This window comes from Cannabis sativa, chromosome X (genome assembly GCF_029168945.1).
Source record: "Cannabis sativa cultivar Pink pepper isolate KNU-18-1 chromosome X, ASM2916894v1, whole genome shotgun sequence".
In the NCBI taxonomy this organism is placed as follows: Eukaryota; Viridiplantae; Streptophyta; class Magnoliopsida; order Rosales; family Cannabaceae; genus Cannabis; species Cannabis sativa.
Window position 1 is genome coordinate 38,219,764 of NC_083610.1, and position 72,089 is coordinate 38,291,852.

At 31.1% G+C, this 72,089-nt stretch overlaps 2 protein-coding genes and 1 non-coding gene across 4 annotated transcripts; 1 reads left to right on the forward strand and 2 right to left on the reverse strand.

Annotated features, from left to right (window-relative positions):
- Positions 1-4,498: 4,498 nt before the first annotated feature.
- LOC133032865 (small nucleolar RNA R71) lies at positions 4,499-4,605 on the reverse strand. The gene has a single exon (XR_009685452.1). It is a non-coding gene; the product is annotated as a small nucleolar RNA R71 (small nucleolar RNA).
- An 8,962-nt stretch (positions 4,606-13,567) lies between these two features.
- On the reverse strand, positions 13,568-36,208 carry LOC115710161 (glycine--tRNA ligase, chloroplastic/mitochondrial 2-like). Of its 2 annotated transcripts, none has more exons than XM_030638500.2 (36): positions 35,882-36,208; positions 35,534-35,584; positions 35,140-35,207; positions 33,907-33,988; positions 33,754-33,817; positions 33,517-33,572; positions 33,191-33,268; positions 32,990-33,064; positions 32,839-32,909; positions 32,249-32,365; positions 32,041-32,142; positions 31,509-31,635; positions 31,064-31,147; positions 30,848-30,934; positions 23,025-23,126; positions 22,681-22,744; positions 22,434-22,489; positions 21,308-21,379; positions 20,203-20,285; positions 19,692-19,740; positions 19,417-19,479; positions 19,224-19,313; positions 19,011-19,097; positions 18,778-18,849; positions 18,631-18,689; positions 18,264-18,357; positions 17,923-18,141; positions 17,735-17,829; positions 17,378-17,468; positions 17,115-17,219; positions 16,740-16,778; positions 16,022-16,111; positions 15,236-15,337; positions 14,813-14,894; positions 14,606-14,691; positions 13,568-13,908 (listed from the first exon to the last, which is right to left on the reverse strand). In XM_030638500.2, the coding sequence occupies exons 1-36, from the start codon at positions 36,203-36,205 to the stop codon at positions 13,810-13,812; spliced, it is 3,285 nt and encodes a 1,094-aa protein (XP_030494360.2). In that variant the 5' UTR covers positions 36,206-36,208; the 3' UTR covers positions 13,568-13,809. The 2 variants fall into 2 exon arrangements, with proteins under 2 accessions (XP_030494360.2, XP_030494369.2); XM_030638509.2 differs by having other exon boundaries at positions 35,130-35,207; positions 35,882-35,911.
- Positions 36,209-40,093: 3,885 nt separating this feature from the next.
- LOC115710175 (uncharacterized) lies at positions 40,094-43,335 on the forward strand. Its single transcript, XM_030638520.2, has 7 exons — positions 40,094-40,329; positions 40,544-40,582; positions 40,673-40,810; positions 41,469-41,608; positions 41,711-41,820; positions 42,021-42,130; positions 42,660-43,335. Exons 1-7 carry the CDS (start codon positions 40,186-40,188, stop codon positions 43,035-43,037), a joined length of 1,059 nt encoding a protein of 352 aa, XP_030494380.1. The 5' UTR covers positions 40,094-40,185; the 3' UTR covers positions 43,038-43,335.
- The last annotated feature ends 28,754 nt before the right edge of the window (positions 43,336-72,089 follow it).

The following is a 72,089-nucleotide window of genomic DNA, read 5'->3' on the forward strand; positions in this document are numbered from 1 at the left end:
TGTTGATGAAGAAGCTTCTTAAAAAAAAAAAAAGGGGAACGAACAGAACTAAATAAAAAAGGGAATGAAATTAAAATTTATAGTTTAATAATAATTTTTATTTTTAAAATGATTTATCTCTTAATTTTTATATTTTTTAATTTTTAAATAATTTTTATCATTTTTAAATAAATAAATTATATGGACCAATGTAAATGTGTTACGTGTATATGAGTTTTTACATGAACAGTCCAACATGGCACATAGCAAGAAAATTTAATAGCCAAACAAAATTTGTTAACAAAATTATAATTTGGCAGGTTTAGCCACCAAAAAAATAAGTTTGAGGGGTTAGTTGTTATAGAATGTGAAGATTAGGGGATTTACCAAACTCTATTTTTTTTTATGTATCTTTGTTTAGTATGTCTTGCCATTTAGCATCTATATAGTTCTGTTTATAATCATTAGTGAAATGTTTGATCTTTATATTTTACTAATTTTATTTTTCAATTTCGTAGAAATATTTATTGAAATTAGTCCCACATTGCTAATGTGTGAAAATAAATTACCATATAAAAGATGAATGAGCTATTCCTCTCATTGCCAATAAGTTTTGAGATAGAATCTCATTCACCTTATTCTAAATTCTCATGGTATCAAAGCTGCTTGTGATTCGTTGTGAGTCCAAAGTGCCGCTGGTCCAAAAAGACGAGCCAAACTAAAAAACTTCCGTTGTTTCCCCTTTAACCGTGTTGGGTCTTTGACTTGTTTCAAAATCCACAAAATTCTCGACATGTACACCCACAAATTTCCTACTATTAGAGTTAGTCTCACATTACTAATGTGTAGAAATAAATTACCATATATAAGATGAACAGGCTACTCCTTCCATTGCTAACTAGTTTTGAGAGGAAACCCCATTAAGTTTATTCCAAATTCCAACAATATTGACTGGTATTGGTGCATCAGAATTGAGTGATTATCTTCATCACCTTGGAATTCTTATGATCTTTGTATTTGGTTCGTTGAATTTCTTAGAAAGTTTCTCCTTTTGCCATTTTCCCATAAAATGTTAGGCCTCACCACCTGCTTGTGCCCAACAACCCATATCCCGATAGCCTCAACACTAAGACTTTCTCTGTCTAAACTTACATACAGAAGTAATCTTGATTTTTACAACTAAAATCGAAGAAGAAGAAGAAGACTCGCAACACTAGTGGAATCTCAAAGGTACTTAATTTTCTCTGGCGGGTGAGTGCGAATTGCCTTCCGACGAGATTTCTTTTGGCTATTAGACATGTGCAAGTTGATAGTTTGTGTCCCTTTTGTTCGGCTGCTCCTAAGACCGCTCTCCATGTGCTGGTGCGGTGTAATTTTGCGCGTTCATGCTGGCAGCAGTGTAAGGTGCCGATTGTAGCTCCTGCTGCAATGCTTTTTAGGAGCTGGTTTAAGGAAGGTTTGTCGAAATGGAATGAGGTTGAGAGTATTGAAGCGGCCATGACTCTTTGGGCAGTGTGGAAGGTGCGTAACGATGTAGTTTGGAACTCTATTTCTCCGTCGAGTGAAGAGGTAATTCATGTTGCTAAGATGAATTATTCGGACTGGTGCTGATTAGTGGTTAAAAATACACTTTTATTTATTTTAAATGATAAAATAAATTGAGTTTTAATTGATATTTTCATGAAATTATTGTAATATATTTTATAAATGAAAATATTTGATTTTGATTCAATTTATGTCTTTCTTGTAGGAATTAAAGTGTATTTTTGTTGAAAGAAAGAGGAAGGAGCAAAGTTGAAAAGAAATGAAGAAAAAAATGGCATTTTTGTTGAAGTCCAAAGCAACCCAACCCAAAAAGGTTAAGCCTAGCCCATGAAGCTCATCATCAATTTTGTCTCTTCCAAAGCATGTGATGCAATGATGATAAGTCTAGGTCATCATCAACCCTATTTTCCTCTTCCACACTCAACCTTCATCCAAAGAGTAGTGTTTCAAAATCACAATGATAACAAAAATAATATTAATTTTATTTTTGATTTGAAATGTCAAATTTAATCTTAATATTTATTTTATAATCCCAAATTTTTATTTATTTATTTTTAGTCCTTTTATGGCTCTATAAATAGGAGCTCATTTTAGTAATTTGGAAAGTGTAATTTTTAGTGTAGAAAAACTATAGCAAAATTCTCTCAACTTTTCTTCTCATCTTTTCTCTTTAGAAATTTTATGAGAATGATTAGCATAATGGCCTAATCTTCCTTGGAAGGTTAGGGATGATTCCATATGCAAAGTGAGGTTATTTTGTATCTTTGATTCACTTTTTGTTGTAATATTTATTTGAGTAATGCAAGTTCATATTCCACTTTTATTTTTATGTTCTTCTTCCATCTATACTATCTATGCTATTATATACCAAATATATATATAGACTTAGTCATGCTCTTTCTATATATTTTTATTTAGTGATTATAGTAATGGTAGTATTGTTCATTTCTATCTTTTATGTTCATTTTTATTTACTTTTTGTTAAATGATATATAGGTTTAGTCATGCTCTCCCTATGTGTCTAAAAATTAATAAAAGTAATATTAATGTACACTTCCTTCACTATCACCTCCATCTCCATCTCTATCTCTTTGTCATTATTTTTACTAAAAATATATAGGATTAGTCATGCTCTTTCTATGTGTTACTATTTAGTAAAAATAATATTGATGTTTAGTTTTATATTTAATCTTTTATTGCATTATTGCTTGATGTATAATGTCATTTCTAGGTTCTACATAAGATTAAATTATTTCTTTTATTTTTAAGAACTTGTATACTCAAAATAAAATGAACTTTAATGTTACATCATTTGTGTCAACTTAGTGAATCAAAGGTACAAAATAGCTAAACAAGCATATGGATGATTCTTGAAGCCTTTCTCTCTTTTACTATTGATTACACATCTATTTGCTTTCTTTTAATATTTATTATCAAATTAAAAATCACAAAATCATTGGTTACTATTATCACTTATTATTAACCTTTTGTTTTTATTTTTCTACTAACGCTTTTGTCCATAATCACCTTCCTGTGGAATCGACCGCCCGATCTATACTACAACCACCGCTAGTGGAAGTCACATTTGGGCGTTAAACAAATTTTGGCGCCGTTGCCGGGGAGGTAATTTTTCGAAAGCTAGTGAAATCTACAATCAAGAGGTTAGTAACTTTTTTTTTTTTTGTTACATTTTATTTTCTTGTGAATATTGTCTTATGTTGTGTAAATATTTGTAAAAATTTTTTTTACCAAGAATTCAAAGTATGCTCTAAGGTTGCGGTTTTATCCGATCTTCCTTATCAGAAATGATTTCTTGAAAAAAAAAAAAAGTCTATTTCCTTTATTTTTTTTTTTTACTTTAATTTTTGTTTAGTGTGATTGTTTATACTATCTTTTAGTTATTGTTTTCTTTTTTTCATTAGTGTTTTATTTGTCTTTTTCTTAGTACTCATAGCATTTAAGTCCTCTAAAAAAATCATAAAATACAAAAAAAAAAAGTAAGTTATAAAAACTTCTTCATAAAACGCTTAGTATTTGGTACAACGGTGTAATATTGTATATGACACAAACCAAGATTGTTCTGTCTAGAAAGATTGGTTTTTAAATAAGGTTTGTGTTAGTGTACCCTCCACCTTACCCGGGAACCTCGGTTGTCTAGGCAAGGTTGGGACGAAGCGTACCTTGGCAACCTTTCCAATTGGCCTGGGAACATTTTTGTGTTAATCATTGTAATATTACATTTTTGTGCTATTGACTATAACAAAAACAACCTTGTTTTATCAAAAATAAGAACCTCATTTTTGCTTAGAAAGGTCTTTGGTCGAAAAGGATAGTGAACCCTTCACACTTACTCGGTAACCCCTAGGGAGTTCTAGTAAGTTGTGAAGGACCATTCTAAAAACCTCCAAAGTAACCTCGGGGAACAAGTTGAACAAAAAAATTAAATATATTTAAAAAAAAAAAAAAAAAAAAAAAAGCACACAAGAGTGGATGAGTAACTCTTCTTCTGACGAAACCACTTCTAGTGAAACTTCATCCAATCCATCCACTACTCCTTCTCCCATTCACACGATAATCGGTAATCCTTTCGCAATGAATAATAATAATGAAATACAACATGTAGAACACTTAATGATTACCTTCACCCCACCCAAACTTCAATACCATCATGCTTCATATTTCCACCTAATATGCCAAGTCTTGGTGTCAAACCCGCATTATTCAACTTTTGCCAACTTTTCATGGAATAGAAAATGAAAATCCATATGTGCATATTAGGGAATTTGAGGAAGTTGTTGACACTTTTTATGACCGAGCAACCATCAATGATGCTGCACGCTTAAAGTTTTTTCCCTTCTCCTTGAAGGATAAAGCTAAAAGTTGGTTGTATTCTTCGAGATCTAGGCTCTATTCGAACATGGGAAGAAATGACCAAAACATTTTTTGTTAAATATTTCCCCGTCCATAAGACCAATGCTTGAAAAGACAAATCTCAACATTTTCCCAAAAAGACAATGAAACGTTCTATCAAGTCCGGGAGAGATTTAAAGATCTCTTAAGTCGTTGTCCACACCACGGGTACGAGAGTTGGCGCATCGTCACTACTTCTATGAAGGCCTCACAAGTCGTGAGCGCCGCCCGTAGAAATGATGTGCAACGGTGAGTTCCTTCAAAAGGAACCCGAAGAAGCTCTTGAGTTTCTCATTGAGCTTGCCGAAAAATCTCACACATGGATCGGTCCAAGTTGCCGCCGAAAGCACCAATGTAAATCGACCGGTCGGGATTTACCAACTTCGGGAAGAGGATAGCCTTAAAGGCCCAAGTCGAATCTTTAAAAAGCAAATTGAAATCCTTACGACTAAAGATGGCCAAAAAGGGTGCATGGTTGCCCAAGCACAATCCGCTGCACCACTCGAACCTTGTTTCGTTTGTGGAGAAAATGGGCATTTAGCTAAGGACTGCTTAGTTTACAAAGAAATGAAGGGGGTTCATGAGGAGCAATGCAATGCCTTAGGGCAATATAACAAGCCATTCTCCCATACGTACAACCCTGGTTGGAGAAACCACCCGAATTTCAGTTGGAGAGATAACTCTAACCAAGCTCAAACGTCTGGAGGACAATGGAGAAATGAGAATCAAGCTCAACCTCCAAAGGCATATCATGCACCTCAATACCATGCTCAACAACAAGGAAACTCCCTTGAAAATACCATTCATGCATTCATTGAGGAACAAACGAAAATCAATCGCCAATTAAAGGAAGATGTCCAAGAAATAAAAAGTCAATTTTCAAAATTGAACACATCCTTAGCTATTTCGAGAAAGGCGTACTTCCTTCCCAACCTCAATTCAATGCACAAGGGCAACATATGGCTGAAACCCCCACCTCTAATGATCCCATCGTTAAAGGGGTTAACGCCATCACAACAAGAAGTGGTAAAGCTTTGGAAGATCCATCCATCAAAACCACTACTTCAAATTCAAAAGTTTCCCCTGACAGTGCACCGATAAATGCTCAAGCAAAAGTACCATTTCCCGTGCTCTGCATTCGTTGGAAAAATTCCCGAAAACCGAGCCGAACTCCTTGAGCACTTGACACAAGTGAAGATTAATCTTCCTTTGCTTCATATCATAAAACAAGTGCCAGCCTTATGCCAAAATCATCAAGGACTTGTGCACCGCTAAGAGAAAGCACCATGTCAAGAAGATCGTTTTCGACCGAACAAATGAGTGTGGTGATCGAACAAAAGACACCGCCAAAATACAAAGATCCTGGTTGTCCCACCATTTCATGCCAAATTGGGACTCATGAAGTCAGCCAAGCTTTGCTTGACCTTGGCGCGAGTGTGAATCTCATGCCTTACTCTGTGTACTCGCAACTTGGTCTTGGAGAAATGAAGCCAACATCTGTTGTGCCGCGCCTTGCCGACCGCTCTATCAAAAAGCCTCGGGTATCGTTGAGGATGTTCTTGTTCAAATTGAGAAATTCTATTATCCCGTGGACTTCCTTGTTCGGATACTCAATCCGTGGTCAACATGGAATCCAAAATTCCCATCATCCTTGGAAGACCATTCCTTGCCACTGCAAATGCTTTGATCAATTGTCGTAATGGTCTAATGAAAATATCATTTGGAAATATGACACTTGAGGTCAACATTTTTCACATTGGGAAACAACTTCAAGAGGATGAAGAATGTCATCAAACATTCATGATTGACAATCTTGTTTCTGAAGAGATTCAATTGCAAAGAAATTTCGTTAATCTTGATGAACTCCTTTCTCGCCTTGAAAATGAAAATCCCAAGTTTGTTGAGTCCGCTCTTGCTACCGTTGATCAATTGGACACACAAAATAGAGGGAAGAAATTTTGGAAGCCACACTTTGAAGCATTACCTCGTGAGAGGGAAACGCTAAAAGCTTCTGCCGAAGAACCTCCCAATGTTCAACTGAACCAACTTCCAAAGGGTTTGAAACATGTTTTTCTCGGGAGATGGCCAAACCTTTCCAGTTATCATCTCGTCCGACCTTCAACTTTCTCAAGAATTGCAGTTACTCGAGCTACTGCGAAAATACAAACTTGCGATAGGTTGGACGTTTGCTGATATCAAAGGTATTAGCCCTCGAATTTGCACCCACCGAATTAATCTAGAAGAAGAAGCTATCCCACGAAGGGACCCTCAAAGAAGACTGAACCCACCAATGAAAGAAGTGGTGAAAAATGAAGTGTTAAAACTTCTTGATGCCGCTATCATTTTACCCTATGGGCCGATAGCAAATGGGTCATCCCAATTTCAGTAGTACCTAAGAAATCAGTGTTACCGTTGTCCAAAATGAAAAAGGGGCCCTTGTTCCCACCAAACCGTGACGGTTGGCGCATGTGCATTGATTATCGAAAATTGAATGCCGCCTCCCGTAAAGATCATTTCCCACTCCCATTCATTGATCAAATTCTTGAGCGCGTAGCTGGTCATCCTTTCTACTGCTTTCTCGATGGTTATTCGGGTTACTATCAAATTGAGATTGCATTAGAGGACCAAGAGAAGACCACTTTCACTTGTCCTTTTGGAACATATGCTTTCCGCGTATGCCATTTGGACCGTGTAATGCACCACTACTTTCCAAAGATGCATGATGAGTATTTTCGTTGACATGATTGAAAACACCATGGAAGTTTATATGGATGACTTAACCGTCTTTGGAAAATCTTTTGACGCATGCCTTCTCAATCTTCGAGGTCGTTTTACAACGTTGCATCGAGAAAGGTCTTGTGCTTAATTGGGAAAAGTGTCATTTTATGGTATCTTCTGGAATTGTCTTAGGCCACATTGTTTCTGAAAAAGGGATTGAGGTTGATCAATCTAAAATTGACCTCATCTCTAAACTTCCTACCCCTAAGACTGTCAAAGACATTCGGTCATTTCTTGGCCATGCTGGTTTTTATAGGAGGTTCATAAAGAATTTTTCAATGATTTCTCGTCCATTATGCAACCTCCTAGCCAAAGATGCTACTTTTGAGTGGACCCCAAAGTGTGAGGAGTCCTTCCAAACACTTGTGAATTCACTCACTTCTGCTCCCATTATTCAATCACCCGATTGGAGTCTTCCTTTTGAAATCATGTGTGATGCCGCAATTTTGTCGTTGAGCCGTTCTTGGACAACGAAGGGAGGGGAAACCTTTTGTTGTCTACTATGCAAGTAGAACTCTTAATAGTGCTCAAATGAACTATTCCACAACCGAAAAAGAGTTGCTTGCCGTTGTCTTTGCTCTTGACAAATTTCGAGCTTACCTGATTGGATCACCTATTACGATCTTCACCGATCACTCTGCCCTTAAGTACCTCCTTTCCAAAAAGGATGCTAAGGCACGCTTAATAAGGTGGATCCTTCTCTTGCAAGAATTTGACATAACAATCAAAGATAAGAAAGGTGTTGAAAATGTAGTCGCGGATCACTTGTCCCGACTTGAATTTAGTGATCCCGCTGATGGCCCACCTATTCATGATGATTTCCCCGATGAACAATTATTCGTTGTTACTAAGTTACCGTGGTATGCGCACATTGTTAACTACTTAGTAACCGGTGAGCTCCTTCTGAGTGGAGTTCACAAGACAAACGCAAATTCTTGGTCGAGGTGCGAAATTTCTTTTGGGATGATCCATACTTATTCAAGTATTGTCCCGACCAGATTATGCGAAAATGCATTCCCGATGATGAGGTGTCTAGTGTGCTAAATTTTTGCCACAATGATGCTTGTGGTGGTCACTTCTTCCGTGAAGAAAACCGCCGCAAAAATCTTACAATGCGGTCTTTATCGGCCCACTTTGTTCAAAGACACCAATGATTTTTGTCGCTCTTGTGTTAGGTGCCAAAAGTTAGGCTCCTTGTCCCGTCGGCACATGATGCCCTCTTGAACCCAATTCTTGTCATCAAGTATTTGATTGTCAGATAGACTTTATGGGACCATTTCCCCTTCTTTTGGTTACCTTTACATCCTTCGCCGTGGATTATGTTTCAAAATGGGTCGAGGCAAGTACCTTGTCGAAATAATGATAACGCAACTCGTTGTGAAATTCTTAAAAGAAAATGTGTTATCGAGGTTTGGTACCCTCGCGCTATCATTAGTGATCAAGGCACTCATTTTTGCAACCGATCTTTTCGAGGCTCTTATGCGAAAGTACGGTACTTCACAAAGTTGCCAATGCCTATCATCCACAAACCAATGGTCAAGCCGAGCTAGCTAATCAGGGGAGATCAAAAACATTCTTGAAAAGACGCGTAAATCCCGACCGCAAAGATTGGTCAACACGTCTTCAAGATGCACTTTGGGCATATCGCACCGTTTACAAGTCCCCTTCGGGATGTCTCCCTATCGGCTTGTCTATGGGAAAGCATGTCATTTACCCGTCGAACTTGAGCACAAAGCTTATCGGGCTATTAAGGCCCCGAACTTCGATCTAAGTATGCGCAGTATGAACCGAAAACTTCAATTGTCCGAAATTGGAGGAGTTGAGAAATGATGCTTACGATAATTCTAGGATCTACAAAGCAAAGCCGAAAGTTGCTCACGATAAACATCCTAAGAAAACATTTTCGAGCCGAATCAAAAAGTACATTTGTACGATTCTCGTTTGCATCTCCACCCGTAAGTTGGAGATCGAGGTGGACCGGTCCATATGTGGTTAAACAAGTATTCCCCAACTAGCTCGTTGAAGTCAAGGACCCAACCGATGGGAGAATTTTTCGAGTCAATGGCCGTAGATCGAAACATTACATTGAGAGTGTGAGCCTTGTTGAAGAGGTCCTTCGAGGACCCGCATTATACACTCTAAAATGTTTATTTTCCCTATCTATATATTATAGTATTTTATTTTATTTTTATTTTTGTTTTGTGTTTTTGTATTTTTGTATTTTCTATGTTTGTTTTGGGTTACTGTTATCAGGTTATCTCCACTCTCACCCCGTGCATCTTATCGTCGATCAGGTGTACTCTTTTCCCTATCTTTTTCATTTCATATTTTTTGTGACATTGAGGACACTGTCTAATTTTGAGTTTGGGGGTGGTGAGCTCTCGTGAGCGTTCATTTAGAGAATTATAATTGTCTTGTTGAATTTTTTAAGTCAAATTTTTTCAAAATTATCCAAGCATGATAGTAAAATTACAAGCTTGAGTCAATATTTGCTATATTATGTTACCAAGTTGTGATTTTCAGAGTTCTTTTGTGCACTTTCCAAACATGTGGTAAAATGGTTGTAAACACATATAGTTAAGAAAAATTTTGAGTGTAAAGTTTTTCATTTTTTGTGAGTTGTGAGAGTTGAGAAAATAACTTTTTGAACTTTTATTGATCATTTGAGTTGGTAAAGTTAAACTTTTGGAATTTCAAACATGACATTTACTAGAGGGATTAATTTATTGTCAAAAGAGCCTTTGTGTTTATTTCTTTGTAACTTTATTGTATTTCTTTATATCTTTATTTTTATATGTTGTCTCTTGTCAAAAAAAAAAAAAAGAGAAGAAGAAAAAAAAAAAGTAAAAAAAAAAAATCATCAAAAAAATATATATAATGAAAAAAAAAAAAAAAGAACAAGAGCAACATCATTTTATTTTGATTTTCAAGTAGTCTCCATCTTTAAAAAAATAAAAATAGCAAAAGTAATATCATTTTATTTCTATTTACCTCCATTCTTTCCATATCTAAAAAAAAAAAAAAAAAAAAAATCATGTTAGTTTATTTTAATTAAAAAAAAAAGGAGAAGCATCACATGTCTCTCTAAAAAAAATTGTTATTATATTTCTTTATTTATTAGTTAGGTAGTTGGCTGTTTATTTTGTGAGTTTTTCATGTAAATCCCAAAGGTTGTTTGTCATTTGAATTCTATTGGTTTGATATGTCTATCCTGTGATCAATATTTGTTCAAATTGCTTGTCCTAAAAAGTTTATCCTCTCTCATTTTGTGCATTAATTGTCACATTTCTAACTCCAAAGAGTGTCACCCTTCTAATATAAATACTTTCAATACCCGTGAAAAAAAATTGGAGTTGAGACCTTTACACTTTTGAGATTTTTCGATACTATTTGTGTTAAGACTTGAAATAAAATAAATACAATTGGTGCACACACACACAACTCGTTGTTACAACCGAAATAACACTCGATAAAGAATCTTTAACTCTCTACTAATATTTTGAAAATGCTTGGATATTTTTGCGTGATTTGACTTGTTTATTCAACTCGATTATTCTTTTTCTCCGCTTGAATTGCTAGGGACTAGCAATAAGCTAGTTGGGGTTGTGATTAGTGGTTAAAAATACACTTTTATTTATTTTAAATGATAAAATAAATTGAGTTTTAATTGATATTTTCATGAAATTATTGTAATATATTTTATAAATGAAAATATTTGATTTTGATTCAATTTATGTCTTTCTTGTAGGAATTAAAGTGTATTTTTGTTGAAAGAAAGAGGAAGGAGCAAAGTTGAAAAGAAATGAAGAAAAAAATGGCATTTTTGTTGAAGTCCAAAGCAACCCAACCCAAAAAGGTTAAGCCTAGCCCATGAAGCTCATCATCAATTTTGTCTCTTCCAAAGCATGTGATGCAACGATGATAAGTCAGGTCATCATCAACCCTATTTTCCTCTTCCACACTCAACCTTCATCCAAAGAGTAGAAGTCAAAATCACAATGATAACAAAAATAATATTAATTTTATTTTTGATTTGAAATGTCAAATTTAATCTTAATATTTATTTTATAATCCCAAATTTTTATTTATTTATTTTTAGTCCTTTTATGGCTCTATAAATAGGAGCTCATTTTAGTAATTTGGAGAGTGTAATTTTTAGTGTAGAAAAACTATAGCAAAATTCTCTCAACTTTTCTTCTCATCTTTTCTCTTTAGAAATTTTATGAGAATGATTAGCATAATGGCCTAATCTTCCTTGGAAGGTTAGGGATGATTCCATATGCAAAGTGAGGTTATTTTGTATCTTTGATTCACTTTTTGTTGTAATATTTATTTGAGTAATGCAAGTTCATATTCCACTTTTATTTTTATGTTCTTCTTCCATCTATACTATCTATGCTATTATATACCAAATATATATATAGACTTAGTCATGCTCTTTCTATATATTTTTATTTAGTGATTATAGTAATGGTAGTATTGTTCATTTCTATCTTTTATGTTCATTTTTATTTACTTTTTGTTAAATGATATATAGGTTTAGTCATGCTCTCCCTATGTGTCTAAAAATTAATAAAAGTAATATTAATGTACACTTCCTTCACTATCACCTCCATCTCCATCTCTATCTCTTTGTCATTATTTTTACTAAAAATATATAGGATTAGTCATGCTCTTTCTATGTGTTACTATTTAGTAAAAATAATATTGATGTTTAGTTTTATATTTAATCTTTTATTGCATTATTGCTTGATGTATAATGTCATTTCTAGGTTCTACATAAGATTAAATTATTTCTTTTATTTTTAAGAACTTGTATACTCAAAATAAAATGAACTTTAATGTTACATCATTTGTGTCAACTTAGTGAATCAAAGGTACAAAATAGCTAAACAAGCATATGGATGATTCTTGAAGCCTTTCTCTCTTTTACTATTGATTACACATCTATTTGCTTTCTTTTAATATTTATTATCAAATTAAAAATCACAAAATCATTGGTTACTATTATCACTTATTATTAACCTTTTGTTTTTATTTTTCTACTAACGCTTTTGTCCATAATCACCTTCCTGTGGAATCGACCGCCCGATCTATACTACAACCACCGCTAGTGGAAGTCACATTTGGGCGTTAAACAGGTGCAAAGCACAACAGTTCGAAAAAGAAGCTCTTCCTGGTCATTCAATGGTTGCAAGCGAGAAATGGTGCCCTCCTTCTTTTCCAAACATTAAAGTAAACGTTGATGGTGCTTTATTTGCTTCCGAAGGGCAGTTTGGGGCGAGAATGGTGGCTAGAAGTGCGGCTGGTTTGGTTCTTCAAGCCAAGACTGTGCTTAAAACTGGATTGCTGCAGCCGCATGAGGTGGAGGCTTTTGGGATTAAGGAAGCTTTGAGTTGGATAAAGTCCAACAATTGGGAGGGGGTCATTTTGGAATCGGATTGTTTGCGAGTGATTTCTGATGTTCAAAGTAATAAAAGTATAGTCTCTCCTTATGGCCATATCATTTTAGAATGTAAGGCTCTTTGTGCCGAGATTGGCAACATCTCTGTGAGTTTTGTTAAGCGGTCTGCTAATAGGGTTGCGCATTGTTTGGCGCAGTCCTCTCTTCTTGAGGCTGATCGTATTTTTAATAGTTTATCTTTACCTTTTGTAATTTCTTCTTTGGTTTCGGAAGATTTGAATTAATGAAGTTTCTACTTTTATTCAAAAAAAAAAAAAAAAAACTATGGGGAGATTTTATGTCTAAAAAAAGTTCATAGATTAAAAATTCCTTAAAAGATGTTATTTGCAAAAAAAATCTTCTAAGATATTATTCTTTCTGTACCAAGGCATTATAACATATTGAGATGTTGCATGTGAGGAGATAATATCACAGACTATGACCAGTGACCACATTATAAGTCAATAAAAATATTATGTTTCAATATTATTATTTGGCCCTTTAAAAAGTATATATCATTTTTTTAAAAGCGATCACAATGCTCCACTTTTATCCCATACCAAATCCAGTGTTACAAAATAACTTAAAAGCATCAATCCAAATACTATTCTAAAGAACTTAACACAAAATAAGATTACAAGAACCACATCTAATAAAGTAATAACATCATCAATAAAACCTGTCCATTAATTAATTATTCAAATTCAAACCGTATCAAAAACTGAATCCCTCAAGACTTGATAAGCCTAAATAATTGAACCATATTTTTACAATTGTAATGTTTTATCATCAGTTGGGAAAAAGGTCACTCTGTTAACTATAACATTCTCATCCGAACAAAGCTAATAACATAATTTGAAATTCCTACTATAGTACTCTAAGAAATTGTGAAAAAATCAAAGAGAAATACTGTTTCAATTAAAATCAATCAAAGGGTCAAATAATAATGAGAGATCATAAATATTTATATCACAATTGAATACGTTTTCATTTGTTAAATAGAAAACATTACATTTACAAGTAAGCCAGCAAAATAGAAGACATGATAATTTAACATATAATTTCTCTTCCTACATTCTTATTTTCCAAAAAATAAAAATAAAAAATGAAACTTGAGAAATAAAACAAAAAGGAGCTCACCTCTTTAGAATAACCTAAAAGCCAGGCAACACTGAAAGGTCAGCAATGCCTCTAGGAAGGTCAGCAATTTTGTTGAGCAGAGCAAGCCTGTTATTCCGAATTCTTTCGTCCTCCTGTTCATAAAATATGTTAAAACTCTTTCATTTCATTTTCAATCATAACTTGCAACATGCAACTCTCTAAGTGATCGGCCACAAGTTTATTTTTGCAACAAATTCTGACTAATTAAATGATGCCATGCCGGTTGGGTCTTAATTTGCAAGACAACTTGTTAAAATGTGTAACCTTTTACTTGGACAATTTATTACTTACAGGCAAGGCAAGGATATAATTCTTCTATCTACAACTTAGGTCTTAGGGTGACAAAAGTAAAGTTGATTAAAATTAGAATTGCATAAAAATTTCGTAAGAGAATGAAAAAATAGAAATCATAATTGTATACTCATTTTATCTTTCTTTTCATTTATATAAGAATGATGTCAGTGTTTTAGCTAGAAAGATAAGTGTAAGCTCTAATTACAAGTACTCTTGTACTATTAAAATCCCATATGCATAATTTTGTAAAATCGACACGAGATGCACAATCTAAGCTTTGAATCTTGTACTTCAAAATCAGTGTGAATCTTAGTACTTTCTCCTTGCTAATATGCCGTAGAGGGGTGATGAAAGTTAAAAGGGACCTAGCTACCCAAGTGGAGTTTAGGATTCCTTTGAATTTTAAGTATTTATCTTGAAATAGTAGGTTATGATCTTCTATTCTCTCCCTCGAATACATACAAAACAAATGAGTTGACAGTGAAGAAGACGTACCACCATTACAAAGACATTATTGAAGAAATCCTCAAGCGGTTGAAGAAGCTCTGACGATGCATCAATAAAGTCATCAACATCAACACCTGTTAGACAAGAGAGGTGATGTATTAAGATTAGTTCAATTCGCCAAACATTATTTTGTTACCTGATGAGCTTTGAAATAAAATTGCTCTGCAAAAAGTTGAAAATGTAAATTACAAGTACCTGTATTTATTTTGCTTCTAACTGACAAGAAAGCACTCCATAGAGCTTTCTCCTCTTTTGTCTCAAAGATAGCCTCATCCACCTGAATTAACAAACCAAAAAGCATAAACAGAACTGTGACTCATGGCAGTATTTGTTGAAACTAGATGAGCAAATAGTAACCATATTTTGCTTTTCTTTCGGCACAATTTAGATAACTTGTGGAGCAGCATAAAAGAAAACAAGATTGTAGACTCGTTCTAAAACTTTAATAGAACTAGGAGATCCAAATATGCTTGGGATGATGTGTCATTTTAGCAACACTTTCTAATCACATTTCTAGAGAGCAAGGTTGCTTTTAATCAAATGAAAAAAAAAAACCAAGAACAAGCTAAAGACATGCACGTGCATAACTTTTAAACACAATAAAATCAGAAATGGTACCTCAATTTCAGTGTCAACATTCTTTCCACGAACAATTCTGGTGGGGCGAGAATATGCTTCTATTACCTTAGGAAAAAGCTTCCCTTTTGACAAGGTGTCCATCTACAACCAATCATTTGGATTATATCAGATTAAAAATTGTTAGCGAATGAATTTGTCAATGATAGTATTCAATGATTTAGTGCACCCCAAAATCTGATCCTACACTATGATCTTTGCCCCAGTCTTCATTTAAAGTTAAGAAAACATAATCTCTTGCAGAAATGCATGGCATCAGTCCCTTCTGATACTAATGAAGAAATGCATGGCATCAATCCCATCAGATACTAATGGGGCTCTAAAACTCTCCCAGTGGGGAACTTAATAATTCAGACAAGGACCTATGAACAATAGAAATTCAACACCCAAGGAGTTTAAGAAGCCCATTAAGTGTGGTGCAATGCAGATGTCACCATTATAGAATACTGATAGGCCTTGGGATAAATAAAAGGGGTAGAATGGTAATTGTCATCGGGTATTGGGAGTATATATAAGTGAGTAGGAAAGGAAAAAAGTGTGAAGAATTTGAGTTTGTTTTGTAACTGTTTTGGGAGAGAACCAGGCTCTCAAAATCCTGGGAATTAATGAAAGGCATTCTGCTATTTTTTATCCAAACACTACTGCTCTCTCTTTTCTCTGCTATTCAACTAATTTGGATAGGTCGTTCCTATCAAATACTTAACCTTAGAAAACTTGCATCAAGCAACTAATTACGAAAAAAAAGAGGAAGCAAACATAGTCACTTACTTTAATTGCAGACTTCGCTGCCAGAGAAGGAATGTTTGCTCGCTCTGCGAGGATGGAACGAACCACTTCAGAACTTATACCCTTATCAACCTGTATCCAAAAGGTAACCAATGTACATGTAAATCATATCATGGTCCAAATAGACGTCTCCCCACTCAGAATGCATCTATACACTAAATTAGAGAGTGAATAGAGGCAGCTTTCCAATTATAAATCACAATTTGAAAAATACTTCATGGTTTATATCCATTTTAGATTGAGGGGGACGGATGCTGGGGGGGAAATCAGACAGAGGTAACAGAAGATTGGTATTATAGATATATCTTTATGCTTCCTTTATTATATACACAATAGCTTAAAAAAATTCATTTAATTTTCACTCATAAGATTTCAACTCCATGTTTTTGTAGATGTATAGGAGAAACTTGAGTTTTTCAGCTTTGAGACACATCATTAAACAATTGGGGAATAATATTATTTGGTTTTGGTTTGAAATGAGGTAGCCTATCGAAAGCAACAAAAAAAAAAATTCTGAGCTCCAAAAACCAGACTTTAGATCAGCCACTCCAGTACTATGATAAGATTTTTTTGTTTTAAGAAACAAATCTTAAATAATTAATATGTAATTTTAAAAAAAATGCATTATGTTTAGATATTAATAATGGGGCTCTAAAATGGAAAACACAGCAGTGGTTAAAAAGTGAGAGTTTTTACACACCAAAAATTGCTCTAATCTTCGGATGACAAATTGATGCGCCTGCAAGAAAATAGGAAAAAACAATGAGTGAGCAATCATTGGAATTGAACAGCATGAAGCATGACAAATAAACACAGTAATAAGCAAGAACAATAAATTTAGGCATACCGCTTAAACTTAGGGTGAAACTAATCTCCTACAATGACAGGCTGAGAAGCAATGACCATCATATTTTAAAAACTAATCAAAATGGATTCATCGAGAAGACAATTTCTAATAGGCAGAGTAGTGCCTACCTCTGTCCTACTTCTTTCTAAAATATAGTTGCCGAAAGCATTGAAATTAAAACTAACAATATTGGGTTTCACAAAGTATCTACAATAGTCCATTTCTCACATTATCTACAATATCAGCTTCTACTTTAAAGGACTGCACATCTGCAGCAAGTTGCAAAGCTTCTTTCAAGTCCAGATCTTTATCTTTTTCAACCAACACCTGGACCTGGAGCAAAAGGCAAAGGATTTGTAAAGTGTTTAATTAGTTTACACCCAAAATATCAAAATATCATGAATATCATAACTACTTTTTTTGAAAAAAGAGAAAGGGACCGCTTGGCTTAGACTGGCCCCCACTCGAATATGAATATCATAACTACTTACAAGGCCATATGAGATTCTTCGCAGGCTAAATGGGTCATTGCTAGAGCTAGGCTGACAGCCAGCAGCAAATAGACCAACTAGACTATCTAATCTGCACAGGTATTCCACGTTAAGATTAGCAAGCATCTCATGTGTGATTCACAAAATTGGCATTTTTCACTCCAATAATTTATCCAAGCAAAACCACAAATAAGTATTTAAATAATCAGCTTATAAACTGATTTTATCAGGAATAAATAGAACCAAAAGCTTGTAAGACATGCGAGCGATCACTAAAGTTTACAATAAAACATGTTTTGTAAACAATGAACTGCAAAAATCAAAGATTAGAGAAGGAACCTATCAAGTAGGTATTACCTGTCAGCAATAGACAGAACAATCCCAACATCAGTCTTAGGAAGTAGATCTCCTGAGAATCTAGGAAGAGTGATCTCAAACAAAGCCTCTGATATCTGCAATTATGAAATGCAAAATCAAAGAGGATTAATCCTTGGCTACAGATATACATTAAATACATATAAACAAGAACATTAGTGATAAACAACCTGCTCCGAATAGCCATCTCTAAGAGCATAATGACGGGCCATTATTCCAGAAAGAGACGTAAACTCTGTAACGACTGCAGTAGCAAGATCAGACATAGCAAGTGATGCTGCATCTTTGGCAACTTGAAGCATATTGTTATCAATTTTCAGGGCCAAACTTAGTTTCTCAACCATGTTTTGTACACGAAACATCTTGTCCAGCATTGTACCTAGCTTCTCCTGTTTAATATCACATTTTGGAATATAATACGAGAAGTTAGATACCTTTGTTCTTTGTTTTAATATTCATTCAACAATTAAGCTATAAGAAAATATGTTTTCACTTAGGAAAATAGCTTTACATGGAAAAGAATCCCCTTAAGTTGACTTCGGAATTCTGAAAATCTTTTTCGCGTGTCTAACTCGTAAAAAAATTTTGCATCTTCGTAGCGCGCTCTGCACACAGTTATTGATCGCGGTTTATTGGTAACACCTCATGGATTACTCAGCCATATAATCCAATAATGTTGAAAGTTAATGATGCAAGCCAATCCATTTCAATAAGTAATCCAGCTTCTCAATGACCCAAAACAGAATTAACATAGTGAAACATTTCAATCTTTTAAATAAGCAAATTAAATGCTTTTATGAGGTCCAAAACTTTTGGCTGAAATATGAAACTTCTTTTAATATTGGGACAAACAAAAGATGTTATGACACACTGTTTACCTTAGTACAGCTTCATTTCCTTTTCTCACTACCTTTTCATCAATTACTCCATTTGCCACCTGTGAGAAAATGTAAAGCTTTTACCACCACAAAGGCAACAATAAAGACATTAGGTTGACTCATATACAATGGGTGAGTAAGTCTCACAGCAATGAAGTAAGGCAAAAGCTTTCCATTTGCATCAGTTAAGGCAAAATACTTTTGATGTTTCTGCATAACCTGCATCATGTTAACAGATTATTTGAATTGTAAAACTACGCATAATGATACAAGCAATTACTACATTAAATATGGTACATAGAAAAGCAAACTGTAATACAAGAGAAACAAAGCATTTTGTCACATGGTGAGGAAAATCAATTAGTTAAATTCTAACTTACCATAGTCAGAAGATCACTTGGAAGCTCTAGGAAGGACTCTTTGAATTCTCCAAGGACGGGAACAGGGGCCTCAACCAGATTTGCAACCTAAAATATGTTTTCTTGTTATTTTTCATTTTTACGACAAAAGTACAACCCGAAGCCTTATCTGCATAATTCCTTTTTAAAAAACCATTCCAAACAAAGTTCCATCAACATGAAAAGCTCGCTTACCTCGTTAAGTAAACCTTCCTGAAAAACCACACATCCCTCTACACTTTTGGCTAGTGCATTGGACTGCTCCAAAATTGTTTTCTTCCGTTTCTGAGAAAAATGATTTCAATGTATAATCGCTGACAAAACAAAATTTTGGGACAAGAGAAAGTAAACAGTAGAAGGTTACAAGGCCAAAATCACAATCTGGTACCTCAGTTTCAATATTTATTCCAGTATTTTTTATCTGATCCACATAAGATTCTGCCGTTTCTACCTGCAATAATGTTCATCCAAGTATATTAGGTAGAGGCAGCAATTTTCATACAGGTGGCTGAGTACTGATATTGTTCTTAATACTGTAGTTTCATATTACCATTTGTCAAAGTAATGTGAAACAAATGGAGTAATATGAAATCAGAGAAAAACAAACAGCAGGTCAATGACTACAGTAAAAGAAAATGAATATAATGGGAAGTTCTCACATACCATAAATGTAGCAGAAGGAGAGTTGCGAAGACCAAAGGACTTGTTCCCGCTGTTATAGCATAAACAAATTTGTAGATAAGCATTGTATCTTCATGTATAAATACACCAAAACAGACAACATGCATGCATAGTTAAGCAATATTTGAACACTAAACATCAAAACATTGTCAACTAATAAGAAATAAGATAGATCAAGTGAATACTCTGTAATAAGCACAAAAGCAAAAATAATATTCATGACTACTGAATCCGCAACATGTTTCCTTAACTGAGGTGAAATCTGCTATGCATTTACCATAATGGGCTTAGCCTGCAATTATTTTGTAGATTGAATGCATCTTCACACGCAATGAGGTGAGACTCAATTAAGCAAACAAGAAAGATCACCAATGACTTGACAGATAGCATTCATTGCAAGTGCAATGTGATGAAAAAAAAAAATTACAAAAAGAGAAAGAAAGGTTGGAAAACTAAAATGCATAAATAAATAAAATCTTGAGCTATATTTTACCTTAAAATTCCAGCAAATGTAAACGGCACAACTACATCTCCGTGGAGAGCCAATATCCATCTAATGGGTCTGCTAAAGATAACCTACATAAAAGCAGAAGTACACATAAGCCACCTGTTATTTATCAAATTAAAGTAGAGCAAAAGGAAACCAATCTACGCATTTCTAAAACCTTCAATATCTGAAAATAAAACAAATTTCACCTGCAAGTATATAAATATATATATAGATATATATTTATTATATAAGCATTTGCCAACTATGTTAACAAATTTACTGATAATTAATGATTACTCGTGATCCAAAACTCTAAAAAAGCAATAAGATAAAACAAAGCCTTCCCTTCTCTCAACAAACCAGCCAAAGAAAAAACAAGAGAGGGAGGGAGAGAAGGAATCAAACTCTTTTACATTCTTGAGCAGAACAGTAACCCAATGTTTTATAATTTTTCATATTATCTAGCGAGTTCTCTTTTTCTTGATACGATCATATTTTTTTCCCAATCAAATTGTTCACATAATAGCCAATACTCCACAATTCCAGATTATCTTCCCCTTCTTTATTTAAACCTTTAACAGCCATTTATCTAGTTTCCCCATCAAACTCCAAAACCCTTCTTCTTTAATACAAAATCCAAGAAATCTAAACTATTTATCCCTGTAATCTTCAACTGGTTCATAATGCTTTCTCGAAATGAATTTTAAAATCTAAACTATTTATCCCTGTAATCTTCAACTGGTTCATTAGCAAACCAATGACGACATCTAAAATTTGTCTAACAACAAAATAGACTTCTTGAGCTTCTGAATTCGTATCCTCAAATCAGTAGTAGCTAATGCCTAATAGGCATTTAATTCAATATTTTATAATTTATAATATTAAAAATTGATTAATAGAGAAGAACAAAAAAAAGTTACGTACAACATCCAAAAAATCATGATGATACTTAAAGCCCAAGAAACCAAAACAAACCCAAACCCCTCCATCCCTGTAATATATTCATGTGAAAGCTAAGTCAAGTAGTTAGCTTAATTATATATATAATGAAACTTACACCTCAACATTCATGTTTTCACTAAGCAACTTGAAACTAAATTGTACAAACCTGAGAATTCCAGCGCATTGACTTGGGGAAGGATATTTTAGCAATAGCAATGGGCAAATCTTCAGACAAAACCTTTATTGAGAAAAAGAGTGGACAGAGGAGGAAAACATTAGTGAATTATATTGAAGAATAATAAGATTGACATTTATTTTACACAGCAGTTTACATCCAGAATACAGTGAAAACCCATCTAGTTTCAAAACAAGCTAGCCGTCAGCATAATCAAACTCTAAAGTGTATGTGTGAGTTTGTGAAAGAACAAAATGGGGTTAATTAATAAACAAACCATATAACGGAGAAAAGGAGTATACAGAGTCCTACAAAGAACAATAACATGAATATGATACAATCAAAAATCAAGCATACAACAAATTTTCTTACCCTGAAGAACATTAATAGATAGAAATTGTTTAGTTCGTGATTGGCTCGAATGGTTTACAGCCCATGTGCAAAATATTTTTCTGTATACAAGTTTACAACTAGCACACTTTGTACACATAAAAAACCAGAAACAAAGAGGTCCAAAGTTCGAACCCAGGCCCCTTTCCACCATCACTACTGAGCTAAAATATAAAAAATAAATTTAATTGCTAAATTATGAAAACTTCCTCCAAAACATTACTTTATAGTTTTCTCTAATAACATATAAAATGGTATTCATCAAACTCTGTAGCCACAGAACATAAACAAGCAGAATAATGCCCTTTAAAGTTTTCTGCATTGGTTTTCAGCCCTTTATTTAACCATTAGTAATTACCTATTTTGTTAATTGCCCAGCTGGGGTTTGAACCCCAGACCTCTTATACACAATGCACACCCAACCACTTGATTAGCTCATCTAGACTAAAGTGGTCTTTCAGTTCTTATTCTTAAGGTGTGTAATTTTGTTATCATGAGCAAATAAGATGTGAAAGAACATAGTTATTACAGGAAACCGAATATTGTAGTGGATATTAAGTGTTAGAAAGTCACCAATCATTAGGTTCGAAACTCAAAAATTCAGACAATTCTAATGATCAATAACGCCTAATTTGGTAATATTTCAATGAGTTTAAAGAAAAACTTCTGAGCTCAAACAGAAATCCAATTTTAGCAGCAGAACATACAAAAGGAAAAGCATTTAAACCTCCACAGCATGTCTTGAAGACTCCGTAATACGAGCATAAAGGTATTCTGTTTTTCCTGCAATAGACAACAATCAGAATCCATTATCAAGTCTGGCTCGACAAGCATATAGTATTAGATAAACTAATGTTCAGGTATTAAATGTAGGTATAGTATACATTCAAGGTTTTTTAAAGAGCTTTTTTTAAACAAGTACACATCAGTTAGATTTAAAACCAAGTACTTATGAATCGTCTGCATAGACTTACCATCAACCTTTCTATACAATGCATCGAGTGGTACAGAATACCTACGACAAAAGCCCTCACCAGCCTGACATAAAATGGCGGGTTAAAAATTCAGTTACTACTCTAAATAGCACCACAAAAGGGTGAATTTTATCAAAGTACAACCAAAAGTTTGGAAATGAAACATAGGGATCAAAAATAGATACAGGAAACGAGGAAACACTATATATACTAGTGTTTGTGCGCACTAACCCTACAATCCTAAAGTGAAATGTAGTAAAAATGCTAATAAGGCTACTGAATTTAGTTGTAGCATACTAGCAGTCAAATAGTTGAATGAAAGGAAAACCTTATCAAGCAAATACCTTAGTAAGATTTCCTTGATCATCAAATGCTTTTGAAGCAGGAGGTCCTCGAACCTCAACCTCATTATCCTCTTGTTTGGTACAAAGATCCTCAACAAAAACCTGAAAAATGTGAAAAAGAAGTATTTAAAACGTACAAGGGTAAAAGCAGACTACATATTAGGGCTAGTACGGCAAGAACTGCATTAAAAGTCCTGAAGCATCATCTTATCACATGCACCATAAATTATCATAGTATGCTCCCAAGAAAGAAAAACAACATTTCCTCTAATCACATTGTTTCTTACTGTAGAGAATGGTGAATAGAATTGTGTGTTGTATTTCATAGAATAGTATATATTTATATACCAAACTAGGAGACTAAATGAGAAACTACTTGTAAAAAATGAGAGAAATGATTTTTATTTTCTGATGATCAATTTTAGTATATACAAAGGGTATATATAATACAATGTGACACCTAAAACACTAGAGTAAATGAAAAAACATTAAATGTAAATTTACACTTAATTTACAGCTAGCTTGATTTCCTACACTCCCCCTCAAGCTAGATATATACTAAACATTCTTAATTTTGAACTTAGTTCCCGAAAATTAGGACGATGGAGAGCTTTGGTTAAGATATCAGCTGCTTGTTGTCTCGAGGGAATATGCTTCAAGGTGATGATCTTGTTTTCAATCTTCTCATTCATGAAGTGACGATCAATTTCAACATGTTTGGTCCTATCATGATGAACTGGATTCTTTGCTATTGCTATGGTTGATTGATTATTACAGAGAACATCTATTGGGCCTTCAAGTTTGATTCCGAGTTCATCGAGAAGACGTTTCAACCACATTCCTTCACAAATTCCATGTGCTAAGGCACGAAATTCTGCTTCTGCACAGCTACGAGCAACAACTTGTTGCTTCTTGCTGCGCCAAGATACGAGAATTCCCCAAACGTAGGAGCAGTACCCAGAAGTTGATCTTCGGTCAGTTGAGAACCAGCCCAATCTGCATCTGTGTATATTTTAAGATCTTTGTTGAGAGTTTTCCTGAACATTAACCCTTTTCCTGGTTTTCCCTTGAGGTACCTAAGAATTCGGTAGACAGCATCCATGTGTTCCTCAAAAGGATTATTGAGAAATTGGCTAACAACACTCACAGCGAAGCGAAGCTTATGTCAGGCCGAGTGTGAGTTAGGTATATTAACTTTCCCACAAGACGTTGATACCTTCCTCGATCAACTTTTGTTCCGTCTGTCTGTACTTCAAGTTTGGTATTAGGGTCCATAGGCTTGCATCCCATCATCCCAGTTTCCTGTAAGAGATCAAGGACATATTTCCGCTGAGTGACTGAGATACCTTGACTGGATCTTGCAACTTCCATTCCCAGAAAATATCTTAATTGGCCTAGATCTTTAATCTCAAATTCACTGGAGAGAAGCTGCTTGAGATGAGAAATTTCTTCCATGAAATTACCTGTAACCACAATATCATCGACATAAACGATCAATGTTGTAAAAATTCCACCAACTGAGTGTTTTATAAACAAAGTATGATCTGATTGGCACTGAGTGTAACCATCTCCTTTCAACACTTTTGTAAACCTGTCAAACCAGGCTCGAGGGGATTGCTTGAGGTCGTAGAGAGATTTTTTTAGTTTGCACACTTTTCCCTTTGAGAATCGATCCTCAAATCCAAGAGGAATGTCCATGTATACTTCTTCTACAAGATCGCCGTTAAGAAAAGCATTCTTCACATCAAGTTGGAATAAAGGCCATTCGTTGTTGACTGCAATAGATAAGAGAACTCGGATGGTGTTCAACTTAGCAACAGGAGCAAATCTCTCTTAATAATCAATGCCATATGATTGGGTTAATCCTTTAGCCACTAATCGGGCTTTGAATCTTTCAATGCTCCCATCAGCCTTATACTTGACCAAGAAGATCCATTTACAACCAACTGTACATTTGCCATCAGACAGAGCTGTGATGATCCATGCTTTATTCTTTTCAAGTGCTTTTATTTCCTCCATTGTGGCAGCATTCCAATTGAGATCCTGTAGAGCTTCCTGGACCGAATTTGGAATCTGAACTTGATACGGAGTGGTGATAAAAGCTCTATAGGTAGGAGATAAGCTTGAGTAACTCAAATAGTTGTGAATGGGATGTTGAGTGCAAGAGCGAACCCCTTTCTTGAGAGCAATGGGAATGCTTAGATCTTCAGACACATCTTCTTCCACAATAGGTTCAGCTTGAGCATCTTCCTGTGTTTGTTCAAGAATGAATGGAATCGGATTATATTCTTGACTTTGCTGACTGTGAGTAGTAGCTTGTTCAATGTTTGCTAGATTCTTCTTTTTCCTTGAGTAGACCCGAATTTCTGTGTTTGGGATGTGGATTGGATTTGAAAAGGTTGGATGAGGAGTTTTTGGCTCGTGTGAATTGGCTGAATGGTTTGGAGTATGAGTAACAGACGGATGAGGAGTTTTTAAAGTAATGGTGTTGTCAGAAGAAGAAGAATGAGGATCAATGAGTGAAACAGGAGGATGAGTAGTTTTTGGAGCAAGGGTGTTGTTAGGGGAAGAAGGATGAGGATCAATGAGTGAAACAAAGTCCCAATTTTGTAGTTCTTGATTATGATTCTCCCCCTGAACTGCAAATTTGGGATAATAAGATTGTTCCTCAAAGAAAGTGACATCCATGGAGTTGAACACTCTTTGTGAAACAGGACAGTAGCATTTGTATCCTTTTTTATTAGATGAGTAGCCAAGAAGGATACATTTCGTGGCTCGAGCATCAAGTTTGCTACGATGTGAGGAGTGAACATGGACAAATGCAACGCAACCAAAAACACGAAAAGGAATTTGAGACACAAGATGTGAGTGGGGATATGTTTCAAAGAACATTTGCAGTGGATTTTTGAATTTTAATACACGTGATGGCATTCTATTTATGAGATAGGTAGCTGTGAGAACAGCTTCACACCAAAATCTTTTTGGAACATGGGATAAAAAGAGTAAAGATTGGGCTACCTCTAGTAAATGACGATTTTTGCGTTCGGCCACACCATTTTGTTGAGGTGTGTCTACACAAGAACTTTGATGAACAATCCCATTGGATTGCAAATAAGATCCAAGTACAGAATTGAAGAAGTCACAGGCATCGTCGGTTTTTACACTTGGATGTTTGTTTGGAATTGAGTTTGGATCATTTTGTGGAAATTTTGAAAAATATGACTTGTTTCAGATTTTTCTTTCATGAGGAATGTCCAACTTAGGCAGCTGTGATCGTCAACTAGTAATAAAAACTAACGTGCCCCACTGATATTTTGAATTTTGGATGGTCCCCATATATACCCGTGAATAAGTGAGAATGGATGAGCGGGTTGATGAGGTCTTGGAATGAAAGAGTAGCGAGAATGCTTAGATAATTGACAAATATCACACCTGAGAGACTGAGGATTTATATTGACAAATAAGGATGGGAATAAGTGTTTAAGATATACAAAATTTAGATGACCTAGACGGTAATGCCATAACATGATAGTACTGATTTTATTAGACTGATTTACTGAGGAAAGAGATTGACCTTGGGAGAAACAACAACGATTTCCATGGTTAAACATGGGGTTGTCGATTTTTAGCAGATACAAGTCCTTACTAAACTCAGCATAGCCAATCATCTTCCCTGATTCCACATCCTGAAAAACACAAAACTTAGCAGCAAACTTAACTTCACAATTAAGATCACTACTCAATTTGCTTACAGAAAGTAAATTGCAATCAAGTTTTGGAACGTAAAGGACAGAATTTAAGACAAGACTTGATGAGATTGTTATAGTTCCAATTCCATCAATTCTTGAACACGAACCATCAGCTATGCGAACAGTCCTTTCATGAGAGCACTTACTTAATAAAGAAAATAGTGATCTATCACCTGTCATATGGTCAGAAGCACCAGAATCCACAATCCAAGGGTCACGAGGGATTTGCATAACCTGAAGTGCATGAATATTGCACTGTCTTGCGACTAAAGACATGAATCTTAACGAGTTTTGTTCTGCCATGGAGAAAGACACCAAGACAAAACAAACAAGTATAGAAACAAAGAGAGATAACGCTGGAAAAACGTCGCTGGAGTCGGAGAAGAGCCAGAGATGGAGAAACTTGAGAGAGGCGACGCTGGAAAAACGTCGTTGGAGGCTGCCACGCGCGCCCACGCGCCGACGCTTGGAGATAGTCGTCGCGGATGGAGGTGGCGCGTGGGGCCCACGCGCAGCTCAGATGGTCGCCGAATTTTTGGGTTTTGCCGATCGGAGGTGGGAGAAACTTCTTGGGTCAGAGGTGAGAATAGAAAACTCCTTTTGATTAGTTTTCTAAGATAGAGCCTCCAAACCCTAATTTTAAGAAGGGAAGGAATGAAAAAATTATTTGAGAAGCTTTTACATGCTCTGATACCATGTAGAAAATGAGAGAAATGATTTTTATTTTCTGATGATCAATTTTAGTATATACAAAAGGTATATATAATACAATGTGAACACCTAAAACACTAGAGTAAATGAAAAAACATTAAATGTAAATTTACACCTAATTTACAGCTAGCTTGATATCCTACACTACTAAATACAAATAGGAAACTACTAAATACAAGTTACCTTAATTTTTTACAATTAATATTCTAACACTCCCTCTCAAGTTGGAGCATAAATGTTAATCATGTCCAGCTTGTTACAAAGATAATCAACCTGCACCCCATTCAAAGCCTTTGTAAAAATATCTCCTAATTGTTCTCCGGTCTTCACATATCCTGTGGAGATCAAGCCTTGTTGAATTTTCTCACGAACAAAATGACAATCAATCTCAATGTGTTTAGTTCGCTCATGGAACACGAGATTTGAGGCAATATGAAGAGCAACTTGATTATCACTTACAATTTTGCCGGAATAGAAGTCTTAAACCCGAATTCAATCAAAAGCTGATAAATCCATATTACCTCACACACAGACTGTGCCATAACTCTATATTCTGATTCAGCACTGGATCGAGACACAACATTTTGTTTCTTACTCTTCCAAGAGATCAAATTGCCCCTAACAAATACACAATATCCTGAAGTGGATAGTCTATCTACCTTGGAGCCTGCCCAATGTGCATAAGAGAAATACTCAATCTGGGTATGTCCATGATCCTTGTAAACTATACCTCGTCCTGAAGCTCCTTTCAAGTAACATAAAATTTGCTCTAATGCTGCACAATGATGAACTGTTGGAGAAAACATAAACTGACTAATGACACTAACTAGAAAAGCAATATTTGGACGAGTCACAGTTAGATAATTCAACTTTTCAACCAATTTGCAATATTTCTCAGGATCTTCAAATGGTTCTCCATCACGTGTAAGATGCACAGGTTTTGCTCCCAATTTTTCTGTCTCAGTTAACAAATCAAGTACACACTTCCTTTGAGACAGAAAAATACCTTGTTTACTCCGAGTAACTTCAACACCCAAGAAATACTTGAGCACCCCTCAATGCTTCGTGTGAAACTGGGTATGAATGAAAGATTTAAGGGATGAGATGCCTTCAGTATCATTTTCCGTAATAACGATGTCATCAACATACACCATTAACAAAATGACACCAACAATTGATCCTTTATAGAACACAAAATGATCTGACTTACTTTTCAACAAACTAAATTTCTCAATAGCCTGACTGAATTTATCAAACCAAGCTCATGGACTTTGTTTCAATCCATATAAAGATTTGCGAAGACGACAAACTCGCCCTAATTCCCCCTAAGCAACAAACAAAGGAGGTTGCTCCATATATATTTCTTCCTCAAGATCTCCATGAAGAAAAGCATTTTTAATATCAAGTTGATGCAAAGACCAATGATGAGTAGCTGCCATGGAAGTGAACAGTCGAACAGATGTGAGTTTAGCAATAGGAGAAAAAGTATTACAATACTCCACTCCATAGGTTTGAGCATAACCCTTGGCAACAAGACGAACCTTTAAGCGAGCAATTGTTCCATCTTGATTGAATTTAACCGTAAACACCCATTTGCACCCTATGACCCGTTTTCTTGAAAGTAAATTAACCAAGTCCCAAGTACTATTTGCAACTAAAGCATTCATCTCTTCTATCATTGCAGCAAGCCAACCAGGATGAGACATTGCTTCACAGACAGTTTTATGAATAGTAATAGAATTAAGAGAAGCAATAAAAAAGCAAGAAGAAGAGGAGAGATGATTATAAGATACAAAAGAAGAAATAGGAAAAGTACATTGGCGTTTACCTTTACGTAATGCAATAAAAAGATCATCTTTAAGTTTCGGATCTGATGACGAAGATGCAGGTGCAGGACATGAAACATGAGGTGGAGGAGGGGGACGCCTGGTGTACACTATAGGAGGTCGAGGAAGTGGTGGAGGTGGTGGAGATGTAAGCATTGTGAGAGGTATGACTGAGGCAGGTGAAGAAACAAGGGACTTGTCAGAACATGTATCAGGCGCAAAGTATGTGACAGGATATACCAACAAATCATCATCCTACCCCTGACGAGTAAAGTAGTTGAAGATGAAAAATAAGGTGTATTTTCCACAAAGGTAACATCAATAGAAACAAGATATTTGTTGAGATCAGGATAATAACACCTATACCTTTTCTGAAGACGAGAATAACCAAGAAAGGCGCACTTTAATGCCTTAGGGTCTAATTTGGTGACATGTGGACGAACATCACGAGCAAAACAAACACTGCCAAATACTCCAGGAGCAATTGGAAACAATGACTTACTAAGAAAAAGAATTTTAAATGGGATCTCACCATTAAGTACATAGGATGGCATGCGATTAATAAGAAAGCATGTTGTGGAAACTGCATCGGCCCAAAAAGTTTTAGGAACTTTCATTTGAAACAAGAAGGCAAGTGCAGTTTCAAGAAGATGTCTGTGTTTACGTTCTGCTACACCATTCTAAATAATTCGAACCAATCAATTTATGGTTCGTGATTTTAGACATCACGGGAACCGCATCAGAAACAACCACTGATTTCGAATCTGATTTTATCTCTACCATAATCTCGAAAGCAGAAACCATTGAAGAGAAAAGGAAGAAAGAGAACACCCAAACACGAAGAAGGCAAAAAATACCAAATTACAACCTGAGGAAGATGCGAGTAGGCTTAGAAGAACCCAGTAAAGAACCGACAAAAGAACGCTGTCAAAGACGCTATCACACGTGCCTCCACGCACCGACGTGTGGGGATGTGCGCAGAAGCTTCAAGCAGCGCGTGAGCCCCACGCGCAGAGACTCCAGTGATCAAACTTTTGGGTTTTTGAGATCGGCAGCTAGGCTATCCGTCTATGTGGGTGGTGAGAAAAAACTTGCACTCCAACTAGGGTTTCTGAAAAAGGAACCCTAAACTCAAACCCTAATCTTATTTTATTTATTATTTTTTTTATAAACTCTAATTTCGAATTTCGAATCACAGTTTTAAGCATTGCTCTGATACCATATAGAGAATGGTGAATAGAATTGTGTGTTGTATTTCATAGAATAGTTATATATATACAAAGTTAGAAGACTAAATGGGAAACTACTAAATACAAATAAGAAACTACTAAATACAAGTTATCTTAATTTTTTACAACTAATATACAACTAATATTCTAATACTTACTAAGAAAAGTCTAATGATACATAAAAAGGTTTGTGTGATAAGGTCCCAGAAATGTCAAGTTATAATTCACACAGATAAAGATACCGGAAGTCAACCTAAACATGACATTCAATTTCAACCTAAGTGAGACTATAATAAAGGCAACCATACCACCAGTCTACGAGGTGTGCCAAAGGCTTGCACTTCTCCATGACTCAATCTTTGCTTATCCAGCAATTGTCGCATTTGATCTTTTAGCTGTAAAGACAAACTCAAAACAATTAATAGCATTCACGTCTGACCATGCTACAAAATAAAAACAAAAATGGAGGACACAATAGAAAGAAAATTAGATAATTCATTTAGAAAAAGAAAAAAGAGTAATACTTGTTGGCTTGCATCAACAACATCTTGAGGTGGTATCTCTTCAGTCCCAATTTCAAGTACAAATAACCGTGAATTATCACCAACCTAAGTAATTAAAAAGAAACACCTTGAGCAATGTGAATATTATGCCAAGTGACATTTGAATATCATATTGGACACAACTTTGACATGGTAAACAGTTCAAGGATGCTTACATAGATATAACCACACATGTCCATGCATATACACTTAGCTAAAATGCTACATAATTAGCCTGGTGCGTCACAATATCACACAATGCTTGGGCTATAATAATTATGGTCGAAAAACCCATGTCCTATTGATTTTTAATAAGTCAGGGGGGCCAAAAATTACCTAAGACAATACAGAGAAACCATGTTGACTTATATGACCATCTTATGATACAGCCAAAAACCTATTATATATCTAATGTATATAGACTGGCCCTTTTGACAGCTGCCTCCAAAAGCTCCTTAGGACATACAAGATTAACAGGTTCAGAAACTACACCCAATGGATGTTCAAGCGTCTCCCTAGTCTTCAACCATAATTGTGCACACTGACGAGCTAAACTGAGAGAACAAGAAGCGTAAGCATATGCACAAAAGTTAAGAGCGTTAATGAATGTATGCCAAGAAATTATTCTCATTGAATAAGCATTACTACTTATTGCTAAAGCATAGTTGTGTCTATATTCCATAGGCACCGCCTTAAAAATGATGACCATCAAAGTTGAGAAAGTAAATAATGTAACAAACATACTACACTTGGAAGTTGGAACTTTTAACTTTCATTTACTATCGAATTCTAAAAATACTTCTAGGATGTTAAAAGTATGAGATGTTTTCAGAAGTTGATCATACCTAGCATGTAAGGAAAGAACAGAAGCAAGCAAGAAACAAGATTCTTTGAATGCTAGATTTGACATACAAACTTCTTGGTGTAATTTTTATATAGCATAAATCAAGATATATTACCTGCGCATCCGACCAAAATATCGAGCACGCTCTGTCACCCCAACAAAGCCTCTAGAGTCTAGGATGTTAAAAGTATGAGATGTTTTCAGAAGCTGATCATACCTAGCATGTAAGGAAAGAACCACTCAAAAAAAAAAACAGCATATTAAAACATACCAACTCCTGCATTGTAAATAAACAAAATATAGAAATAAAAGCTTAAACTTACGCAGGGATCGGTAGACCAGAAGCAAGCAAGAAACGAGATTCTTCCTCAAAAAAGTCAAAGTGTTTCTGAAGATGTTCCACACTGGCATGCTCTAAAAAATATGCACTCATTTCTTTCCTGAAAAAGATATTCGAAAAATATCATACTTTACTCTCTATGGCTAGAAAGTTCCAGTAACAATCAACTTTGAGGAGTGGCATGAAAGAAGTAAGCATCCAAAAGGTAAAAAGACAGAAGCTACTAAAAGCTCTAACAGAAAAACACGAGCCCAAAAAATATGAACCCATGTCTTTAAATAATAATAACAAGAGTTATGATAATAGGCAAGTTCCATTAATAATTTAATCTTCAAAGCATTATAGTACACGCACATAAAGAGGAATGGGAAACAGAATCATCAAGTGTGGTGGAAGTTTGTAATATAGGTGTTAATGAAAAGAGCACATATAGTAAATTCTGATTTTCTAGTCCACCCCTTGACATAGCAATATAAGAACAGCAAGAATCAAGTAAGAAATAATACTTTTTCATACTTCGTTTAAAAGCAAAAGCAAAAACAAAAAGAAACAGAAGATAAATAGCTAATTTACTCATTCTCCATGAATAGTTCCCCATAAGTAATTCCATCAGCATACTGAATTTTCTTAAAATGGTCAACTCCCTGCAATGGAGTAATTAGCCGAATTAGATTAATAGCAAGCGATAACTAAACAAATATTAAGAGGAGCTACCAGCACTAACCTGTAGTAACATGAGGATACGCTCAAGGCCGTAAGTAATTTCAACAGATATTGGTGACAATTGAAGACTTCCGGCCTGAAAAGATAAAGACAGAGACATACAGATGTGAAGGTGTGGAAACTAGCAAAATATAACTCTTACCTCAGAAAAGAAAAAATATTTTATGTACAGCACATGTTAGTTCAATATAGAAGAAAGAACCTGCTGGAAGTAAGTGAATTGGGTGATCTCCATCCCATCCATCCATATTTCCCAGCCCAAACCCCAAGCACCAAGCACCTAAAAGAGTTTCCCATCAGCATCAATAGAGTAATCAGGCTAAAAAAATCCAGTAATGCACCGATGATTTTTTAGCAAATAGTCCTATGTAGTAAAAGACTTGATTGTTAAGGTTAAGCATTCACAAAAAACAAGCAATTTTTTTAATCAAAAAAAAAAAACAAGCAATTTGGGTTCAGAATTAAGTTAAAATCCATATCAAGAAATGATAAATTTTGGCATAAAAGGGAAAAATAACAATATATTACCGGACTCTCCCAGTTGTCCTCTACAAACCTTATATCATGTGCACGAACATCAATACCTGTCATGTATATAAAATGTTTCATCAAGAAGTTGAATTGCTAGATCAGAAAAGAAACACATCAAGAAAGTTCTATGCAATCATTCAATTAGCCGTCATGATAGGTGCACCTTATCAAACATTACTATAAGGTTTATTATGATGATTATTAATTCAACAAATAAAAGTGTGCAGTATCAACCTAAAGCTGAAAGGCTTCCAATAAAAAGGTCTTGTGAATTTCCTGGATCAGGCTTTAATATAACCTGACATTCATTAGAACAAAGGTTATATAAAGAATTCATAAATCACTAAGATCTAAGAAATCTTGGTCAATATATAGAGTCCAACTTACCTGAAATTGAGTGTGTCTTTGGAGCCTGTTGGGGTTTTCCCCGTAGCGACTATCATCTGGTCTGATACTAGGCTCAACATATCTGTCAATAGAAGGTCATCATTATTGCATTTAACCACTTACACTAAGAACTTTTTGGGTTCGTTTGGTACGCCGTATTACACCGTATTGTATTGTATAGTATTATATTAAATTGTATTTTATGCAATATTTTTATATAAAATTATATGTGGCATTAACTTTTATGGACACCTAAATATATAATATTTTAATATAAATTAAAGTTTAACATAGTATTATATAAAAATACGATATATAATCCAATTCAATATAATACAATACAATACAATATGACTTAATACGACGTTCCAAACAAGTCCTCTAGAGTCTAGCTACTCCATCAATGTAACCATCAATTTAAATACCATAGTAAGTTCAAAAATTAAAATGGAAATAAGTGAAACAAGAACAAAAACCCCATAATCATAGAAAGTTGACAAATACAAACTAAAATTAGCTCAACAAATTATGTTTGAAGAATTTAGACCAAAGCAACAAATTAACCAAGACTTGAAAGAAACACCTTCATGTCATTTATAGGAGGTGCTTGTACAAGGTAACTTTTGTTTTAATAGTCAGAAGATTACAAAAACAACCCAAGAAGGACATATTAAGCAAAAAGCTAAGATCCATTCATTTGAAATAATTTACAGCGCCCGGAAGTATTTTTTTTAATATTTTTTACATATGCAAGGCAATCATATTTGAGTACATGCATCGCCACAATAAAAATAATTTGAGTACATGCATTATTTGACACTAAACTGCACATGTAATAATTTGTCAGAAGAGAAACATGTTAATTAAGATTTGAGTGCATCGTTTCCAATATGTTTATAAATGTATGGTCTTTTTTGTAAGAAACAACAGCTTTAAACTTTGATCTGCTCATGTCATGTTACACAGAAGAACAAGGGAAATTTCCAAATAAATAATAATAATAACAACAATAGTTATCATTCTATTTTCTTTCGTTATCAGCACACGACTTGGAACTTTGTTTTGCTTAGAACAATCAGGAAATGTTAGCACATAAATTTCAAAGCAGTGGTTTATAAGTGACAAAATGCAAACACTGCAAAAGCGTGTATTGCTTCATTTTAGGTTTATTACTAAACAGCTTAGTAATTGTATTACCAATGAACTAGTTATTATAAACTTACGCACACTTACGCAACATTCCACGGTTCTGGACCAAGAACTCTTAAGAAAGTCAAAGGATTCATAGTCCCAGCACCAACCTGATCAATAGAACCAGAGCTTGGTAAGAAGCGAACAGTAAGAAGCACTGATATAAATAGATGGAAAACAGAAATTCACAGGTTCAACTACCAAAAACAATAAATAAGCAGTGAAAAAAAAATTACACACAATGCAGGTCCTCTGCATAGACAATAGCATAAACAGTATCATGAATGATAAAGTTTCATTAACATGCATCAACAAGTGAAAATAACAATAACACTACACACGTAATAAGTTGTAACACTGAGAAAAAAGTCAACAGTTTAAAAAGGGTATACATAAAAAAAAGATGGCCAAGAATGTGGACAAGAATGATATTTACCTCAGTGTTGCTACATTGCATAATGGCACATCCAACGGAGGCCCAGTATTCCTGCAGATAACCCAAAGCAGGCATAGCATTATATCCATTTGTTAACTAAAGGAAATTAAAAACCATATTCTACTTCAAATACTCATTTGCTACTATTTAAAGCAATTCAATTCAGCTACTAAAAAAAACACTACCAACAATTTGATAAGTTTTCATGTTTTGGCTACATTTGATAAGTTTTCAAATTTCCAGATAAACAAACACTACAAAATTTTGACGAGTAATGTATCACAAGTGCAATTCATACAATGAATAATTGTTCATGCTGTAAAAGGCAATTAGACATTACAAACAAACCTGGAGACGTTGAATGGCTTGCTGGAAAGTAAGAACAGAGGATTTAGGTGGCTCCGAATTCGAAAGCTGCGGAGCCTCGGCGGTGGCAGAGGAGGTAGTAATTGCAGATACTGGAGTTCCGGTGAAGCGGCGTGTAGCGGTGAAGGGGTTGGGGAAGCGAGTAGGGAAGGACTTAGCAGCGTAGAGGTGGAAGGAAATGCGAGATGGTTGGGGTTTGAGAAAGGAAATGACTAAGGGAAAGGCCAGTATAGCCATGGCTGGTAACTCAAACTGAGAAAACCTTAGCCTGAAAATTTTGGTCCTAGATTGAGCGTGACTCGTCATCTAGAATGCCTATTTATATGGTTTATGAGTTATGACTATGTTTATGCTTTCTTTACTAAAGTAATGTTTTGCAAAAGTTATTGGTTGGATTTGTATTTTATTAAATAATAAAATAGACTATTTTAAAATGGTAAAAATAGAATCTTGAGCTTAATTTTATACAATTTTTTTTTTTAATATAACTAACTTGAAGATAATTTCTAACGAACAGATACAGAAAATATAAATAATTTTGTCATAACACTTTTAGATCGGATTATAATTAAATTTTATTTTGACAAAAAATCAATTCAGGGTCCTATTTGTATCATTTAAGAAAATACAGGGTTCATTTTGTCATTTAACAAAATAGAAAGTCCAATTGGTAACTTTTGCAAAACACAAAGTCCAAAATAATATTTACGCATATAATTTCATTATATGAATAAATAGGTTTTTATCCGAAGTATTACCATTCTCAAATATGCTTCCTAAACTCTTGTGTTTGTTAAAAATTTCTCATGATGTATTGGATTCGGAATTAGGTCCATTTTTCTCCGTTTTAATGGTTGTTTGGTATGACATAATCTTTTTTATAACAATTGTAATTTTTTATACATTAAGATTTTTACTCCCTGAATTTTAACATGTACCAAATCATGTTACTTGAACTTTTCTGGTCATTAAAAATTCCCCATGAACTATTGAGATTTTTAGATTTAAGGACTTTTGTCTAATTTTATTAAATTTTACTATTTTAATGATTGTTTATGTACTAAACCATGTTCTCCAGACTTTGATATTTACCAAATCATGCCCCTCGAACTTTGATATGTACTAAATCATGCCCCCTGAATTTTTATCCATGTTAGACCTTTTTTTTTTACTAAAATTGGACAAAAGTCCTTAAATCCAACAATCTCAATAGTTTAGTGGCATTTTTAATGACCTTAAAAGTTTAGAGGACATGATTTGATACATGTGAAAATTCGAGGGGCAAAAATCCTAATATCTCTTTTTTATATTATCATGTTTGGTTTGAAGTTTTTCTATTTTTAAATATGGGAAAATTATTATTTTAGAAATAAGATTGTACAATTTACATGAATTTTAAAAGTTTTTTTATTTAAATATGGTAGATTTAATTTTATTCATTTTCTAAAGAAATTATATTAAATAATTCCAAATCATAAGACTATGTTAGTAAATATTTTTATTTCAAAACTTGTAGAGAAATGATCATTTTAGACTATTTATTATTTATATTGTCTTTTGCCGTATAAAAAATTAATAATTTTTTTTCATATATTTTTTTTTTAGAATTAGAATCAAATTACTTAAAGATTATAGTATATTTTTATTAGTTTTGTTAAAATCTTTTTTATTTGAAAGTTATGTCGATTTTTTTTAATTTTTTATTGTTGTCATTTGTTGGTATATAAATTTTGTTGTACAATATATTTCTATTTTATTGGATGATATATTATTATTCTTTGATGATATTTATTTTTTATTTTGCTATGTACAATGGTGGTATATAATTAATTCAAAAAAATAGTGGTATATAATTTTGTTAGCATAATACAAATATTTTAATGTATATATAATTTTATTGGCATGCTACATATATTTAATTATTATTTTTATATATTTTAATTATATGATATATTATTTATTTGAATAATTAATATTTTTGCCCCCTGAACTTTCGGCACTACCTGATTTTGCCCCTTAAAATATACGGCTTGTTAAAAATTCTCCCTAAAATATAGCAGTTACATAATTATGCCCTTTCTCTTAGGTTCCGTTTCTTTTACCGTTAAAAATTAGTATTTTTATCCCCTAAATTTTGACCAATACAAAATTTTACCCCATTTTATTAAAAAAATAATTTTTAAAATTATAATATTCTATTTTTTTAAAAGCAATTATAATATCAATTCAGAAAAAAATAATAAAAATTATAAAAAAATTGAATAAAAATATTAATTTTACTTAAAAAACTTAAATTATTTCTAAAAAAATATTTAAACTTTATTTTATTTATAAAAACGTATTTTAAAAAATCCAAACAAAATTATTGAGAATTTAATAAATAATTTAAATAAATTAAAATTTTTAAAGAAAAAATTAAACTTATTTATATTTATAAACTCATATCTTAACAAATAAAGAAAAATAATTAAAAATTCATAAAACTATAAAATTATTTTAAAAAAAGTTATAAATTAAACTAAAAAAAATGTTACTTAAACAAAATATACTCAAGTTTGTTCCAGTAAAATTTAGTTTTTACAAAAATTAAATTTTTAATATTTAAATAAATTTTCTAATAAAAAATAAATAATTTTTTATATCGCTTAATTAGTTTTAAAATTTTAATTTTTTAATCATTTATTTTTTCTTAAGATTTATATCAATTTTTTAAGATTTACTAAAAAAAATGTTCAATCTTTCTCATTTTTATTTTAAGATGGTACAATTTGATAGTTGTCAAAGTTTAGAGGGTAAAGTTGCTAATTGACAAAGACACGTAATCGTTTAAACGGAATAATGGAACAGAACCTAATAGAAAGACTAAATTTCTGTAAATGTAAAAGTTCAGGGGATTTTTAACAATCTGTATATTTTAGGGGCCAAAATTAGTATTGTCGAAAGTTCAAAGGGTAAAAGTACTAATTATTCTATTTATTTTAAATAATATTTAATTAGTTTCTATTTTATTATATATAGTGGTGGTATATAATTTTGTTGTCATGATATATCTATATATATTTTAATTGTGGTATATAATTTGAGTATTAATTTTTTTTTTGGTATATAATTTTATTACTAAGATATATTAATTTTCAGTGATACAATATATCAAACAATGTCGTATATATTTAATGATCTAATATATTTATTCGTTTTTGTTATAATATATTAATATACAATACTAAAAAAATTATATAATTTAATTTAATTATTATATATATTTTTTAAATAATTAATATAAGTAAATATATTATAATTTTTATTAATTAATTTATTATATTTGATCATTTTGTTATTTTTTTTAAAAAATATTTACTAACTTAATTTTTAAATTTAAAATTATTTTAGATCTCAATAGTTTGTTTTAAGTACAAAACTAACCAATGAACATATTTTGTTACAAAGTCTTTAATTTTAGAAGTTTTTTTAAAAAATATATCTTGTTATTTAAGGAGTAAACTAAAAATGATATAATCTTACAAAAAAAAAAAAGATAATAAAATAAAAATGATGGAAGATACAGTAGAACCTCTATCCAAGAATACACTTGGGACTAAGTAAATTATATTCTAATTGGGAGGTTATAACTAAATAGAGTTACACTAGAAAAAAAAAATTAAAAAACTAAAAAATATCAATGTAACAATAATAACAATAAATAATCATTAATAATATATCATAATAGAAATATTTTAAAGTAAATATAATTTCATACATGTATTATAATTTAAAATAAAATTATTAATTTTACATAAATAAATTTATAAAATACAAGTATATATTTTATTAAGATGTAATTATTCTTATATAGAGGTATACTTTGTTAATACGGGACTTAGAAAATGTATAACAAATTACAATTTAGAGGTTATTCTTATTTATAACTGGCCCAAATCGGGACTTGATTTTTTTATAACAAATTAGAGGTTATTCTTAAATAGAGTATTCTTAAATAGAGGTTCTACTGTAGTAAGAAAAAAAAAATAGATATGTTTTCTACGAGATTTTTTTTTTTTAACTTAAATTATAATTTATATAAATTTTATAAAATTATATTAATTTTTCTAAAAATATAAATTTTGATGAGAAAAGGAAATCTTTGATTTTATCTTTTTTTTTTCTTTCTCCATTTATATAAATTAGAGTTTTGCCACAGAAATGCTAATAAGAAATCAAAATTACAAATAAGTATATAAAAAAAAATTCCTTCTCAGTCGGAGCTTTGCCTGCAAGTGAGAGTAACAATGGCCGCCGAAGAAGAGGAAATCGCTGCGGAGCTCGAGGCTGTTCAAGCAGTCTACGCCGACGATTGCGTGGTCTTCGATTCCTTCCCTCCTCATCTTCATCTCCACATAAAGCCTCGCACCGCTGATATTACTTCCGAGCAGGTCCTCTTCTTCTTCTTCTTCTTCTGATTTATTTCATTGTTTGGTTCCTCGGAAAAGGTAGGACACAATCAGAAACCAAACAAACTATGATTCATTCAATTGCCTAGTTTGTGTGTGTAGTTTTTGATTTTAATTAAGGATATTAGTATTCGTTTCTATGATTCATTTATCTATTTTGGTGATTTTGATTTTTATTATTCTTTGTTCGTTGTAGTTTGTGGAAGCTGTTATTGGGATAAGAGCTGGTTCACAGGTATTACTTGATCATATAAAAGTTCTTATTTTTTTTTTTCATTTAATTTGATGTTAATAGGGGCTTTTTGCTTTTTGTTTGTTGTGATAGTATCCGAAAGAGCTGCCTCAGATTGATCTTTTAGATTCAAAGGGTCTTGATGAAGAAAGGAAAAAACATCTATTGACTTGTATTCGAGCCAAAGCTACTGAGCTCTCTTCTTGCTTAATGTTGGTAGCTCTTTGTGAGGTAACTTTTTTGTTTTTTGTTTTGACGATTATCAAAAATTGTTCTGGGTTATGGATGTTACTTAATTATAGTGATCCGCATTTGTCATTAATCAAAACCTTGTGAGCTACTCCAACTGAATAACATCCCAACTTGTTTATGGATTTGGTGGAAAGGGAATATAGCCCAACTCTTTCCTTTAGAACTATGAAGATAGGTGATTTTTCTTTTGAATGAATTTCACCTTGCTTGTGGAACAACTTGAATTTCAATATGATTATTAGCTTAAAATTTGAATCGGGTTTTGTTAGATTGTAAGCATTTCTGGATTCCATACATGACATCGAGCTTCAGCTGATTTTTTATTTTATTTTCATCAAGCTTTAGCTGATAGAAGATGCTGTCTACTTGTGTCTTTCCCTACAATTACTTGCAATACAGTGCATCCTTGTTGATAAGGATTGATTCATTTAGTTTTGTTTATCTACAGTTCTATTGTTCTGTTGAAGTTATTTCTCATGATTCCTTATTTTCTCCATTTTTGAAAAATGTATATGTTGGTTATGATAATATTGTAGAATGAAAGACACGCTTAACTTCTGGTTTCTTTCTTTTCTGTGTCTTCTATATTTATTTTTTGTCCCTTCTAACAGTCGATTGGGTTTTCAAAATTTTCTAGGAAGCTGTGGAGAAGCTCTCTCTAATGAATCACCCAGATGGTGATTGTCCATTGTGTTTGGATCCTTTAGTCCACCAAGATGAGAAGAATAAGATTTTGCCATTTATGAAGTTGATGTCATGTTTTCATTGCTTTCACTGGTTGGTTTATTCTCTAATTGAAATCTTATAGTTACCAGCTTTTGGTGCATAAATTTATTTTCCACCTCAATATTCATTTATATATTTCTAGTACTTTGGCAGTGAGTGCATTATTAGGTGGTGGACATGGCTTCAAACAGAACAAAAAACCAATCCTAGTAATTCATCAAGTTCCTCTGGGCATCCTGTAAGAAAAAATGAAAATAGAAAAGGTACTCTTGGATCACAACTTAATGTGGCTGTAGCATTATGTTTTATACATGGCTAGACATTAGTGAGGTTAATTTGCTCGAGGATAATTATGATAGAAAATTCTTGTTGCTATACCATTTTATGGTTTTAGTTTTTTCAGCACAACTTTTTGCTATAAACTAAATTTAAAGACTGATTGATTAGCTGTCGTTGAATGCAGATGGGGATGCAGAAGATAGTATGGGAAATTGCCCTGTTTGTCGCATGGTTTTTCACACCAAGGACTTTGAACATGTACTCAACTTGGTTGACTCCCTTCCTACCCAATTGGTATAGAATCTATCATCCTTGCATTATGTTAGTATGCTTATAGTTGTATAGATTAAATTTCTGGGTAAGATACATAGTTCCAATTGATCAAGTGCATGGCATCATTGATAAGCTGTTATTAGTTTTTCATACAGACCTATGAACGCATTGATACCCTGTTATTTGGTTATGGGTATATGAATACCATATATCCAACTTGTTCAAACAAAGAATGATGAATTTGATAGCTCTGCTATTATTGCCTTTTCTACATTTTTCATTTGGTCCATTTACTATGACATTTAACTGAGTAGCTGTTAATTTTAACCAACTATGATTTGGAGATACTACTCTGTGTCTTATTTTTTATTTATATATCATTGTGACATTACTATTTATTGTATATGAAGCACCTATAGATTCCCTTTCACAAAAAAAAAGCACCTATTGATTAGTGTTTGTTTTATATTGCTATTCGCATCGATTCTCTTCTATCCTACATTTGAAGTTGCGAAAGCTTTCTTGACTATCTGTGATTGGGTTGTTGTAGAACATTGCTGAAAATGATATAGAAGATAGTGAGAAGATCCTTCATTCTGATCAAGAGAACATCAGAAGACAAAGATTTGAGGCAACATTTAAGTTACAGCAAGAAAACAGCGGTCTAATTGAACCTAAAAAAGAAGTAAGGGTTTTACCAGGTATGTTTCTTCCACAACCAGTAACACCTCCCACAGCGGAATCCAACGAGCAACAACATAATGCAGACCCCCCAGTGGCCTCTAGAGTGCATAGTGGTGCTTCATCCCAGAGGCCTAACAAAAGCGATCATAGATACCGAGGTGGCATGAGGAACCATAGAGCAAAGCATAACACAAGAAAACCGGCGCAGCAGTGGATTCAGAAAGAAAATGCTTCAGCAAAATAAATGTTTAATATTTGCTATTTTGGGAGTTTTTCTAATCCTTGCTCCCAGCAGTATTTTGATTATTCAGGTTAATCAAATATGCTATAGGAAGAAAATGTACAGCCAAAGAAAGAAGGAAAAACAAGGAAATGATTTTTAGTTATTTGTTAACATTTTATTTTTTCTACATTTGTTGATTTTGAGAATGTTAAGGAAGCATGACCCTGCCTATCGAATTTCAATATTTGGGTCATAATGTTAATTTTGCACATTAAGTATAATCTGAATATTTAGTATAATGTTAATTTTGATTCTGCTACATATTCTTTCACCTTTGAATATATTCTTCATATTTAGAGAGTGGATTATTAAGTAGACTTCTTATAATATTGGTATAATTTAATATAATAATATTAGTTTACTTTGAATTAAGAAAGCTATCTAATTTTTGAATTGGTGCCCAATATCATGTAAGATATTATTTTATTTTTAATTTAAGATGTCTAACACTAAAATAAATTATAATACAGATAATTCGTTGTCATTTTATGTAGTGTTAATGTTGATCACTTTATGCTCAATTATAACTAGGGATATGTTGGAATTTATTTTACCAGGATCTTAGATCTACTCACAAGTATGTTTATTAACATCCTAAATAAGAACTTTCTAAAACGATAAATTAAACACATATAAAGTTTAAGAAACCTTACATTGGGTGCAGCGGAATAATATGACTCCTTCGATTCGGATATCTAGCCACTTGATTCCTTTACGTAGCGAGCATTATCAATATACGAACTTTGGATCTCTTTCTACGAATCTTTTATCTTTGAAACTCGCTTCTTTGATGATCTTTCTTCACGATCTTCCTCACTATGATTGAGGTATCAACGATGTGTGTGGGCACGCTACGTAATCCAGGATTTCGAAATTCTCAAGAGGGAAGAGAAGAAGTGACAGCTAAAGATAGGGAGAGAGAAGGCTCAGGTTTTTCTCTGAAGGAAAAATAGAAAATTTAAGTGTAAATTTCCTGAAGCCTTCACTATCTATTTATAGCATTCCACTAGGGTTAGGTTTGAATTATTTGGCATTAAAATAATGAAAAAATCAGTTTAAATTTCCTACAAAAGTGGCTGGCCCTACACTTAGTGGATTGGGCCTTGCTTTTTGCAATTTTGCAATTTTAACACCTTTTGTATCTGATTTTCTCAAAAATACCAATTTCCTAATTCAACCATTTAAATGCCAATTCTAACTATTTAATAACTATAAATAATTATTAAATAATATTGTCATTTATCATATTTATTAATTGAACCATACAAAGTATCATAATTAACAAATATGCCTATAAACTCTTTCTTTACAATTTCGCCCTTACTTAGTGAAAAATTCACAAATAGACATAGTCTAATTTGAGAATTATAATTGATTAATCAAAACCAATTACATGAGTCTTACAAGCGATATTATCTCGACTAGTGGGGGGACCATGGGTGCTATATAGCAAGGCTTCCAATAAGTAGATCGAGAATTTAGCACTAAAATTCACTAACTTATTAATTCTTCGTTGAATCCACGCATAGAACTTAGAATTGCACTCTCAGTATATAGAATGCTCTATATGTTCCACCATATAGACACATCATTAGTTATCCATTGTTATAATCCTAATGTGATCAATGATCCTCTATATGAATGATGTTCTTGTAAAGGGATTAAATTACGATTACACCTACAATGTATTTATTCCTTAAAACAACTTGACCCAGTATAAATGATATTTCGGCTAATGTGAAATGAGTACTCCACCATTTATGTTCGTTTGGTCAAGCTCGAAGGAGATCATCCTTTGCTTACTATTCGCCGGATAGAAACTATAGATTCCATGTTTATGATAAGCGCTCCCACTCGGTGCACTTTACGATGTGTTCCCAAAATGTACGTATCACCACGACCTAAAAGTAGGCTTAACTAACAAATCAAAGAACACGAATAGCCTTTCAAGATTGAGCTTTAATCATATCGGGATTAAGATCATTTGATCTAGGATCAACTAGGCGATATTGACTTGAATAGATATTACGGTAAGTTTAATAAATCTAAGTCAAAGTTCAATATCGGTCCATGATGCATACTCCATGCATCCAACCTGAGACTTTACTTTAACCAATGCTGGAAAGAACATAGCACTTCTCCAAATGCAAGTAAACTCTTGTTGTAGATTATCATATCGGTAAAACCACTGTGTACGATAAATCTAGGAAACTTTATTCACATAGTCATGTTTACTTTCCAATGTGTTGACGGCACGATAAACGGGATCAAGTATGTGAAAAGGGTTTCGGATGAATTTATACATTATGTACATATAATCATGAAATAAATCATGTGAACCATGCAACATTAAATGTTATTTCGATCTATATTAATAAGTAAATCGATTATATTGAAATGAGTTTTATTTAGGGCATAAAACCCAACAAACTCCCACTTTTGCACTAATATAAAACAAAAAGTGCGTTTCAAATAATCTCGACACCTTGATATACAAATCAAGTGTAGTAGTAGTAAACTCCTCATAATAGGATGCGAAAGGTTGAATTAACCACAACCTTTTCTCCACCATTACTCTTCTTAATCACAAAATCATTGATAATGTGAAATTCCTCTCTTTATGTCTACTCTCTTGGGATACGGATTCTATACCTTTGGCAACTACTTTTGGTTAATCGGAAATTAACACTAGTAGTTTAAGGCAATTTGGAATGGTGCCAAAGATGTATAGAACTTTCCTTGGGCGGAATAAGTACCTTTCTGCTGACTTTAACATTCGGTCTACTCTGCGAGTAGAACCTAGAGACTTCGGATAGGTTTTTACACTTCTCAGAAATCACTATTCCACCCCCGAGTAATCACCATCTTATTAGAAAGATTCTTAGCACATAGGCAAATTTCGAAATCGATATGGTGTAGTCTAAGAGTTTTAAACACACCACTTATTGACTAACATATAGTTCCTCTTCTTTATCTTAGGATTTACTTGATTGTCTTCCAATGTTCTTCTCTGGATTAATCGATACCTACTCATTACTCCCACTCCAACGGCGGAGTGTACGGTCTAAGGCATACAAAAGCATATCTAAGACCTCTCACTTGTTGATGTAAGAAATTCTTTCATGGTTTTATCTTTTGGAATAGTTAAGACTTTTCCTTAGATAAATAAAATCTATACCTAAGAAGTTGTGAAGCTTAATAGATTGCCATTAGAAAGAAAATGCTTGACATCTTACTAAAGTAAGTTGCTTGCATTAGAGTAAGTAATTACCGGGTATACCCTGAAGCCATAGGTTTAGATAAACTCGGAGCCTATAATACTAGGAACGGGAAGTTTTGTTAAGTCCATAGAATAGACTTATTAACGAAAATTTCCTTTTATGTCCTTGTAATAGAAAACTTTAGGTCATTCCATGTGAATGGATTAAACCATAGTTCTATTGGCTTTCTTCTTAGTTTCTTATCTTGACAATCCATTACTTGTTTAAACTCACAATGGATTTTAATCACTTGTGTCTCCCGAGTCATAAGAAGGTGAGTTCTAGAAACTCTCCCCCTTTACGACAAGGAATACGCGTGAATTATGTCGAAGAAAACTAAATGGTATTGATCTCTTCGGTTGTGACAAGACAACGAGAGCGGTGGGATCATCATATGTTATAAGATGATAGAACACTTTTGGAATCGAAATAAATATCTCCTTTATTTGCTTTACTTGTTTTCCGGACTTAGTCATTTTCTTAGAAAAGTAGTATTTGTTTGAACAAACACTTTCTTATCTATTGACAATGGGATGGTCCACCCACAATCACTTAGAAAAGCTAACAAACCATGGTTAACAGTTCTAGCCTTTCTTAAGATTTTGATTAGGTCATCCATGAATCTAGTAATGATTTACATTAAGTATACAACCATTACACATCATTCGAAATTGTATTAACATAGAAGGACTTAGGCAACGACTAGTAACTAATCATCAATATGCAAATCGAAATTTACGGGGAGGTAAGTTTGGATATAATTCAAAAATCAATGTAATGATCTTTGGTGCATATCTACTAACTATTTCTCCACCCTATCGATTCGCAAGATCTTTAACCACATACCTTAATGGTGTTTAACCATTCTTTAGAAATTGATGAAATTTTTCAAACATTTCAAATTTCTTTGCATAAGGTATAATCTAGAGTTATCGTTTTAAGAATACAACGAAAAACTCATATCCACCCACGAATGTACATCCATGCGAATGAGATGAACTACTTTCAGATGGATATAGGCATATTAACTCTTTGCGAGAGATTGATCTTGTCAAAACCACTATATGAACAAGATACAAATGCCATAGATTAAGAAAATGTGGTAGTATACTATGATGACATAGGTTTAGTTACATCGAAGAGTTCTTAGAATACTTCAAGTGGATCACGGTCACGGAGAATACCTAACTCACATTCCATACAGTTTTAATCCATTAATAAAAGATGGATATTAAACACTTGAGAAAGTGTAAGCTGTATTGTATTCTACGGAATTAGAAATTTAAGAAAATTTCTATTTGGAATCTAAAATTAAAGTCAAAGACTTAAATTTATACCAAATATAATGAGTAATTCTATCTTGGACCGAAGCACTTTACTAATACAAACTCTAAGTCGGATTTGCCGGCTACAAGTAGGAGATTTCTAAGATTGAGGATTTATATCAATTGGGAATAGAATTTCGGGATTATAATCATATGCGTCATATAAAATGACATGAAATGATTTATAGACCATTCATCCAATGATATGTTTTGAAAGCTAATTCGAAATGAATAAGCTAAGAGGAATTAGGATAATTTCGTTTAAAATAAGAATCCAACGATGCTTCGATTAGCGAAAGTCAAAGTAATCTTATTTATGTAATCTTCTTGTTTCATATCATAAAAATACTAGTCTAAGGTGTCATCGATGGATGAACGGCTAGATGTCGCATATACAATATTTATCTTTCGAGATCTAACACTATTATGTATGTCAATGGTGAAAATCCACAGGGATTTATCTCGTTAGATAAACAAGCCAAGTTAGACCAACAATGAAGATTCGAAATTAAACTACAACTTAATAACGAGAAAATAACATGGTTCAATATAAATTCATACACAATTCGAAATTATAAGCATATAGCAAGTAGGAATGACAAGTGAAAATACTAAAACTTACAATCTAAATAATTTCCAAGGTTTTCAACAAGGCGATATCGATGTCCGTTTAGGCGAGAGTCAAAGCTACCATTCATTGAATAGAGTTGTCGGCTCGTCTAAAATGTTAAACATTCTAGCAACCTTTTATTCGATCGAGATTGGAATTCGGCGTTGTCCGTTTAGGCGAGAGTCAAGGCAATTCTATCTTATGAGCTTCCACCATTGTTTCATAATTTGCAAGTCAAGTATGGTCGCCACCATTAGGGTGATCCATACCATACAAAACACTTACAAACTACTTATCATGCGAGGTTAAACGGTGCGAAATTGCTAATGAACGTTCCTCCATTAGGGAGGATTACTCACTAAAACAAACGCGGTGTAAAACCCACAATGGAGATCGAATGTCTCTATAATAAAGCTCAATATTTGAAAAGAGTTGTATTTTTTTTTTATTCTCTTTATTTATTCTATTTATTTTAAATATATATTTATTTAATTAAAATTTCCAATTTAGAATGAAAAATTCTAAATATAAATTTTAATTTAATATTTATAAATTTTACTTAGATGGATATGAAAATAACATGAATTATTTCCATCTTAGTAATAATTTCCAATAAATATTTAGAAAAAAATATTTAAGTTGTTACAAAAATTAATTTAAATTAATTTACAACTCAAATTTAATTTTCTATAAATATATATTGCATTTCGAAAAATTAAAGTATATAAGAATACAATTTTCGAAAAATGCATATTAAAATAAAAAATAAATCCTGGAAAAAATTATTCTAATTTAATGTTGGCCCAAAATTAATTAATAAAATTAATTTACAACAAAAAATATAATTTTCCTATTTAATTAAATATATAAGAAAAATTACAAATATTTAAGTATGATGATGAAAATCAACTTAAATATTAATTTTCTATTTAATTAAATACACTAGAAAAATACTTCAAGCAAAAATATCACCTATCTAGATTTTCCTTTGACTAATTAATTCTATTTCTAATAATATACTTTAATTCAATTTATTTTAAATTAATCAATAAATGAAAAAATCATTGATTTAAGTTGATCCAAGAATTAATTAAAATAATTAATTTACAACTTAATCTATTTTTCAAGATAAAATTCGAAATTCTAGCATTTAAGAAATGCAATTTCGAAAATTGATTAATAAAATAAAGAAAAAAATATATTTTGAAAATTATTTAAATTTAGTTGAAAAAATAAATTTCAACTAAAAATAATTTTCTATTTAATTAAATGTCATGAAAAAGAAATATTTAAGTATGATGATAAAAATCAACTTAGATATTTAATTTTCAAATTAATTAAATGTATTAAATTCAAGAAATAAATAATTAAGTGTAGAGAAGGCTTAATTATTAATCTACTAGTTTAATACTAGGAAAAAATATACTTAAAATAAATTGTACCAAAATTAATTATTTAAATAATTAATTTCACAATGTATAATATTTTCCTATTTAATATTAGAAATAATAAGTAGTCTAGAAATAACTATCTAGAAAATATCTTATTTGACTAAGTATCTTTTCCACAAAATTTGAAAAAATATCTAATTTAAGTTGTATTAGAAAAAAATCTAGAACTTAAATATTTTTCAAATTTAAATTTAATTAAATATCAAAAATTAAGTTGTAACCACTTAATTTGAAAATATTCCATTTTAAGTTAATATTCGAAAAGATATTAACTTAAAAAATATCTAAAGAATCTTAATAACCAATGCACAAATTCCTCATGACTTAATTTTGAAATTTTGAATTCAAAAGATATTGATTTAAGTTGGTTAGTTGAAGATAACTAAATATCAACTTAAATAGGAATATTTAATGAAAAATTTAAATTAAGTTCCAGAAAGAATCTAGATGGTTATAATTCTATATTTAATTAAATACGAAAATACGCACGATTTAGCTTAGAATAAAAAAAATTCTTTTATCTATGTTTTTCTTAAATTAATTTCAAAATAAATGAAATTAATTATGTTGCTAATCAATTTTTATTAGGTTAAACTAGTGTAATTAACCTAGTACGAGTCATTCAAATCGGAGGCAAATGGGCACTTCCACAATTGGGGTGGTTTGTGTGAGGGGAGTCTTTGAGTTCGGTATGTCGTACCCACTTCTATGGCTCCCAACTACCATGAGCCCAAAAGAGAGGAATTTAACGCTTAATAAGAGCAATGCATTGTTATTAATTGAATAAGCCAAATAACTAAATGGGCCTAAATAAATTCTATCGAAGCTATGATAATTTATTTTAGCAACAACAACCTATATGTATCTATAATCAAATTAAACACATAGGCTCACACGCATGGTAGCCTTTGGATGGGTCACATCGTATTCTTAGGTCATACACGGATGAAAGAAGATTGTAAATATACTTGTTACAAATTATTATCTTGACCCGAGGGAGCCATCGGATCATTAGATGCAGCGAAAATATGTGGCTATTTGCGATCAAGTAATAATAGGTTTTGAAAACTTACAAACAAGCTAAAACACATACTCATAACGACGGGGTTAATTTGGATAGTTGGAAGTAGGATTTATTTAATTTTAAATAAATAATTTCGAATAAATAAATAATTAAATTAAAAAAAAATTTAATATTCGAAAAATAATTTAAAAAAAAATTAATTTCGGAATTTAAAATTAAATTTCGAAAATAAAAAAAATTTAAAAATTAAACCTACTTTTTATCTTATATATATTTAAAATTACATGATTATAAATATACATTTTTAAATTTAAATAAGGTCGAAAATATCTAAAAAGATTTAAAAAAATCTTAATAGATAAGATATTTTTAAATATCTTAAAAGATAAGATATTTTAAAATATCTTAAAAGATTTTATAAATATCTTAAAAGATATTTTTAAAATATCTTAAATATCTTAAAAGATATTATAAATATCTTAAAAGATATTATAAATATCTAAAAAATCGACGCTTAAATTTAAAAAATATAATCGAATTTAAAAATAAGATAGATTTTTAAGCGAAAAAGACAAATACGAATTCTATTCGAATTCAAATTACACTAATATCTTGAATTAATTTAAAAAAATTAAATTAATTCAAAATGATAATTAGAATTGAATTAGGAATAGTAATAGTATATATACAAAAAATAATACAAAAAAATTGGAAGTTAATTCCATGAAAAGTATGAAAAATTGAAGAAAAAGGAAAAAATCCGAAACTGTACGGACGGATTACGCGATCATAGGAAACTATCAGCCATATTGCAGATTTTATTAAATCTTCAAAAAATCATAACTAATTCAAATAAAATCCAAATTGAGTTCTGTAAAAGGCTAACTTGCTTAATTTTTTTCCATACTATCAATAAAAATAATTCCAGAAACGAAATCACAATTATTTTTCACGAAAATTTCACAAACATCAATCAATCATCGAATAACACTCAATCTGACATGATACCATCAAAGAACATACAAACAATCGTTTTAAAGTCCAAATTTCTTGCAAGTAAATCAATTACCATGGCTACGAGGCCAGTTGTTGGAATTTATTTTACCGGGATCTTAGATCTACTCACGAGTATGTTTATTAACATCACTAAATAAGAACTTCTAAAACGATAAATTAAACACATATAAAGTTTAAGAAACCTTACATTGGGTGCGGCGGAATAATATGACTCCTTCCGTTCGGATATCTAGCCCTTGATTCCTTTACGTAGCGAGCATTATCAATATCGAACACTGGATCTCTTTCTCTGAATCTTTTATCTTGAAACTCCTTTCTTGATGATCTTTCTTCACGATCTTCCTCACTATGATTGAGGTATCACTTGATGTGTGTGGGCACTTTCTTGTAATCACTAAGGATTTCGAAATTCTCAAGAGGGAAGAGAAGAAGTGACGGCTAAAGATAGGGAGAGAGAAGGCTCGGGTTTTTCTCTGAAGGAAAAATAGAAAATTTAAGTGTAAATTTCACTGAAGCCTTCACTATCTGTTATAGCATTCCACTAGGGTTAGGTTTGAATTATTTGGCATTAAAATAATAAAAAAATCAGTTTAAATTTCCTACAAAAGTGGCTGGCCCTACACTTAGTGGATTGGGCCTTGCTTTTTGCAATTTTGCAATTTTAACACCTTTTGTATCGATTTTCTCAAAAATACCAATTTCCTAATTCAACCATTTAAATGCCAATTCTAACTATTTAATAACTATAAATAATTATTAAATAATATTGTCATTTATCATATTTATTAATTGAACCATACAAAGTATCATAATTAACAAATATGCCCTTTATAAACTCTTTCTTTACAGCTTCGCCCTTGCTTAGTGAAAAATTCACAAATAGACATAGTCTAATTTGAGAATTATAATTGATTAATCAAAACCAATTACATGAGTCTTACAAGCAATATTATCTCAACTAGTGGGGGGACCATGGGTCTATATAGCAGAGCTTCCAATAAGTAGATCAAGAATTTAGCACTAAAATTCACTAACTTATTAATTCTTCGTTGAATCCACGCATAGAACTTAGAATTGCACTCTCAGTATATAGAATGCTCTATATGTTCCACCATATAGACACATCATTAGTTATCCATTGTTATAATCCTAATGTGATCAATGATCCTGTATATGAATGATCTACCTTTGTAAAGGGATTAAATTACGGGTACACCTACTACAATGTATTTATTCCTTAAAACACTTGACCGTATAAATGATATTTCGGCTCTAATGTGAAATGAGTACTCCACCATTTATGTTCGTTTGGTCAAGCTCGAAGGAGATCATCCTTTGCTTACTATTCGCCAGATAGAAGCTATAGATTCCATGTTTATGATAGCGCTCCCACTCGGTGCCTTTACGAGTGTTCCCAAAATGTACGTATCCACTTGCGACCTAAAAGTAGGCTTAACTAACAAATCAAAGAACACGAATAGCCTTTCAAGATTGAGCCTAATCATATCAGGATTAAGATCATTTGATCTAGGATCAACTAGGCGATATTGACTTGAATAGATATTACGGTAAGTTTAATAAATCTAAGTCAAAGTTCAATATCGGTCCCTTCCGATGCATACTCCATGCATCCAACAAAACTTTACTTTAACCAATGCTACGGAAAGAACATAGCACTTCTCAAATGCAAGTAAACTCTTGTTGTAGATTATCATATCGGTAAAACCTGTGTACGATAAATCTAGGAAACTTTATTCACATAGTCATGTTTACTTTCCAATGTGTTGACGGCACAATAAACAGGATCAAGTATGTGAAAAGGGTTTCAGATGAATTTATACATTATGTACATATAATCATGAAATAAATCATGTGAACCATGCAACATTAAATGTTATTTCTGATCTATATTAATAAGTAAATCTGATTATATTGAAATGAGTTTTATTTAGGGCATAAAACCCAACAGGATACACGGGCCACATCCTCTAACGGGGTGGGAATTTCCTATTTAAATAGGAAACGAGGCGAAGACACGGATGAGACTTCCCGTTCTGATAAGAATTCGTTTAATATTTTATTTTATAATTTATGTTGGTATATTTAGTATATTAGTATTTTTTTATGAATTATAAGTTGTGTTTTGGATAATAATTAGTTTATTAAATGATAATTAATGTGTAATATTTTAATTTTTATGTAGTTTAATATTTTTATATATTTAAATTTTTATTATAAACTTTATTTTTTATTAAAGGATTTTCCACTCCGTCCCCACCCCTATTAGGAGATTCTCCGATAGAGAATAAGTAGGAATAAAAATTAAAATTCTTAATGAGAATGAGGACGTGAGAAACACTCCTAATTATAACATTGATATTTCAAGTTGTATTAGTTGAATTAAGGTAATGTCAATTTATTGAAATTAGTAACTAGAAATTGCAAGTGTCAATTATTGGGTTTTATGCCCTAAATAAAACTCATTTCAATATAATCAGATTTACTTATTAATATAGATCAGAAATAACATTTAATGTTGCATGGTTCACATGATTTATTTCATGATTATATGTACATAATGTATAAATTCATCTGAAACCCTTTTCACATACTTGATCCTGTTTATTGTGCCGTCAACACATTGGAAAGTAAACATGACTATGTGAATAAAGTTTCCTAGATTTATCAGACATAGGATTTTACTGATATGATAATCTACAACAGAGTTTACTTGCATTTGGAGAAGTGCTATGTTCTTTCCAGAGCATTGGTTAAAGTAAAGCTCAGGTTGGATGCATGGAGTATGCATTGGAAGGGACCGATATTGAACTTTGACTTAGATTTAATTAAACTTACCGTAAAATCTATTCAAGTCAATATCGCCAAGTTGATCCTAGATCAAATGTTCTTAATCCTGTTATGATTAGGCTCAATCTTGAAAGGCTATTCGTGTTCTTTGATTTGTTAGTTAAGCCTACTTTTAGGTCAGGGTGATACGTACATTTTGGGAACACGGTAGTGCAATTGAGTGGGAGCGCTAGCATAAACATGGAATCTATAGCTTCTATCTGGCGAATAGTAAGCAAATGATGATCTCCTTCGAGCTTGACCAAACGAACATGAATGGTGGAGTACTCATTTCACATAAGCTGAAATATCATTTATACGGGGTCAAGTGTTTTAAGGAATAAATACATTGTAGGGTGTAACGGTAATTTAATCCATTTACAGTGTAGATCATTCATATAGAGGATCATTGATCACATTAGGATTATTACAATGGATAACTAATGATGTGTCTATATGGTGGAACATATAGAGCATTATATATACTGAGAGTGCAATTCTAAGTTCTATGCGTGGATTCAACGAAGAATTAATAAGTTAGTGAATTTTAGTGCTAAATTCTTGATCTACTTATTGGAAGCTCGGTTATATAGACCCATGGTCCCCCCACTAGTTGAGATAATATTGCTTGTAAGACTCATATAATTGGTTTTGATTAATCAATTATAATTCTCAAATTAGACTATGTCTATTTGTGAATTTTTCACTAAGTAAGGGCGAAATTGTAAAGAAAGAGTTTATAGGGGCATATTTGTTAATTATGATACTTTGTATGGTTCAATTAATAAATATGATAAATGACAATATTATTTAATAATTAGTTATAGTTATTAAATAGTTAGAATTGACATTTAAATGGTTGAATTAGAAAATTGGCGTTTTTGAGAAAATCAGATGCAGAAAAGGTAAAACTGCAAAATTGCAAAAAGTGAGGCCCAAATCCACTAGTATAGGGCCAGCCACTTTTGTAGGAAATTTAAACTGATATTTTTATTATTTTAATGCCAAATAATTCAAACCTAACCCTAGTGGAATGCTATAAATAGATAGTGAAGGCTTCAGGAAATTGACACTTAAATTTTCTATTTTTCCTTCAGAGAAAAACCTGAGCCTTTCTCTCTCCCTATCTTTAGTTGCCACTTCTTCTTTCTCTTCCCTCTTGAATTTCGAAATTCTTAGTGTATGAGTAGTGCCCACACACATCAAGTGATACCTCAATCATAGTGAGGAAGATCGTGAAGAAAGATCATCAGCAAAGGAGATTCAGCATCAAGGATTCAGAGAAAGAGATCCAGGTTCAGATATTGATAATGCTCTGCTACAGAAAGGAATCAAGGGCTAGATATCTGAACGGAAGGAGTCATTATATTCCGCTGCACCCAATGTAAGGTTTCCTTAACTTTATATGTGTTTATTTCATCGTTTTAGAAAGTTCATATTTAGGGTGTTAATAAACATACTTGTGAGTAGATATAAGATCCTGGTAAAATAATTTCCAACAATTGGCCTCAGAGCCATGGTAATTGATTTACTTGCAAAAAATTTGGACTTTAAAACGATTGTTTGTATGTTTTTTGAATGGTATCATGTTGTATTGAGTGTTATTTGATGATTGATTGATGTTTGTGAAATTTTCGTGAAAAATAATTGCGATTTTATCTCTAGAATTATTTTTATTGGATAGTATGGAAAAAATTAAGCAAGTTAGCCTTTTACAGAACTTAATTTGGATTTTATTTGAATTAGTTATGATTTTTTGAAGATTTGGAAAAATCGGGAAATTTGTCTTGATTTTTTCCTGCGATCGCAAATCTGTCCGTACAGTTTCGAATTTTTTTGTTTTTCTTCGATTTTTCATGCTTTTTCATGGAATTAACTTCCAATTTTTTGTATAGTTTTGTATTTATACTATTACTATTCCTAATTCAATTCTAATTATCATTTTGAATTAATTTAATATTTTTTAAATTTAATTCAAGATATTAGTATAATTTGAATTTGAATAGAATTAGTATCTATCTTCTTGCTTAAAAATCTATCTTATTTTTAAATTTGATTATATCTTATTTTTTTTAAATTTAAGGTCAGATTTTATAAGATATTTATAAAATCTTTTAAGATATTTTTAAGATATCTTATCTTTTAAGATATTTTTAATTATATCTTATCTTTTAAGATTTTTTTTAAAATTAAATCTTTTTAGATATTTTGACCTTATTTAAATTTAAAATAAGATATTTATAATCATGTAATTTTAAATAGATGTAAGATATTTTGCTAACTTTTAAATTTTGTTATTTTATTTATTTAAATTAAATTTAAAATCTGAAAAAGATATTTATTTATCTTTTCTAATTTTTTATTTAATTTTTATTTATAAAATAACATTTAAAATTTAAAAGTAGTTAGCAAATTTTTGAAATGATATTTAGGTTGGTTGAAACCTAATTTTTCAAAAATTGTAGGTTTAATTTTAAATTTAATTTTTTTTTTTAAAATTTCGAATTTTTCAAATTTTGTTTTTTAAAAAATTTCGAATTTTTTTTTTATTATTTAATTAATTATTTTCGAAATTAAAAATTTAATTTAAAATTAAATAAATCCTACATCCAACTATCCAGCTAACCTTGTTGCAGGAGTATGTGTTTTAGCTTATGTGTAAGTTTTCAAAACCTATTATTACTTGATTGCAAATAGCCATGGTTACTTTTTGCCAAATCTAATGATCTGATGGCTCCCTTGGTCAAGATAATAATTTGTAACAGGTATATTTACAATCTTCTTTCATCTGTGTATGACCTAGCAACATGATAGGACCCATCCAAAGTGTGCCTTTGTGAGCCTATGTGTTTAATTTGATTATAGATACATAAAGGTTGTTGTTGCTAAAATAAATTATCATAGTTATTGATAGAATTTATTTAGGCTCATTTAGTTTTTGAGCCTATTCAATTAATAACAGTTGTTCTTATTAAGGTTAAATTCCTCTCTTTTGGGCCTTGTGTGAGAGTTGGGAGCCATAGAAGTGGGTACGACATACTGAACCCAGCACCCCCTCACACAAACTACCCCAATTGTGAAGGCCCATTTGCCTGATTTGAACAACTGTACTAGGTTAACCTAATAAAATTGATTAGCAACATAATTAATTTCATTTATTTTAAAATTAATTTAAGAAAATTATAGTTTAAAGAATTCTTTATTCTAAGCTAAACTATATGTATTTTCTTGTATTTAATTAAATATAGAATTATAACCATCTAGATTCTTTCTGGAACTTAATTTAAATTTTTCATTAAATATTCTTATTTAAGTTGATATTTAGTTATCTACAACTAACCAACTTAAATCTGAATATCTTTTGAATTTCAAATTTCAAAATTAAGTTGAGGAATTTTAGGCATTGGTTATTAAGATTCTTTAGATATTTTTTAAGTTAATATCTTTTCGAATATTAACTTAAAATGGAATATTTTCAAATTAAGTGGTTACAACTTAATTTTTGATATTTAATTAAATTTAAATTTGAAAAATATTTAAGTTCTAGATTTTTTCTAATACAACTTAAATTAGATATTTTTTCAAATTTTGTGGAAAAGATACTTAGTCAAATAAGATATTTTCTAGATAGTTATTTCTAGACTACTTATTATTTCTAATATTAAATAGGAAAATATTATAAATTGTGAAATTAATTATTTAATTAATTTTGGTACAATTTATTTTAAGTATATTTTTCCTAGTATTAAACTAGAAATTAATAATTAAGCCTTCTCTACACTTAATTATTTATTTCTTGAATTTAATACATTTAATTAATTTGAAAATTAAATATCTAAGTTGATTTTTATCATCATACTTAAATATTTCTTTTTCATGACATTTAATTAAATAGAAAATTATTTTTAGTTGAAATTTAATTTTTCAACTAAATTCAAATAATTTTCAAAATATATATTTTTTTTTATTTTATTAATCAATTTTTGAAATTGCATTTCTTAAATGCTAGAATTTCGAATTTTATCTTGAAAAATAGATTAAGTTGTAAATTAATTATTTATTTAATTAATTCTTGGATCAACTTAAATCAATGATTTTTTCATTTATTGATTAATTTAAAATAAATTGAATTAAAGTATATTATTAGAAATTAAATTAATTAGTCAAAGGAAAATCTAGATAGGTGATATTTTTGCTCGAAGTATTTTTTCTAGTGTATTTAATTAAATAGAAAATTAATATTTAAGTTGATTTTCATCATCATACTTAAATATTTGAAATTTTTCTTATATATTTAATTAAATTAGAAAATTATATTTTTTTGTTGTAAATTAATTTTATTAATTAATTTTGGGCCAACATTAAATTAGAATAATTTTTCCAGGATTAATTTTTTATTTTAACATGCATTTTCGAAAATTGTATTCTTAAATACTTTAATTTTTCGAAATGCAATATATATTTATAGAAAATTAAATTTGAGTTGTAAATTAATTTATATTAATTTTGTAACAACTTAAATTGAATAGTTTTCTAAATATTTATTGGAAATTATTACTAAGATGGAAATAATTCATGTTATTTTCATATCCATCTAAGTAAAATTTATAAATATTAAATTAAAATTTATATTTAGAATTTTTCATTCTAAATTGGAAATTTTAAATAAATATATATTTAAAATAAATAAATTAAATAAAGAGAATCAAAGAAAATACAACTCACTTTAAATAATGAGCTTGATTATTATTAAGATATTCGATCTCCATTGTTGGTCTTACAAAAGTTAAATGTTTTCAATATAACCTCGAGACGCTAGACTTCGTCTCCCTATGGATGGTTATTCGTTGAACGCATTTAACACCGTAAGATTTCATTTGATAAGTGTTTTGTAAGTTTTCGTCTCTATTAGACTCTCCCCTACGGTGACTACTTAGAGATAAACTTATGAAACATCAAACAATGGTAGAGGCTCATGAAATGAGAATAACCTTGACTCTCGCCTACCAGGACAACGTTGGATTCTTATTTTGATCGAATAAAAGGTTGCTAGAATGGTTTCTATTTTAGATGAGCTGACAACTCTATTCAATAAATGATGCTTTGACTCTCGCCTACCGGACCTTTGTATCAGTTTGTTGAAAACCTTGGAAATTATTTAGGATTGTAAGTTTTAGTATTTTCACTTGTCATTCCTACTTGCTATATGTTTATAATTTCTGAATTGTGTATGAATTTATATTGAACCATGTTATTTTCTGTTATTAAGTTGTAGTTTAATTTCGAATCTTCATTGTTGGTCTAACATGTTTGTTTTCTAATGAGATAAATCCCTAATGGATTTTCACCATTAGACATACATAATAGTGTAAGATCTCGAAAGATAAATATTGTATATGTGACATCTAACTGTTCATCAATTGATGACACCTTAGACTAGTATTTTTACAATATGAAACAAGAAGATTACATAAATAAGATTACTTTGTCTTTCGCTAATCGAAGCATCGTTGGATTCTTATTTATACACGAAATTATCCTAATTCCTCTTAGCTTATTCATTTCGAATTAGCTTCAAAACATATCATTGGATGAATGGTCTATAAATCATTTCATGTCATTATATTTTCTCTTAAGAAATTTAATGACGCATATGATTATAATCCCGAGAATCTATTCCCAATTGATATAAATCCTCAATCTTAGAAATCTCCTACTTGTATGGGCAAATCTGACTTAGAGTTTGTATTAGTAGTGGTGGTCCAAGAAAGAATTACTCATTATATTTGGTTGAATTAAAGTCTTTGACTTTAATTTTAGAATCCAAACAGAAATTTTCTTATATTTCTAATTCCAGATACAATACAGTTACACTTTCTCAAGTGTTTAATATCCATCTTTTATTAATGGATTCAAACTGTATGGAATATGAGTTAGGTATTCTGTGACCAGGATCCACTTGCACTATTCTAAGAACTCTTTGATGTAACTAAACCTATGTCATCAAAAGACACTACCACATTTTTTTTAATCTATGGCATTTGTATCTTGTTCATAGTGGATTTGACAAGATCAATTTCTGCAAAGAGTTAATATGCCTATATCCACTGAAAGTAGTTCATCTCATTCACAGATGGATGTACATTCAGGGGTGGATATGAGTTTTTCGTTGTATTCTTAAAACGATAACTCTAGATTATACCTTTCAGCAAGAAATTCGAAATGTTTAAAAAATTTCATTAATTTCTAGCAATGGTTAAAACCATTAAGGTAAGTGGTTAAAGATCTTGCGAACTGATAGGGGTGGAGAAATAGTTAGTAGATATGCAGTTCAAAGATCATTAAATTGATTTTGAATTATATCCAAACTTACCTCCCCAGAAATTTCGAGTTGCATATTGATGATTAGTTACTAGTCGTTGCCTAAATCCTTCTATGGTAATACAAATTCAGAATGATGTAATGGTTGTATACTTCATGTAAATCATTACTAGATTCATGGATGACCTAATCAAAATCTTAAGAAAAGCTAGAACTGTTAACCATGGTTTGTTAGCTATTCTAAGTGATTAGGGTGGACCATCCCATTGTCAATAGATAAGAAAGTGTTTGTTCAAACAAATACTACTTTTCTAAGAAAATGACTAAGTCTGAAAATCAAGTAGCAAATAAAGGAGATATTTATTTCTTGATTCCAAAAGTGTTCTATCATCTTATTTGACATATGATGATCTCACTGCCTCTGTTGTCTTGTCACAACCAAAGAGGTTAATACCATTTATTTTCTTAGACATAATTCACGGTACCTTGTCGTAGTGGGAGAGTTTCTTTGAACTCACCTTCTTATGACTTGGGAGACACTAGTGTTTTAAAATCCATTGTGAGTTTAAACAAGTAATGGATTGTCAAGATAAGAAACTAATAAGAAAAGCCAATAGAACTATGGTTTAATCCATTCACATGGAATAACCTAAAGTTTTCTATTACAAGGACATAAAAGGAAATTTTCGTTTATAAGTCTATTCAATGGACTTAACAAACTTCCTGTTCCTAGTATTATAGGTTTGAGTTTATCTAAACCTATGGCTTGTGGTATACCTGGTAATTACTTACTCTAATGCAAGCAACTTACTTTAGTAAGATGCTGAAGCATTTTCTTTCTAATGGCAATCTGTAGAAGCTTCACAACTTCTTAGGCATAGATTTTATTTATCTAAGGAAAAGTCTCAACTATTCCAGAAAAGATAAAGCCATGAAAGAATTTCTTATATCAACAGTGAGAGGTCTTAGATATGCTTTTGTATGCCTTAGACCAGACACCTGCTGTTGAGTGGGAGTAATGAGTAGGTATCAGATTAATCCAGGAGAAGAACATTGGAAGACAATCAAGTAAATCTTAAGATAAAGAAGAGGAACTATATGTTAGTCTATAAGGGTGTGTTTAAAACTCTTAGACTACACCATATCAGATTTCGAAATTTGCCTATGTGCTAGTAAATATTTCTGATAAGATGGTGATTACTCTGGGGGTGGAATAGTGATTTTGGAGAAGTGTAAAAACCTATCTGAAGTCTCTAGGTCTACCAGAGAGAGACTGAATGTTAAAGCTGCGGGAAAGGTACTTATTCAGTCTAAGGAAAGTTCTATACATCTTTGGCACCATTCCAAATTGCCTTAAACTACTAGTGTTAATTTCCTGATTAACCAAAAGTAGTTGCCAAAGGTATAGAATCCAAACATCCCAAGAGAGTAGACATATAGAGAGGAATTTCACATTATCAATGATTTTGTGATTAAGGAAGAGTAATGGTGGAGAAAAGGTTGTGTTTAATTCAACCTTTCAGATCCTATTACCATGAGTTTACTACTACTACACTTGATTTGTATATCAAGGTGTTGAGATTATTTGAAACGCACTTTTTGTTTTATATTAGTGCAAGTGGGAGTTTGTTGGGTTTTATGCCCTAAATAAAACTCATTTCAATATAATCAGATTTACTTATTAATATAGATCAGAAATAACATTTAATGTTGCATGGTTCACATGATTTATTTCATGATTATATGTACATAATGTATAAATTCATCTGAAACCCTTTTCACATACTTGATCCTGTTTATTGTGTCGTCAACACATTGGAAAGTAAACATGACTATGTGAATAAAGTTTCCTAGATTTATCAGACATAGGGTTTTACTGATATGATAATCTACAACAGAGTTTACTTGCATTTGGAGAAGTGCTATGTTCTTTCCAGAGCATTGGTTAAAGTAAAGCTCAGGTTGGATGCATGGAGTATGCATTGGAAGGGACCGATATTGAACTTTGACTTAGATTTAATTAAACTTACCGTAAAATCTATTCAAGTCAATATCGCCAAGTTGATCCTAGATCAAATGTTCTTAATCCTGTTATGATTAGGCTCAATCTTGAAAGGCTATTCGTGTTCTTTGATTTGTTAGTTAAGCCTACTTTTAGGTCAGGGTGATACGTACATTTTGGGAACACGGTAGTGCAATTGAGTGGGAGCGCTAGCATAAACATGGAATCTATAGCTTCTATCTGGCGAATAGTAAGCAAAGGATGATCTCCTTCGAGCTTGACCAAACGAACATAAATGGTGGAGTACTCATTTCACATAAGCTGAAATATCATTTATACGGGGTCAAGTGTTTTAAGGAATAAATACATTGTAGGGTGTAACGGTAATTTAATCCATTTACAGTGTAGATCATTCATATAGAGGATCATTGATCACATTATGATTATAACAATGGATAACTAATGATGTGTCTATATGGTGGAACATATAGAGCATTCTATATACTGAGAGTGCAATTCTAAGTTCTATGCGTGGATTCAACGAAGAATTAATAAGTTAGTGAATTTTAGTGCTAAATTCTTGATCTACTTATTGGAAGCTCGGTTATATAGACCCATGGTCCCCCCACTAGTTGAGATAATATTGCTTGTAAGACTCATATAATTGGTTTTGATTAATCAATTATAATTCTCAAATTACACTATGTCTATTTGTGAATTTTTCACTAAGTAAGGGCGAAATTGTAAAGAAAGAGTTTATAGGGGCATATTTGTTAATTATGATACTTTGTATGGTTCAATTAATAAATATGATAAATGACAATATTATTTAATAATTATTTATAGTTATTAAATAGTTAGAATTGACATTTAAATGGTTGAATTAGAAAATTGGCGTTTTTGAGAAAATCAGATGCAGAAAAGGTAAAACTGCAAAATTGCAAAAAGTGAGGCCCAAATCCACTAGTATAGGGCCAGCCACTTTTGTAGGAAATTTAAACTGATATTTTCATTATTTTAATGCCAAATAATTCAAACCTAACCCTAGTGGAATGCTATAAATAGATAGTGAAGGCTTCAGGAAATTGACACTTAAATTTTCTATTTTTCCTTCAGAGAAAAACCTGAGCCTTTCTCTCTCCCTATCTTTAGCTGCCACTTCTTCTTTCTCTTCCCTCTTGAATTTCGAAATTCTTAGTGTATGAGTAGTGCCCACACACATCAAGTGATACCTCAATCATAGTGAGGAAGATCGTGAAGAAAGATCATCAGCAAAGGAGATTCAGCATCAAGGATTCAGAGAAAGAGATCCGGAGTTCGTATATTGATAATGCTCTGCTACAGAAAGGAATCAAGGGCTAGATATCTGAACGGAAGGAGTCATTATATTCCGCTGCACCCAATGTAAGGTTTCCTTAACTTTATATGTGTTTATTTCATCGTTTTAGAAAGTTCATATTTAGGGTGTTAATAAACATACTTGTGAGTAGATATAAGATCCTGGTAAAATAATTTCCAACATCAATATAGTCTTGATGCATTTTCCATGCCAGCATAACATATTTTATGTTTCATTTTTTAATTTTCTTTTTCGTTTTGAGAGCCATTATTAAAAGTTAATAAATAATAAACAAGTTAAACCCATACTAATGACAAAACATTTTTACAAAAAAAATATTTTTACAAAAAAATTACCCAAAAACATAAACCCGAAAATAAGTTTTCTCCATTAATGGACACCTCTAAACTTAGTATTCTCTAATAAAAAATATATATAAAAAAAAAAGGATCATCCAAAATAAGTATAAACACATCTAAAAGAATAATTTAATATTTATTTATCATGAACACATTAATCCAAAATTATTTTAAAAAATTAGATTATTCGTTTGAGTAAAAAATGACTTTCATTAAAAAATTAAGCTCTAAATCCAAATATACTAAATCTTGATACCAATTATTGAAAACTATAACAACATATGAGCATTAAACACCACATCATTAATTAATAATCATCAACAATACTCATAAATATCAACGAGATCTAACATTTTATTTAGGGCATTAATGAGCACTAAAATATACCTCGAAAACCCATGTTGTCCATGTTGTCCATGTGAGCCATTTGACACTTAGAATCTTCCAATGTGATGAATGAAAAAAAAAAGGTTCAATGGTGAATTTTGAAGAGAAGTCAATGTGGCGGAATCCCCTTATCTCTATCTCATTACTATTAATTAAACATTCTTATTATCAAATCTATATCACATTCGAACCCTAAGGGGTAATGTAACACCCTACTACAGGCGTGTTATCGTGATTTTTTAATGTTGTGCACTGTTTTGCTAATCAAATGATTTATGAAAAAACGTGGATAATTTAAGAATTTTCTTAATTAAACTTTTAAACTTGATTAATTAAACACTTTACATAATTCGGGACCTCGTTTCTAAGATTACGTACAAAATATTAGTTACAAAAGTTGTCGCTCAGCGACTAACAAAATAAAGCCTGCTACCCTGAAAATCGAATACTCCAAGTTTAACTGTCTCGATATGTACAATCTTTATCCGCTCGTACTCACTGCTGTTCAACTTGAATGAAACTGCTGCTCGACAGTTTACAAGCCCTTAGGTCACAACATACGCAAAACTGATAAGTGACACACTAAATCACTTTTTGGAGACTTAGACTTAAAATTAAAAGTTTCCCTATCGATAAATAACGTGACTAAAACCTAAATACTGAGAAAACGTTAAAAAAAGAGATTTCGAAAAAAGTACCCCAAAAAATGGCAGGCCATTCTGTAAAAACGACAAGTCCTTTTTTTTGGTTTTCGGCCTGGAAAAACGGCCTACCATTTTTACAGCAAAAATGACCCAAAATCTCAAAACTTAACCAAAATGATTCCAATCTTTTCCACACAGTCCAAAACACTTAAATAGACCATAATAAACATAATCCAACTGAAAAATGCATCATCCATCAACAATATCAAAATCCACCATTAATGACCTAAGTTTAAGCTCAAAAGGTCAAACTTAGCTCAAACACAACCACATCCAATAAAACAGGCACAAAACAACCTAATTAACTCAAATATAGCTTCAGAAAACAATTCTAAGCAAGTTCAACGCATACAACAACTATACTCAAAAGTCAAGCATGAAAATCCAATTCTTTAATTATGAACTTCAAAGAAAACCTAAAAAAAAATCTTACCTTGAATGGTTTCTAGAAAACCTGGCTAGAGATCATTGGTTTGAAATTGATGTAAAAAGCCCTTGGTTCTTAGGGTTTATCTTGGCCAAACACCAAAAGAGAGAGAGAATGACAATTTTGTTTTTTTTGGATTTGATTTCTTACTTAATAACATAATGAGATAATGGTTTATTATTTCAACTTAGAATCAATTAGTTAACCATAGGATTTATTACAAAATCCATTAGCCCACTAAAGACAAACTAAAGTAAAATTATCAATTTACCCCCTTTCTTCATCATGAAGAAATCTTAAAACTTAGGGATAATATGGTACAAAGCCATAACTCCGAATACTTCTGATTCTAAATGTTTAACTATATGGTCCCGCTAAAAATAAGATACTATACTTTGTCTAAGTGACTTTATAGGCCAAACATCGCATTCCACTGCTATCGAACATAAAAATATGAAAAACATAAAATTTTACATATATCATGATTAATACACCTAGAATTCAAATATATCTCCATAATCATAAAATAATAATTAAAAGTTTACTTCTGAAAATAAACTCTAATTATCTACTAATTCACAAAATAAAGATTAAGTTGTCATTACAGGTTATGGGCTAATTGGACCTATATATATGATTTAATTAATGGTAGACTATAATTTAATGAGCCAATTATAGTCACAAAGATGCTTTCATATGCCTCTAATACAATTAGTTATTGTAAATAATTTCATTATGATTATTAAAAAATATTAGGCACATAGTTAATAATTGTAGTTATGGAGTTATGCTTATGATTATATTATTACACAATAATAATTCTAACATACTAGTGTAAACTCTATTGATTGCGAGTCGATATGCATTTTGATTGTTTTAACATTATCTGGGCAGCGAGGATTCCACCATTATTGTAGATGCTTGGGATCAGAGTTATTGTGAACAAATTGTCATGGTAGTATATGTAACCTGTTTTATATTCTCTTTGCACAAGGAAAGATTCTAGTGGGGTGCTCTAACTCGAGTAGGATAATATTGCAATTGATCCGAACCAGTATAATTCTTGATAAATTTATATAATTGACCCAAATTTTTTAAAAAAATTACAAAAATAATTCGACACAGATTTTTTTTTTATTTTTACACTTTGATTTTTTTATTTACAAAAATATCTCTTCAGTAAAAATAATAAATTATTTTTTTGGTTGTTTTATAGTTTGTCTATAGTTGTCATGAGTTTGTTTTAGTTTATTTATACTTGATTTATAGTTGTCGTGAGGTTCATTTTTCGTTGTTTTTTAGTTTTTTTTTTTTTTTACTTTTTGCTGAAAAAAGTGTATTTTTATAATTTTAAAACTTTATAAGTGTATTTTTGTAAATAAAAATTTTAAGCCATAAAATTATAAATAAATATAAAAAAAATGATATAAATGAAAATTCCACATAAATCTTTACATTCTTATTTATTTATTTCATATTTGTCATTTTAACTTTTTTTAGTTGTCTTTGATTTTCTTATTCTATACTTTTATTTTTATGAGAATCTTATTCTATACTTACTATGAGTTATAACCATATCTCTAAGTACTTTTTTTTTTTATTTTATTTTTTATTTTATAATGATTAAAGCATTATTACATGCTCCAATTAATCATGCAAAACAACAATCCCCAAGTCCAAATATTATCAAAACATGCAATGGACCAATTTGTTGTTTTTGTTAATCAAAAGAAAAACAACCTGAATATGCCCATTTAGAAGGTGAAAGTTGTTTGTTTGTTTGTTATATAGATGACCCACTACATGAATACCTTTATTTTATTTGCAAAATTTATACTTACTCTACGACAAAATTAATCATACAGCACTTTGGCCAAAACATATTTAATAATTATATATCATGAATAAATATATAATTAGCTAATCATATATATCAATCATATCACACGACAATATCTATAATTATTATATTAATTATGCTCATTAATTCTACATGGAAGAGTATTAATTAATAATTAGTGGGGAGACATGCACGTCCCACCTCAAAATTATAAATTTACAAACCAATTTTTTATTTAGTAAAAACATTAGAGTTCTATTTGCCTCGTCTCAAGTTTTTTTTCTTTAAATTAAGTTTAATATGATTAAAAATGATCATTATTAAAATTCAAGTTTAACAATGTGTAATATGTTTGTACGAAAAGAAAAAAGTAAATTTTATTGGAGAATCATTTTATGTATTATTATTATTTTTTTCATTTTAATGATTTGGTTGCTCTAGTGGTTGTTCCAGTAATTTTTAGGTGGATTGTTATATAAATTTGAGTTGCGATTTAAGTTATTCCGTTAGTTGCTATGTGAATTGCTATGTAGATTTCTGTAAGTGTAAAAAAAAAAAAATGATTGAAATATAAAAATAAAAAACTCTCAACTTTATTTATCAAAAAAAGTAAATTAGTTACTAATCAAATAATTAAAGCTTAATTAACTTAAAATACTTAATTAACAATTCAAATAAATAAAATATTTTGAATAATAATAATTCAAATAATCCAAAATACATAGGACTAGTTTTTAATATCTTCTATTTAATTATGTGGTAAAAGCTTAGTTAAAATTGTATCATAAAATATCTTAAAGTAACAATATTCTCATTATAATTAATGAGTTGTTTTCATATAGAAAATGATTAGGAAGAAAAAGTATTAAACCACTCATATAATATGAACAATTAAATATGATTAAGATTCATGCTTCTAGATTAATTACCATGCTTAATTAAGAGGACTTGTGGCTCATCTTAGAATATCTTTATATATTAAAAGTGCCTATCTAACGGCATTTCTTGGTTTAACATTCTTGGTTTAACAGAATATACTTAAAAATAAAAGAATATTCTGTTAAATTTAACGATTAGTTTGATCTCCCGTTAAAAAATAAACTCAATAATTAAACCCAAAAAATTAAACAATCTTTTAAATAAACAATCTTTTAAATATTAATAATCTCTTTTTAAATTAAAAAAATCATCTTAGCCACATATCTCTCTAACAAACCTATCTTGGGAGAATATTAATAATTTTTTTATTTATTTTTTAAAAAAGAAAAATATAGATAAAATATCTAGAAAAGATAATATAAAAGAAGATTGATTGTGTTGGCTTAGAGATTTTTGGGCTTGGGCTTAAAAAAATAAATAAAAAAAAAGATGAAATGGGCTGTAATTAGTATTTACCTTATATGTTTGTGCTTATTTTTAGTTTTATTTTTAATTTTACCACCAACAGGAGAAAGTTGAAAAATATTAGAATATGAAAATATTATTGGTGCTTATTAGTAATTTGCAAAGAGTGTGAAAGTCTATAAATATATAGTTGTGTAGCTATTATTAGATATGAAATGAGATAATAGAACTTTTTTCAATTAGAAAATTAATGTACATTTTACTATTAATAACATACATTATTATAACACAACTATGTTTTACTTACTAAATATACTGACACATATTTTATTTTTATAAAACAAATCGTTCAAATAATTATACTATTTTAAATATTAATTAAAATAAAAAACTAAAATATTAAATAAAACTAACACTACGTGGCTTGGCACGTAACAATCACCTAATATATATATATATATCTTACATATATAAAAAGAGTCTATATATACTATTCATTCAAAAGGTCAACCAAAACGGTGAGTTTTGTTAATGTATAAAAGTTAGTTTCTTACATACATATATAATGAATTGTCTTTTAGTGTATTTATATATATATATATAAGATACTTTTTTTTTTCTTTTTCATTTTATTTTCCAAAATCTAAGATATATCTATATATATATTTTTGTTTTTCCTTTTTTCTTCAATTTGTTATGCATTTTATAGTTTTTTTTTAAAGCTATTATAACAATTAGAAAATTATACAATGTATTTTTTTTAAAAAAGGAGTGTATTGATACACTTTAATTTGTTTCGGTATTTGAGAGATTTTTTTATTTAATTTTTTTTAATGATCGGGTACATTTATTTAAAATATTCTCTCAAATTTTAAAAAATTTAGAAAAATTTAACACGCCCAAAGCAGAGTTTAAATAGTTTGTTGCACGTTTGACTCTTTTATTTGATACGTATGTGAAATAGACCATTGAACACCGTTTTTTATATTGTAAACTATTCTAAATATCTCAAAATTTTGTAGAATGTCTCAAATAATTATAATGTATGTGATTGAAAAAAAAATAAACTAAAAAATTATCTTAATGCCAAAACAAATACGAGTACAACAGTATATCTCTTAAGGGATACATTGTAAAATCACCTATAATTATTTTGTTGAGTCTATTATATCTTATTTATAAGTGCTTTAAACTTACTTAAATACCAATACTATCAACAAAAAATAATTTATCTCTAAACCTTCATTTTTTTCCCATTGAACATATTTCCACCATACCATTTTTTATTTTACCAAAAGAAAAAACTTATAATTAATTAAATAAAAACTTTTATAATTTATATTTTTTTTTGGAAGAAAGTAGATATATTAATCTCTAATATTTTGATTTTTTTTTTTTTTGGGATGTCCCTCTATTTTAAGTAAGTTCTAATTTGGATCTCTACTGTAAATATATATATAAATATATATATATTTATATTTATATATATTTATATAAAGGATTCTTTATGTTATTAAAATGGTAAAAAATAGTCTCTTGGATACAATTTTAGTCAAAACAAATTTAAACAATTTTTTTAGTTGAACTTAAATTAGATTTGAAATGATTTTAAAAAGTTAATTGTTAAAAGTAAATAATACTGTTACTCTTTTTGAAGAAAAAAATCACTAAAAATATGTTAAAGGGGACTATTTTTTATTATTTTAATTATTACATAGTCCTTTTTATAATTTTTCAAAATAAAAGGCCCAAAATAGAATTTAACATAACAGAGGAAACCTCTTTTTTATTAAAAAAATCTTATCCTTTCTTTTTAATCTTTAAACCTATTTTTGCTGAAGCATTTTTATTTCACAAGAAAAATCTACAATTAAATAAATAAAATTTTTTATTTATTTTATATTATTTGTTCCGAACTTTATTGATTAACATATTAAAATTAGTTTTGTTATAAATGTATAAATATTCAAATTAAACATATTAGTGTATATTTAATCTCAACTATATATGTGATATACTCTTCACTTAAAAATATATATAAGAATAATATTTAATGCATATTATTGTGAGTAATAATATTTAGTGTATATTTAATGCATATTATTCACGTTAAAGACTTTCATTATTTGGTTGTCATATTGTACTGTGCATTAATCAAACCATTTAACGTATCACTAATTTTAAATAGAAAATTTTGATTTTTTTCATGCTTACATTACATTTAACCAAAAACAAAAAAAAAATAAAGGAGGTTTTTTTTTTTTTTTACATTTTAAAACAGTTTTTTCTTTCTCAACCCAAATTGACATGGCAACTACTAGAGCAACCATCATAGTAACTGAAACTGTAAAAATAATAAAAAAGTTAAAAAATAGTATATGGAGCGATTCCCAAAAAATAAACTAAAGGTGAATAATTAATATTAATAATAAGAGTAAATGTCATTTTAGATCTTGTGTTTTACAAAAATTACTCATTGGATTCTCTATTTTGTTAAATGATAAAATGGACCCTCTGTTTTTCAAAATAGTAAAATTAGGACACTGAGTTCAATTTTTAAATTTTTTTTTAATATAACAAACTTGAAGATTTTTCCTAATACGAAAAAATACATAAAAATATAATCAGTTTTGTCATAATATCTTTAGATATCGAATTATTATTAAGTTTTATTTTGATAAAAAAATTAGTTTAAAGTCCTATTTGTACCATTTTAAAAAATACTTAATTTATTTTATTATTTAACAAAACAAAAA

Excerpts from the sequence above, each read along its gene's own strand:
- LOC115710175 (XM_030638520.2), top strand. The coding sequence starts at position 40,186 with ATGGCCGCCGAAGAAGAGGAAATCGCTGCGGAGCTCGAGGCTGTTCAA. Across the intron at positions 40,811-41,468 it reads TGTTGGTAGCTCTTTGTGAG|GAAGCTGTGGAGAAGCTCTC; the intron begins GTAACTTTTTTG and ends AAAATTTTCTAG. Across the intron at positions 41,821-42,020 it reads AAAAAATGAAAATAGAAAAG|ATGGGGATGCAGAAGATAGT; the intron begins GTACTCTTGGAT and ends CGTTGAATGCAG.
- LOC115710161 (XM_030638500.2), bottom strand. The coding sequence starts at position 36,205 with ATGACGAGTCACGCTCAATCTAGGACCAAAATTTTCAGGCTAAGGTTT. Across the intron at positions 32,366-32,838 it reads GAACTATTCATGGAGAATGA|GAAAGAAATGAGTGCATATT; the intron begins GTAAATTAGCTA and ends TATCTTTTTCAG. Across the intron at positions 14,895-15,235 it reads ATGTTGACACTGAAATTGAG|GTGGATGAGGCTATCTTTGA; the intron begins GTACCATTTCTG and ends TTGTTAATTCAG.